General features: G+C 38.9%; 6 protein-coding genes across 12 annotated transcripts; 2 read left to right on the forward strand and 4 right to left on the reverse strand.

Annotated features, from left to right (window-relative positions):
* Nucleotides 1-5,215: 5,215 nt before the first annotated feature.
* LOC103838830 (33 kDa ribonucleoprotein, chloroplastic) lies at nucleotides 5,216-37,127 on the reverse strand. 6 transcript variants are annotated; one of them, XM_033280037.1, is made up of 6 exons: nucleotides 35,738-35,752; nucleotides 29,574-35,655; nucleotides 29,265-29,338; nucleotides 28,785-28,966; nucleotides 21,922-28,453; nucleotides 5,216-10,285 (listed from the first exon to the last, which is right to left on the reverse strand). In XM_033280037.1, exon 6 carries the CDS (start codon nucleotides 8,288-8,290, stop codon nucleotides 5,807-5,809), a length of 2,484 nt encoding a protein of 827 aa, XP_033135928.1. In that variant the 5' UTR covers nucleotides 8,291-10,285; nucleotides 21,922-28,453; nucleotides 28,785-28,966; nucleotides 29,265-29,338; nucleotides 29,574-35,655; nucleotides 35,738-35,752; the 3' UTR covers nucleotides 5,216-5,806. The 6 variants fall into 6 exon arrangements, with proteins under 6 accessions (XP_033135928.1, XP_033135927.1, XP_033135925.1 ...); XM_033280036.1 differs by having other exon boundaries at nucleotides 21,922-28,966; XM_033280034.1 differs by having other exon boundaries at nucleotides 21,922-29,166.
* LOC103838858 (meiosis-specific protein ASY2) lies at nucleotides 11,374-14,713 on the forward strand. The gene is made up of 5 exons (XM_009115310.2): nucleotides 11,374-12,334; nucleotides 12,400-12,534; nucleotides 12,615-13,342; nucleotides 13,386-13,472; nucleotides 13,544-14,713. The coding sequence occupies exons 1-5, from the start codon at nucleotides 11,374-11,376 to the stop codon at nucleotides 14,711-14,713; spliced, it is 3,081 nt and encodes a 1,026-aa protein (XP_009113558.2).
* LOC117128266 lies at nucleotides 14,813-21,400 on the reverse strand. Its single transcript, XM_033280359.1, has 3 exons — nucleotides 19,013-21,400; nucleotides 17,966-18,929; nucleotides 14,813-17,840 (listed from the first exon to the last, which is right to left on the reverse strand). Exons 1-3 carry the CDS (start codon nucleotides 21,398-21,400, stop codon nucleotides 15,526-15,528), a joined length of 5,667 nt encoding a protein of 1,888 aa, XP_033136250.1. The 3' UTR covers nucleotides 14,813-15,525.
* A 540-nt stretch (nucleotides 37,128-37,667) lies between the features above and the next one.
* Nucleotides 37,668-38,530, forward strand: LOC103838860 (myelin transcription factor 1-like protein). Its single transcript, XM_009115312.2, has 2 exons — nucleotides 37,668-38,297; nucleotides 38,462-38,530. Exons 1-2 carry the CDS (start codon nucleotides 37,668-37,670, stop codon nucleotides 38,528-38,530), a joined length of 699 nt encoding a protein of 232 aa, XP_009113560.2.
* Nucleotides 38,531-40,452: 1,922 nt separating this feature from the next.
* LOC103838862 lies at nucleotides 40,453-57,247 on the reverse strand. Of its 2 annotated transcripts, XR_004451395.1 has the most exons (4): nucleotides 48,598-48,722; nucleotides 47,828-48,390; nucleotides 47,641-47,754; nucleotides 47,134-47,549 (listed from the first exon to the last, which is right to left on the reverse strand). XR_004451395.1 is itself a non-coding variant. In XM_033280046.1 (3 exons), exons 1-3 carry the CDS (start codon nucleotides 49,130-49,132, stop codon nucleotides 43,729-43,731), a joined length of 1,224 nt encoding a protein of 407 aa, XP_033135937.1. In that variant the 5' UTR covers nucleotides 49,133-57,247; the 3' UTR covers nucleotides 40,453-43,728. The 2 variants fall into 2 exon arrangements, 1 of the variants encoding a protein (XP_033135937.1); XM_033280046.1 differs by lacking the exons at nucleotides 47,134-47,549; nucleotides 47,641-47,754; nucleotides 47,828-48,390 and adding exons at nucleotides 40,453-44,502; nucleotides 48,956-57,247 and having other exon boundaries at nucleotides 48,598-48,870.
* Nucleotides 41,951-42,817, reverse strand: LOC103838861. Its single transcript, XM_009115313.2, has one exon. The coding sequence runs from the start codon at nucleotides 42,815-42,817 to the stop codon at nucleotides 41,951-41,953; it is 867 nt and encodes a 288-aa protein (XP_009113561.2).
* Nucleotides 57,248-59,000: the final 1,753 nt, after the last annotated feature.

Consider the following 59,000-nt stretch of genomic DNA (forward strand, 5'->3'; position numbering starts at 1 on the left):
ACAAAAACTTTTATTTTAGAACCCCCAAGACTTTCCGGCAGGCCTAGATAAGTCAAAAACATTTAAAATAAGTATTTAAATGTTTTCTAATTTAAATACTATATGAATTTTGGAATATACTATAAGAATAAGATATTATCAAATTTATCAAAAATATTATTGATAGCATTTTCGCGAATCATTTACTAATTGGTAAATTATAAAAAACAATTTAGGGTTTAGGGGTTGGATTGTTGGGGTTTAGAGTTAGGGAGGCAAACAGTAAAAATGGATTTACGTTAAACATATTATATAGCAAGACATTTAATATGTCCACGGGCCTACATTAAATAACCCATTAAAAAATTCAATAAAGAGATAATATAAAAGGAAAAAATCGAGAAGTATAAAATAACTGAAATGCCGTTAGTGAAGTTGGTGATTTGATTTTTATTAAAAATGAGTGGCATTTGTAGTAAATAAAAAGATAATGTAGGGATTTTTTTTTTTTTTTTTTTTGACATCGAACGGCCATTCTATTAATCAAGCTTGAGGTGGTCTGGGTAACCAGACCGGAATAGAACAACCAATGAAAAGTAACTCCCTATGGAAGGATCTAGCATTCTTAGCTAAAAAATCTGAAAACTGATTTCTTGCTCGTGGAACATGAGTGATGCTAAACTCCGGGAAGCATATCCGTAGCGTCTCTATCCTCTCCAATTCCGTCGCAAAGCTAGGCCACGCATGAGGATCATCTAACATTGCGATCAGCTCCTTACAATCCGTCCCAAAGCGCTGGCATGTCGAGTGCTGTAGCATATTCTCCATTGCCCACCGTAGCGCTTCTACTTCCGAATGCAAGGCTGATTCTCGTCGAGGAAGATTCTTCACCATGAGCTGAGTATTTCCCGTATTGTCCATCCAAACCCATCCAAGTCCACTGAAGTTGGCAGATGTTGTCCAAGATCCATCCAGCAAGCAAATATTACCCAAGCTTATGACTTGAGGGTTCGCTATATTAGTCTCTTGTACCATAGGTTGTGCCACATCGTTCGCATCAAACCAGGCCTGACATTCACTCTCTGCATAGCGGACTAACTCCAAAGGATCTCTATCTATCCCCTTGAATAGTTTATCATTCCTAGCTTTCCAGATATACCAAATTATCCAGGGAAAAGGATCTCTGTCTTGTTCCGGCTCAATAATAGAGTTTTTTCTCCAGAATAGGTAGTCCGTATTGGCGTAGACACTTGGTAATGGAAATACCTCTGGGCTTGTTGGGGTTGCCGATAAGGTCCAAGCTTGTAGCGCTGGCGGGCATTCAAAGATAGCATGTGTGACAGATTCTTCCAATTCTCCGCATCTTGGGCAGTAGTTATCACATCGCATATTACGTCTTACTAAATTCCTTGTTACTGCAACATGCCCAGTCAATAACTGCCAAATAAGATGACATATTTTCGTAGGCGCTTTTAACTTCCAAGCAAAGGCTTGAAGCTTGGTAATACTCGGTTCCAATATCTCCTGTGCTTCCGCCGTCTTCAATAAATTCTGGGCCACCCAATATCCAGATTTAACCGAGTATTGGCCATTCCTTGTGTAGCTCCAGCAAAAAGTATCGCGCCGGTGAGATGAACTTATGGCCAAACTCCTTATAAGCGGTATGTCCTCGGGATTTACACTACAAGAAAACGTATCTTTACCGAGGAAGTTTAACGAGGAAAACTATTCCTCGTAAAAAAACGTTGATTTTGCGAGGAAATTACGTTGAGAAAGAAAAGCATCGTTATTTCGTCGTAAGGTAACGACAAAAAAAATTCGTCGTAAAGACGATGTAAACTGACGTGGCTTTTACGAGGAAATAGTTTTTCCTCGTAAAAGCCACGTAAATTTCGCGAGTGCTTTACGACGAAATATTTTACGTGTACTTAACGAGGAAATTTTGAATCCACCAACTTGGTAGGTGGCTCACGTTTTTTTTTGGCCATACAATTAATTTTCGTCGTAATTTCATAGTAAAATTACAACTACCAGATTCGAAATTTTCTATAAATATGGATGTTGGAACATCATTTTAAACACACCAACAACAAAAAACGTGAAAGAAAAAAAAATGGCTGGCTCTGGGACTATTTACGAGTTGCGGAATTGGATGTATATGCATAGAGATGCTAACGGGAGAGTGACGAAAGAATACCTTGCGGGGCTGGAGACATTTATGCACCAAGCAGATTCAACACCGCTCGCCCAAGAAAGTGGTAAGATGTTCTGTCCTTGTCGGAAATGCAACAATTCGAAATTGGCAAACCGTGAAAATGTTTGGAAGCATTTAATAAATAGAGGTTTCACGCCAAATTACTATATCTGGTTTCAACATGGGGAAGGTTATAATTATGATCAGAATGAAGCTAGTAGTAGTAATAGCAATTTTCAGGAAGAACCGGTTAATCATCATTTGCATAATGAACATAGTTACCATCAGGAGGAGATGGTAGATTATGATAGAGTTCATGATATGGTAGCTGATGCATTCGTAGCTCATGATGAAGATGAAGAACCTAATATAGATGCAAAAAAGTTTTACGGAATGTTAAACGCGGCGAATCAACCACTTTACAGTGGTTGTAGAGAAGGTCTCTCTAAATTGTCGTTGGCTGCTAGAATGATGAATATTAAAACTGATCACAATCTACCTGAAAGTTGCATGAACGAATGGGCGGACTTGTTTAAAGAGTATTTGCCGGAAGACAATGTGTCTGCTGATTCTTATTATGAGATTCAGAAATTAGTTTATAGTCTTGGGTTGCCTTCGGAGATGATAGATGTCTGCATCGACAACTGCATGATCTATTGGGGAGATGATGAGAAGCTAGAAGTATGTCGATTCTGCAAGAAGCCACGATTCAAACCGCAAGGACGGGGACGTAATAGGGTACCGTACCAAAGGATGTGGTACCTACCAATTACAGACAGATTGAAAAGATTGTATCAATCAGAGCAGACTGCTGCAAAGATGAGATGGCATGCCGAGCATACTCAGACGGATGGTGAGATGACTCATCCATCAGATGCAAGAGCCTGGAAACATTTCAACAAAGTACATCCGGATTTTGCTAGCAATAGCCGGAATGTGTATCTCGGATTATGCACAGATGGATTTAGTCCGTTCGGAATGTCAGGGAGACAATATTCATTGTGGCCAGTCTTTCTTACGCCATACAACCTGCCACCGGAGATGTGCATGCAACGGGAGTTGCTATTCTTGACGATATTGATACCTGGTCCGAACCATCCAAAAAGGTCCCTGGATGTTTTCCTACAACCACTGATAAAAGAGTTGAAGGATTTGTGGTCAACAGGGGTGAGGACGTATGACTGTTCAACGAAGACGAATTTTACGATGCGAGCTATGCTTTTGTGGACCATAAGTGACTTTCCTGCATATGGGATGTTGTCTGGATGGACTACACATGGAAGATTAGCTTGTCCATATTGTAATGGAACGACAGATGCGTTTCAACTGAAGAATGGTAGGAAGACAAGTTGGTTTGATTGTCATCGTCGATTTCTTCCCATTGGCCATCCTTACCGAAGAAACAAGAATTTGTTTAGGCACAAAAGGGTTGTGAGAGACACTTCTCCACCATATCTAACTGGAGAACAAATTGAAGCACAAATCGACTACTACGGAGCTAACGAAACAGTTCGTTGGGGTGGTAATTGGCATGTCCCTCGTAATATGCCTGATTCTTACGGTGTTCATCACAACTGGCACAAGAAGAGTATATTTTGGGAGTTGCCATATTGGAAGGATCTTCTTCTGCGACACAACCTCGATGTGATGCATATAGAGAAGAATTTCTTTGAGAACATCATGAATACAATATTGAATGTCCCAGGGAAGACAAAAGACAACATAAAATCGAGGTTAGACTTGCCGGATATTTGCTCAAGAAGCGAGTTACATATTAAAAGCAATGGACAAGTTCCTGTTCCGATATTCAGACTGTCTTCAGAAAAAAAGTCGGTGTTGTTCAACTGGGTGGCATCAGAAGTGAAGTTCCCCGATGGGTATGTTTCAAATCTCTCTAGATGTGTTGAAAAGGGTCAAAAGTTCTCTGGGATGAAGAGTCATGATTGTCATGTCTTTATGCAACGACTACTGCCCTTTGCATTTGCGGAGCTACTTCCAACAAACGTACATGAAGCACTTGCAGGTTCGTAGTGTTTTATATCACAATAATTTTATAACGGTCTAGTTTTCAAAATAATATACGACTAACAATGTGTTTAATTGTTTTTGGAATATAAAAGGCATTGGAGCATTTTTCAGGGATCTGAGCACACGCACTCTTAAAGAAGAAGTTGTAGAACAGCTTCAGGAGAACATTCCCATCTTATTGTGCAACTTGGAGAAGATATTTCCTCCTGGATTTTTTGACGTCATGGAGCATCTAGCTGTCCACCTCCCATATGAAGCATTGCTTCGTGGACCTGTACATTACGGATGGATGTATCAGTATGAGCGAGCCATGAAATATTTGAAGGGAAAAGCAAAGAACCTCGCCAAAGTTGAAGGTTCTATAATTGCTGGAAGTTTGACGGAAGAAGTTTCTCACTTCACATCGTACTACTTTGCGTCAAAAGTACGTACCCGTAGAAGAGCTCCAAGAAGATATGATGATGGTGGAGTTGCGCCAACATATGCAGTTGCTGGTGTTCCAGAGATCTTTAGCCAGATTGGACGACTCGGTGGGAAGTCTAAAGAGGTTTGGTGGTCGAGTGAACAAGACGCTCATAGTGCACACACCTATATTCTACTCAATTGCGAGGATCCATTGATGCGTTATTTTGAAAGGTAACATATATGGACACTTCAAAACACATATAATTAATTATATAATTGCAAGAGATTCATTCCTATGAAATGTGATTAATTTTACAGCCTATTTGTTTCTCAAGTCGAAGAAACATTTCCTGGTATATCCACAAGTGACGTAGACAAAAGGAAAGATCAGCACTTCATTAAGTGGTTGCGGAATCAGGTATTATAACTCAAACTATTTTTTCATACATGATTTGTATTTTAATGTTCTCTTTATTTTTGCAGGTTGATTATGACGACGATGCAGATTATCCTAAGTGGTTACACGAAGTAATTCAATCTCCACTTGTAAAGGTCACCACATCACAGATGTATTTCACACGAGGCTACACTTTTCACACATATGAGTATGGTAGACAGCGGGCGACCAGTAACTATGGAATATGTGTGAAAGGGGAAACAGATTTCTACGGGATCTTGACGGAGATTATTGAAGTCGAACTTATGGCCAAACTCCTTATAAGCGGTATGTCCTCGGGATTTATAATTCTCCAATAATCCCACATCCCACTCCTTCCCTATCTGATCAATGAGAACGCTTACTCTCATGTTAGGATGCATTACTGGTGCCACAGGGACAGTCGGCCTCGCTGGGATCGTTGGGATCCACGGATGCTCCCACACCTTTACTTCATAACCTGAGTGTATCTTCTGTCTGATTCCCAGCAATAACAGCTTCCTTGCAGCAGAAATGCTAGTCCACACATAAGATGGGCAGCTAGCAGAGTTTACTCTCAGCGGTGAGGTTAATCTGTAGTATCTCCCCTTCAAGACCCGAGCGACCAATGAGTCTGGGAATTGAACCAACCTCCATAGTTGTTTTGCCAACAATGCCAGATTGAACTCATGGATCATACGAAACCCAATCCCTCCTTCCTCCCTTGGTAGGCAAACTTTTTCCCATTTCGCCCAGTGAATTCCTCTCTTTGGTGGGTTTGAACTTCACCAGAACCGTGCGATGGCACTAGCTAGGTTTTCACATATCTCTAAAGGGAGCAGGAAAGTAGACATGACATAAGTCGGAAGAGCTAGCATAATAGATTTTATCAGAACTTCCTTCCCTCCTTTTGAAAGCCACCTACCCGTCCATCCATTTACCCTGTGCATTAACTTGTCCTTGAGGAATGCAAACAATTTGCATTTGGATCCACTTATATCTTCTGGGATACCTAAGTAGGTTCCCATCCCTCCTTCGTTTTGTATACCCATTGCATCTTTGATCTCTTGCCTGGTATTTGCATTGATCCGCTTACCAAAGAGTAAGGACGACTTATCGAAGTTGATACATTGGCCAGAAGCTTTACCATATTTCCTGACTACTTTCATTACTTCTTCACATTCACGGGGCTCCGCCTTACAGAAGAAAAGGCTATCATCAGCAAAGAGAAGGTGAGATACCGAAGGGCACGCGCGTGTGACACGCATCCCCGTTATCTTCCCTTGATTCTCTGCATGATTAAGAAGGCTAGCGAGCGCTTCCGTGCATAGAATAAAGATGAAAGGAGACAAAGGATCTCCTTGTCTTAAGCCTCTACCAGGAACGATATTTCCTCTTGGTTGACCATTCATAAGCACCTTATACTTTACCGACGTAATGCATCGCATTATCCAGGTTATCCACGTCTCTGAGAAACCCATTTTGCGCATGACGGCTTCAATGAATGACCACTCCATTCTGTCATATGCTTTGCTCATGTCCGTCTTAATAGCCATCCTTTTACTGCGACCACTTGGTTTAGTCCTCAGCGCATGGAACATTTCTTGGGCAATCATAATATTGTTTGAAATCTGTCTCCCAGCAACAAAGGCTGACTGGGTCTCTGAAATCAAGCCTGGTAGCACTTTCTTTAATCTCTGGCATAAGACCTTCGAAATTATTTTATAGCTTACATTACACAAGCTTATTGGCCGGAATTGAGCCATATCATTCGGCTTGGCCGTCTTCGGGATGAGACATATATTTGTATCATTTAATCCATTCACCACCGTTCCCTCGATAAGGAAGTTATTAACCATAAGAGTTAAATCATCCTTTACAATATCCCAGAATTTCTGATAGAATAGCGCAGTCATCCCATCTGGTCCTGGAGCCTTCTCTGGATGCATAGCAAAAAGAGCCAGTTTGACCTCCCATTCCGTTACCGGAGCTGTAAGGTTCTCATTCATTGCCCCAGTGATTGTCGTAGGAACTTGAGCTAACGCCTCTTCAATGTCCTCAGGGTTAGACGATTCAAAGATCTGTCTAAAGTAACTAGTAGCAATGGCTACTAAACCCTCTTCATCCTCAACTATATTTCCATTCACATCTTGGAGCTGCGTAATTTTATTCCTGGCTCTTCTCTGTTTTGTTAGTGCATGAAAAAACTTTGTATTTCTATCCCCCTCTCTTAGCCAGAACACTCGACTCTTCTGTTTCCAGAACATTTCTTCTGCTTTAAGAGCATTAGAGAGGTCCTTCAATGCTGAGGCAATTTCTTCAGTGGTAGCATTGTCATCCGCATACATGCCCTCCACTTTCTCTTTCAATTCCTCCACCAGTCTCGCAGAGTTGACATTATGCTGCCTCCTCCATTCCCCTAAAGCTTTTCGACAGCTAGAGATATGTTCCATAATAGTCGCTTCTGGAGGTAAATCAGGAGATTTCCATCCCTCCAGGATGACCTGCCTTAGCTCCTCGTTGTCTAACCATCTTTTATCAAACTTAAATTTTTTTGATCTCCTCATTGGTTTTACGAGTATATCTGCGAGAACCGGACGATGATCCGATCCCCACAATCTCATATACTTGACACTCGAGTGAGGAAACTTCTCATGCCAATCTGCATTTCCTACTGCCCTGTCTAAGCGACATCTAACGGTCATTCCACCTGCTCTTTTACCTACCCATGAAAGCATATCTCCCGTGAAAGGGAACTCTAGCATTCCACAATCACTAAGCATCTGCTTAAAAGGCAGGAAAGAACTATCAGCCCGTTGTCTTCCTCCTACTTTTTCATCATGACCCGTAATTTCATTGAAATCCCCTATCATAAACCAAGGTCCAGATCTTGTTGTTGAGAAACGCGTAAGACGTTCCCAAACTTGATCACGTCTTTCTAATACAGGATCCCCATAAACAAATGTCATATAGATTTTTATTCCATCAATGACTGCCTCAATGTCAATCATACGGTTATTCGAAAATAAAACATTAACTTGAAATTCATCCATAAAAAATAAAGCTAAACCTCCGCTGAGACCAAGTGGCTCAACAGTAAACAAATGATCAAACCCTAAGTCGGCCTGAATGTTTTGCAACATCAGCCTCCTGTTCTTTGTTTCAGAAAGGAACACAAGTCCTGGGCGATGCTTCTGACACATCTCCGTAAGGCGTCGAACTGTGAGGTCGTTCCCAATCCCCCGACAGTTCCAACTGATTGTCTTCATTGATGGCGTCGCGATGAGTATTTGGAACTCATCAAACCATCATGTTTTGACGCCTTCTCTTTTTCCTTACTAGAGCCATTATGACGTCGTGGCTTTTCACCACCCTCAGCTACATGAGAGACTGTGGCCGTTGATCGTTTGCTTGGAGATCCCCTACGAAGGATCTCGAACTTCCTGTTATTAATGCCCAAAGGGGCACTACGTTTCGCACCCAGCTTATTAGTCCGTGATGACCTCGAGCTGCTACGCCGTCCCAAGTCCTGAAGAGACCGCAGTTGAGGTTGTCTATCCTCCAACTCCATAAGATCTAAGCCTAGCAGGTCCTCGCCATCATCTCCATCAGCCATCAGTGTACCATCAGACTGTTCCATTATCTCCATATCACTCAGCGCCCCAATGATAAGGTCATCGGCATGACTCGGCTCGCCATTAGGGGAGAACGCGAGAGCTCTAGCCTCACCCCTATCACGTAAAGTAACGTTTTCCTCCATAGGATGATCTGCACGCACCGGAGTCACAATGGTGCTTGCTAACTTTCTGTTGCTTGTTTTTGCACCACTCCTCATCGCAGCCGAATCAACTATGGAACGTGATTTGTGCTCAGGAGATTGTTCATAAGGAACTATCTCACCGGACGTAGCTCCTCGAATCATTGCATCCTCATCAACAGCAGACTGACCCCTTCCCACTTCATGCGTCTTCGGTTTCACTTTCCATGCCTTCTCGTTTGGACGCGCATAGGGACCAGGATTAACCCGTGCCCTACCATACCTGTTCCTCCCTAAATGATCGTCTCTGCTACGGATAATCCTATCCGAGTGACGACCCCGACTGCTGTCGTTCTCCCAGTAGCGAGGCCCCTGTCCTCGCGTACTCTTATCATCATACCTTACCGGCTTAGACGTATAATATCGTGAAGATTGCAGCTCCCGGTTCTGCAGCGACGACTGCTGGGAGGGTCTAGCATTTACCAGAGCATCACGACTCCAGTTTTGGCGAGGCATATCCTGAGCCCGCTGCACTCGGGAAAAAATAGATACATTAGTGACAAATGATTCTCTTTTAATACATAAGGATTAGTTAAACTCAGCCACAAACCATTAAACAAATTGTATCAACGTTAAATTATCAATTTACCTTTTCCTGCATATTTTGTAAAGAATTTTATAACTTGAAGAATGCAAATATGATCATATATAAAACCAATTAATCACATACAAACCAGGTTATCATAAACTAAATAAGAAACCTAATTTTTTTCTTTTTGTCAACAAGTAAGAAATCTAAATAATCTTACTTATCATATATTATATATATTGAAATAATATCACTGAATTTACTTTAATCAACTAAAAAAATTTCATAGATTACTTATCAAATATGATCATATATCAAATCTAAATAATGTTCGACAATTAAATTATTAATATTACATAATATACGACATCAAATATTAAAATAAAATAAAAGTTAATTTATATATGACTAAATAAAATGGTTGTTATTGATAAAAATGAGTAAACAAAAAAAAACATAACTATCAAATATTCAAAAAAAAAAAGAAAAGGAAGAAAATAGCTAACTAAACATTTTATCAAATAAATTAGTACAGCACAATAAACATTTGTTGTTGCGTTTACAGCACATCTCTGACTCTCTCACGTAACTCTCTCCTCTCCAGTCTTCAATATATAAAGCCACTTCATCTTCTCTTTTCTCGAAACATAACTTTTACCTCTCGTCTCTCTCTCCTTCTTGTCGTAATCTCAAAGTACGAATCTATGGCCTCAAAATCCATCGTCGTTTTCCTCCTCCTCGCTCTCATAGCTTCATCAGTAATAGCTCAGGCTCCGGGACCATCTCCAACAAGATCTCCTCTTCCCGCCACTCCTCCAATATCACAGCCTCCAAGAACCGCCGCACCAACTCCATCACGCGTCACTCCCACGGCAGCTCCCACCTCCCCTCCGGTTGGTTCACCCACCTCCACCTTCGCTTCACTGTTTGTACGAGATTCAGCTGATTAGAAAGATGAACTTCAAGATGGGGTGACTAAAGACGTTTTTATTAGAATCAGACAAGAGATTACAAGATTGTCGGAAAATAAGGAGACAAGATTAGAGGTCTAAACAACAAGATCAGAGTGATCGATAGGAAACCCTAAATCTAGCCCTTAGTGTGTAGGTTGTCCAAAGTCCTCTCTTCGTTGCCTCTTCCTTCCTTTTTATAGTCCCCTTGTCCGTGATGCCCTAATCGTACTGTCCTTTGGGCCCTGTCACCAAAGCCCGAGTATGCGGGCCTTGGTACTGTTCCCTCTAAGCCGAGTATAATTGATCAGCTTGGCCGATCAGCTTAAAGTACTCTAGAGTCGAGCCGACGTCTTTAGCCGCTAAGCCGACTAAACTCAGCCGAGCTTGCCGGGCTAGGGCCTGTTATTTGATGGGCCTTGTGGAGGGATGTAATCCATCTCCTACAATAAGTCCCCCCCGGTTCACTTGTGAGCGGCTTGTCGGTCTCAGTGAATTTGTAGGTCAGGTTCGTTCATATAACAGGTCCTAGTGCCAGTGACAGCTCGCTTCGCCAGTATGTGGTTTTAGTCGCGCGGTATATCTAGTCGCTCCAAGCCGCGACTTCCACGATGCATCATGTTTTACTCGGGAGGCAAACTTCTCGAACTAAGAGCTCGGGGATCGACACAAACCGGTTAACTTCGGCAAGCCGGTTCAAATCGCAAACCGGTTCAGATCGAAACCGGGTATTGGTTTTGGTTGAATTTCTCAATTGGAACCGGTTCGAGCGAGAAACTGAACCGTCGCGAGTAAGATTTTGGGCATTTAGGCGGCCTTTGAAGCCCATTTAGGCCTTTGTAGACCTAATGATTACACTTCGGAGAGTGTGCCTTCGTTTTTGCTATAAATCGGCGTCTCTCCTTTGCTTTCGTCATTCTTCTCTGCAGACTCAGGTATTCCACTTTCTCTCCCTTCTCTCTACTTTTATTTTCTCTCTCTAGATAAGCCTTCTGTAGCGTAGGGTTTTCCGCTTAGGATCTAGCTGGTTTAGTCGTCCCCCCGAGTAGAAAGGATATGGCTTCAGGGAATCGGTTATCGCGTGAGGAAAAAGGAAAAGATATAGCTACTTCGCCGAGCCCTGCTAGGGATGCGGACGGGGGTCCGTTGGACGATTTTGACATAATCCATCGTGACGCTCTGCGGGATACGGAGAACATGAGCCTTTCCCAGCGTCTTTTGGTCGCTGACGCCCATAGGCAGTTTCGCGAAGAAATCGAAGAAAACGCTGAGGACGAGGATAGAGAGGCGAGTGGTTCTGAAGCGCCTAGCCTAGTCGTAAGACCCAGGAGACGGGCTCATCGGAGGGCTCGTTTCGACCAGTCAGACCGTCTTCCCGCACCGAGAAGTGTTCCGTTCGACGAAGTAGACTGCCGCCCTGTGATATACCACCCCGGTGGGATTTTCGAAGAACTACCTTTGCTGCCTCCCGAAGCGTTACGCGACCCGCGAGTTCAATCGTGGGGAAACGTTTTCAGTTCCTGTTCTTCCAACGAGGCCGTGAAGAATTTGCTAAGGGAGAATGGTGGCGCTGGAGTCACCTTCCTTATTCCGTCAACCGAGCAGCGGCCGTGGTCGCCACCAGTTGGTTACCAATGCGTGTACGAATCTTACTTCAAGGATCAGACGAAGCTCTGGTTCCCAATCCCCAGATTGATCACGTCTTACGCGTTTCGTCGGGACATCGCCATTTCTCAGCTGCTGAACGGGTCGCTGCGCATAGCCGTCATGTTGATGGTTATGGCAGCGGAGATGGATGTTTCGATGAGCGTGAGGGTGTTCGAGGAGCTGACTTTCACGAAGGCGGAGCCAAACGGGATCTTTTCAATAAAGATGCGAGCGAGTTACAACGTTTTGACGGGTCATCCCAACAAGACGCAAGATTGGCAACGCGCATACTTCTACATTAAGTCCGACGAGCATGCCTTCGAGGAGCCGCTGGGGGACGATTATCGCGTTTTATGGAATCAGCAACTTGGTAGAGATTTGTCTGTTTACTCGTATTCCGGTTGATGGTTCTAATGCTCCCTTTTTCTTTTGCAGTTCGTCATCCCAATACGATTGCCTATCCCGAGAAATTCTTCGAAACTGCCCAACTGATCGCGACGCATAGTCATCTCAGGTGGCCGGATCTTAGTCGGGAGTGGATACGTCGGCAGCAACCTAGGATCGCTAGAGGTAAAGTTGCTGTTCACCTTAGGGAGATGCTCTTGAACCTTTTTCGTAGCTTTCGTGTCTGATTTCTTTTGCTTTTACAGTTGACTGGGAATCGAGACTTCCTTGTGTACTCGGTCCCCGCAAATCACGTCTATCCCTGTTTACTCGGAAACAACAAAAGCTCCTCAACAAAGCTAGAAAGATGGAGGGAGTTCCCGACTTGAGTGCCCTGTTGAAAGGGAAGCTTCAAATGCTCTCAACGAAGTCGTCTTCTGCCGGTGCCTCAGAGGTCAAGCCTGTTCCCGCAGATGGAGATGCGAACTCTGAGCCGCCAGCTCAAAGTTCCCCAAAAAAGAAGGCCAATAAGGCCAAGAAAAGGAGTGTCCCTTTGGAGGAGGCACCATCCTCTGCTGATGCCTCTGAAGTCGCGGCTAAGAAGAAGAAGAAGAAAAAGGAGAGCAAGAAAAGGTCTCGTGAGGAGGCTTCTGTTGAGGTTTTGGAGACCTCAACTGCCGCGGGGGATGATGATGCGGAAAGAAACGATCCAACCGATTCTACTCGGGGATCATCTGAGGAACGTCCCAAGAAGAGATCGAAGAAAACGACCGCGGAAGACGATGGGACTTCTGCTCCCGGGATCCCTTCTAGAAGTGGGGGACCGGCTACCGAAACCGGAGATGGCTCACGGGATGAATCTTCGTTGAGTAGGGGAGCCCCTTCTTCTTCTGCGAGGAAGACGGGTGTTGAAAGCGGAGGTTCGCTTCCGCAGAAGGCGGGAGGAGGAAGAGGATTTTCGGATCGCGTAGAGTTCCTTTACGACGAGGACTCCGTTGGTTCTGAATCCACTTCAATGTGATGAACTGACCCGTCAGATCCGTGGCGGGACCAAAGAGTTGCCGCCGATCGACGACTTGTACTTCAAAAAGGAGTACATTGACGCGGCTATGGCGAGCAAACGGGTAAACTCGCTTTCCCTTATTTCCCTTTTTCTTTCTTAAAAATTTCCTAAGTCTTTTATTGCTTTACGCAGAGCGATGGGAGTATGAACTATCTTGTTGAGAAGTACGATAGTACCCTCAAGCAGACGATGGTTCAGCTAGGCGCGTCGGAAAAACTTGCGCGGACCCGACTAGGCGTGATAGAGAGGTTACGCGCTGAGAACAAGAAGGCTAGCGACAAGGGGGCCAAGGAGAAGGAAGTCCTCCGGGTCAAATTTGCAGAGCTAGAAGACAAGTTAAAGTCTGATCGTTTTGCAAAAAAGGATGCTTTACGCGAGAAGGCTCGTCTGGAGCGGTTGGTTGCTTCTCTTGAGAAGGAGAAAACTGAGTTAGAGGGGGAGAGGGATGCCGTTGTTGGAACGTTGGTCAAGGAGAGGGAACGCTTGAGGAACTCTAGGATTCAGGAGGTTACTCGTGAAAGAATCAGAGTCCAGACCGCTATGGCAGACAAATCTACTCGCTCTTTTGGCCGAGTAAAGGGCTATCTGGACCATCTTAACGCGTTGGAGAGGGCCAAGAGTTTATACGGGCAAGCTTCGGGAACCAAGAAGTGTCTTGAGATGATAAGAGATAGCGGCACGGCGATCCCGCAGGAAATGATAGACATCTTCTCGGAGCAAGAGAAGTTGCACGAGGCTCAGGTCGCTAAACTTCGCCTCGATCTGTTCTCAGAAGCTGATTTCGCCCTCTCTCCACTCAACCTCCCTTCTCGGTTCGTAAGCGAGGAACTGATGGGGACTCTTGATCCGTACGGGTCGAATGTTGGTCTGATTGGCCATGAATCGGCTTCCCAACTGATTACTTCTCGTGAGGCCGCTGACGACCCTATTGACGAGCCAATGATTGATATTTCATCTGCTTTGTCAAAGCGCGTCACTGTCCCTAAAGGAACTGCGGTAGAGGAGCGTCCCGAAGAGAACGACCCCGAAGTAGGCGGCAGTGCGGCTCAAGAGGGAACAGGGGATGTAGCCGTTGAAGACCCGGTCTTAGTTTCCTCGTCTGAGGAACGAGAAGACGACGAGGGGGGCAATCAGGAAGAGGACAGGTCATCTCCGGCGCTTATCGAAGAAGCGGCTTTGAACCCGTCGGCCCCGGACCCTCCTGCGCAGATTGAAGTCCTCAACACTCACATTGCTGAAGGGACTATGGAGTCGCCTGACCTGGATGTATCGAACAAGGATGATCAAGACGCGGTTGCTTGATTTTGTTTTCCTTGTTGTATTTGTTTCTTTGGATGCTATCATTCGTGGTCTTTGGTGGGCCTTTGTTGTTGTATGACTTAGACATATATTTCTTTTTTGTTTTAGTCGGCGTTTTCTGGTGTTTCCTTATCTGTATTTGCAATTTGTCTAAGTAGTGTTTCAGTTATCCTTACTGTTTCGCGATATACTCGGCTAGAAACGTTTAGATTTCTGAACCTTAGCTTTTGCAAATAGATAAAGAAACAAAACCGCCAAAAAGGGTTCGTTCAGATCTTGTTATATTTCCGATTTGAGATCACGCCTAAGCGAGTATTCAAGTTTCGAAAGCAAGGGACTGAATCTAAGAGTGGAAGGTTCTTTCGTCCGTTTTCTTAGTGACGATCGAGTAAACGGGTAGCTAGTCCGTTAAGCGTTAGTCGAGGAAAGGCGAAGATTCACTCTATCTGGCCGGTCAATGCTCTTGGGCATAGGTGACTTGCGACCGTATGGTCCTTGAGCTAAGTGTCTGATCAGGACATAGCTATGGATAAAGGGGCGTGAGCGTCCGCGTGTCCTCTGCTGGAGGATTGGGAGCCGTTAGAGGCGAAAATCATTGTTTACTCGATTGAGATCTAAACAAGGTTTTAACTTTGGTTTTGTATAGCTGGGCCCGTTAAGGCTGCCTACGTACCTCGATTGAGGATCAAGCCATTCGTAGTTCGTGTTTTCCCAAGTAAAAGTGGCCGTTGTTAGCGCATTTACTCGGTTGAGTAGAAGTGACCTCGGAGGTGTATCTACTCGGGTTTTTTTTTTTTTTTTTAAAAAGAATACCCCTACGGGTAGAAGCGTCTTAAGTGCATTGAGTTCCATGATCGTGGGACTTCTTCGCCGCGCGACGTTTGTAGTCGGTACACGCCAGGCTTGATGACTTTGATGATTTTGTAAGGTCCCTCCCATCTTGCGCCGAGTTTACCGGCGTTGAGTTCCTTGGTGTTCTCAAACACTTTGCGCATGACGAGGTCACCGAGTTCCAGAGGTCGTGCGCGGACCTTTTTGTTATAGTAACTCTCTATCTGATGTTGGTAATTTTGGATGCGCAGCAGGGCTTGATCTCTTCGTTCTTCTATCTCATCGAGGGCATCAAGTAGCATCTCCTTATTCAGCTCGACGTATTGAGGTATTTTGGAACGTCGGAGGCTTGAAACGTTAACTTCAGCAGGAGCCATGGCTTCGACGCCGTAAGCGAGAGAGAAAGGTGTCGATTTAGTCGATCCTCGTGGAGTCGTGCGATGACTCCATAGGACTCCATCGAGCTCATCAGCCCAGTGACCCTTCTTCAGGTCCAGACGCTTTTTAATGCCATCGATGATAAGTTTGTTGGAGGATTCTGCCTGGCCATTACCTTGCGGGTAACGAGGAGTAGAGGGGCTTAGTCGAATGTTCCACTTGCCACAGAACTCCTTGAAGTTGCCTGACATGAACTGCGAACCGTTGTCGGTGACAATCTCATAGGGCAGACCGTGGCGGCAAATAATGTTTTTCCAGACGAAACCGCGGACTTCTTTGTCTGTGACTTGAGCGTATGCTTCGGCTTCGATCCATTTGGTGAAGTAGTCGGTGAGGACGAGGATGAAGCGTCTTTGGCGGGAACAAGGAAGTGGTCCTATGATGTCCATCGCCCATCGCATGAATGGGTATGGAGCAGTGGTTGTTCGCAACATCTCGGTTGGACAATGGATGCTGGGTGCGTGTCGTTGGCACTTGTCGCAGCGTCTTGCGTAAGACTCGCAATCAGCGTTCATTGTTGGCCAGAAGAACCCTAAGCTTCTTACTTTGATTGCTAACGCACGTCCGCCCGAATGATTTCCGCCAGCGCCTTCATGTGTCTCTGCCATAACCCTTGCTGTCTCGTCGCCATGGATGCATTTTAGGAGCACTTTACTCGCCGTCCATCTGTGTAGTTCATCGTCAAGAACGACGTAATGGGCGCTGCGGGTTTTTAGCCGGCGAGCTGCCCATTTTTCTGCTGGGAGTTCCCCCTTCGAGAGGTAGTCGATGAACTCGGTTCTCCAATCTGGGCCAAATCCGTCGTTGTCTGGAGCAATGGGCTCGGCGACCTGGGCAACGAGGGTTTGGTCGGTCAGTATATCGATGCTTGGTTTCTCGATACGATGTATCGGGATGGTTCGTTTAACTTGATCATGAAGCTTGCTGCCAAGGGCCGCGAGGGCATCGGCGCAGACGTTTTCGCCTCTGGGAACTTTGATGAGTTCGAAGAACTCAAACTCTGCTGCCAGGCTTTGCACTATTTTGAGATAGGCGTCCATTCGATCGTTGCGGGCATCGTAGTCGCCACTGAACTGACTGGCGACTAACTGGGAGTCGCAATAGGCGTTTAGTCGTTTAGCTTTTACGGCTTTTGCTAAGCGGAGTCCGGCGATCAGAGATTCGTATTCTGCTTCGTTGTTTGAAGCGGGAAAGCCAAAGCTAAAAGACTGTCTGATTAGCTCTCCGGTCGGGGACTGTAATTGGACTCCGGCACCTGCTCCTTTGTTGGTCGATGATCCATCGACGTGCAGCGTCCAGTTCAAACTTGGGAGTGTGAGATCTTGCTCCAATTCTGGGGCCAGTTCGACCAGGAAGTCCGCGAGAACCTGGGATTTCTCTGCTGTGCGGTTCTTGTAGATGATATCGAGTTCGCCGAGTTCGATGGCCCACTTTGTGAGTCTGCCAGATCTGTTGGTGTTTTGGAGTATCGTTCGGAGAGGCTGATCAGTCAACACCTCCACCGAATGCGACTGGAAATAGGGTCGAAGCTTTCTCGCTGCTTCGACGACTGCTAAAGCCATCTTCTCCAGAGTTGGGTATCGCGTCTCTGGCCCGGTCATGCGCCGGCTCGTATAGAAAATGGGCTTTTGCTCGCCGCGGTCTTCTTTTATCAGGACGCTGCTGACTGCAGCTTGTGATACTGCAACATAGAGAGATAGAACATCACCGACGTCCGGCTTAGCGAGTACAGGAGGTGTTGTCAGGTATTGCTTGAGTTGAGTAAATGCCTCCTCGCACTTCTCGTCCCAAATGAACTTCTTGTTTCCTCGCAGGAGATCGTAGAAGGGCAAGCACTTGTCGGTGGATCTGGAAATGAATCGGTTTAGAGCGGCTATCCTCCCCGTGAGTCGTTGTACTTCTCTACTATTTCTCGGACTCGGGAGGTTCAGGACCGCGGATATCTGTTCGGGTTCGCCTCAATTCCTCGCTGCGTGACAATGTAGCCGAGGAACTCGCCAGAGGAGACTCCGAACGTGCACTTTGCCGGGTTCAGCTTCATGCCGTACTTGTTGAGAGTTTCGAAACATTCTTGCAGGTGGCGGAGGTGATCCGTGGCGTGGAGCGACTTAACCAGCATGTCGTCGATGTATACTTCCATGGTGATACCCAACTTATCTGCGAACATCTTGTTTACGAGCCGTTGGTAGGTTGCTCCGGCGTTCTTCAAGCCGAACGGCATAACCTTATAGCAGTAGGTTCCCCTATCTGTGATGAAGGCTGTCTTCTCGCGATCATCCGGGTGCATCATTATCTGGTTGAATCCAGAGAAAGCGTCCATGAAGGTTAGCTTCTCGTTTCCAGCCGTAGACTCGACTAAACGGTCGATGTTGGGAAGAGGGTAGCTGTCCTTTGGGCAGGCTTTATTCAAGTCGGTGAAGTCGACGCAGACGCGCCACTTGCCATTTTTCTTTTTGACGACTACTGGATTCGCCAACCATTCGGGGTAGCGGACTTCGGCAATCGAACCTGCACCGAGTAACCGGTCGAGTTCTTCATTTACGGCCTTAGACCTATCGGGACCGAGTTTACGTCTCTTCTGGCGGATAGGTTTGAACGTTGGGTCGACGTTTAGTTCATGAGTCGTTATAGTCGGATCAATACCTTTCATGTCTGCCATAGACCAAGCGAACGTGGACACGTTCTTTCTGAGAAAATCCAGAACTGACTGCTGCATTTCCTCAGAAAGGTATGCGCCAACCCTCACGGTTCGACTCTGGTCGACGTCGTCAATAGGTAACTCGAGAACTTCGCTTTCCTGAGAGTAGACTTTTGAGGTTGGAGGAGATACTGAGTTAACGGATAGTGACGACCGTTGAAGTTTGAATGTGGCGACTAGGAGATCCCTGGCGGCCCTCTGATCCCCGCGGAACGTTTTAATCTTCCCGTCCGTGCCAGGGAACTTGACGCACTGGTGGTAAGTGGAAGGAATGGCTTGCATTGAGTGTAACCAAGGGTACCGAGTATAGCGTGATACGGAGCTTTTGTGCTTACGATGGCAAACTTGACAGTTCGAGTAACGCCGCATGCACGCACCGGGAGGCGGATCGTTCCCAAGATAGTTTCGGAAGACCCATTGAAGCCGGTTAACGTTATGGAGGACGCTTTTATGTCGTCGAGGTCGACTCCCATCTTCTGCAGAGTTCCTCGGAAGATGAGGTCGACAGAACTTCCGGTGTCGATAAGGATCTTGGTGACATCATACTCTCCAATTCCAAGGACGACGAGGAGTGGATCATTATGGGGCGCGTGAACACCTTCAGCGTCATCTGGTGAGAAGGTTATCGGAGGATGACTTGTCGGTTTAGTCGGCCATTTCTGGGACGTCGCAACTTGTCGACGATAATCTTTCACGGAACGGACTGAGTCTCCGCTAGGGGGGGAGCCTCCCATGATAACGTTCAAAGACTGTCCCGTTTGTACTCGCTTAGAGTCTAGTAAGGCGCGGAGATATTTGGATATGCTGGTATCGGGTGGTGAAGGTTGAGACTGACCTTTAACTTGCTCCAACTGTCGTCGTAAGTCAGTTGGTTTTGAACGGTTGAGCTTCACGCGAAGATCGCATGCGCCGGCATTGAGTTTATCTCGGAGGTCGCTAATTGGCCCTTCGTTGTTGTTAGTGTCGCTTGCCGAGATGCGCCGAGACTTCCGTGCATCCAGCATCGTCCGGAGATCTCTGTGCTTGGAAGCGCCTTCATTTTCTGATTCGAACTTCCATTTAAGGACGTCTCTCAGATCTCCGGGTACAGGTGCATCGTCGTTCTCTTCATCGGACAACAAGGATTGCTGAGAGAGTATGACCTCGATGCGTCTGCGATTAGCCGGGTGCTCTTCGTCGGCTGAGGAGTCTCCCTCGCCGTTATCCTTTGGGGTTTCTTCCTCGTCGTCTCGTCGCGGAGCGTCGTTTTGTCGACCTTTGCCGGTGGCTTTGCGCTGGGTTCTTCTTTCCTTATTCTTGCTCCAGCTCTTATCGTTCTTTGGTTTAGCTTTCAAGGGCTCGAACTTAAACTCGCCGCTCGCAAGGGATGAGAGATAATGTGCGTAGAGAGATTTGCATTCCGTTGTATCGTGTCCCTTGACGTCGTGATATTTGCAATGCTTGGTGAGATCGACAGTCCTGGAAGGCCCCGCTGTTGATCCGGCTCCCGCCGTAGGTTGGGTGGTGCAAACAGTGTCGACTTGTTTGTCGGGCGATTCGAGTTCTCTTGCCCACTTGTTCCACCCCTCTCCGCGAACCACGAGAGTAGAGATCGGTACGTTATTCTCGTTGACGACATACATGTATCCGTCTTTGCGACCGTTTTTGTCGTTTGGAGCGTGCTGGCGCGGCTCTTGTCGCGTATTTGCGTTCTTAGCCGCTGGAGCCTTGGGCGTGCTCATCTTGCTGAGAATTGCATTGGTGTCTTCTTCCATCCGGATGAAGTTATCAGAGCGTGCGATAGCGTCTTGGAGCGACTTAGTCAGGTTCTGGTACAGGTCTTCTCGGAACTTAGAGTGGACCCATAAGGTATTGCGCAAGGCGTCGATAGCGATCCCGTCTGGGATTTCAATCTTTGACACCACGGCTTTGAATTTTTCCATGTACTCGCGCAGGCTCTGGTCCTTCTTCTGATTGAGGTTCCATAGGCTGGATGCGGTGGCGCTGCGCTTTGTGAACATGATGTATGTCTTGAGAAAAGCTGCTGATAAGTCGCGGAAACATCCGATTGAGTTCTCCTCCAACTGGGAGAACCAAGTCAAGGCTTGCTCGTGAAGAGTCTCAACGAACAGCTGGCAGTAACCTGCGTCCCTTTCGTCGTCAGGGAGTCGAGCTCGCGCCATCGCGATGTTAAAAGCTGTCATATGTTCCACCGGGTCTCCACCGGACTTATACTTAGGTAGGCGCAGCTTTTCTATCTTTCCGAGTTGCACGCTAGTTAGCGCGCGAGTAAAAGGAGTACGCGAGGTTGCGGCGAGTACACTCTCGATTTGCGGAGCTGCGCTGGTTACTTGGTGGATCTTCTCGCCCATCTGTTGAAGGCTGAGTTTGAGCTCGGCGAGCTCGCGTATTGTCGTAAGATCTGAACCTGCTGGGAGAGCATCTGCGAGAAGGGCTTCGTTAGGCTCCGAGTCGTCAGAGATATGGTCGACTCCGGTTGCCGTAGGGTTTGTGTTGAAGAGGCGGCGGCGTATCTGCTGGGGACGGCTCGTCTGTCCATCAGGAGCTGTGAGCGCCGCGACCAACGCAGCGAGTTGGTCATTGGTTGTCTTTTGGACTTCGTCTTGGCGAGCGAGTCGAGCCATGACGGAGCTCATGAAATCTGAGGTGATGGGTGGCGCGGCCGCAGGCGTAGGTGTTGGTTCCTCGCCTGGAGCGCCGAAGGCGGCGTCGTCTTGAGCCATGTAGATCTAGAACGTTGCTTTAGTCAGCCCCACGGTGGGCGCCAATTGTTTGTACGAGATTCAACTGATTAGAAAGATGAACTTCAAGATGGGGTGACTAAAGGCGTTTTTATTAGAATCAGACAAGAGATTACAAGATTGTCGGGAAATAAGGAGACAAGATTAGAGGTCTAAACAACAAGATCAGAGTGATCGATAGGAAACCCTAAATCTAGCCGCTTAGTGTGTAGGTTGTCCAAAAGTCCTCTCTTCGTTGCCTCTTCCTTCCTTCTTATAGTCCCCTTGTCTGTGATGCCCTAATCGTACTGTCCTTTGGGCCCTGTCACCAAAGACCGAGTATGCGGACCTTGGTACTGTTCCCTCTAAGCCGAGTATAATTGATCAGCTTGGCCGATCAGCTTAAAGTACTATAGAGTCGAGCCGACGTCTTTAGCCGCTAAGCCGACTAAACTCAGCCGAGCTTGCCGGGCTAGGGCCTGTTATTTGATGGGCCTTGTGGAGGGATGTAATCCATCTCCTACATTCACCACCGGCTCCTCCGACATCTGTTACCCCCGATGGAGCGCCTGCCGCAAATGCTCCTTCTGGCCCGACCGAATCTACTCCTGCTAACGACAATAACGCGGCTGGACTCTCCGCCGGATCTTTTACGGGATTTGTATTCGTCGCTACTTTGATACTGTAGTTTGGTGTTTTAAATCGGTTTAAGGATTTTTTTGTTCATCTTCGGTCGTTTTGTATTTTTGTTTATTATTGAGAATTCGATATTTTAGTTTGTTATTCCATCAACTTATGTTTTAATAGTTTGTTTAGAAATAAATTTGTGTTATCGTTTGATTATTGCACCTTGATTTGAATTATTATAGTGATGTGCCGTGGTTATACCGAATTCGAAATTGTTGGATTTAAGTTTAATTGAATATGATTTGTGATTTACACTGTTGAAAAAGGTATTTAGTAGTGGTGAGGTCAGCAACGTGTGCGTGTCCAGAGACACCTGTCGTCGTATCTAAGAACGGTGGATTTGTTGTTTATCGGTAGTGGAATGAACAGCTTGTTGATCTCTGTCTATTTTTAACTTAACTCTTTTAGTTTCATTATAAAATGAAATTGGATAACTTATTTAGAGAATATGAAACTACAAAGAAACGAAGATAAGTTGCATTTTAAATTGGAACTGGAAAAAAAAAAGAGTAGAGTAGCTATCATGTGGAGACAACTGTTGGAATTATAAAAAAAATGTAGGATTCTATTTGCTCAGCCATGTGGGCTATGGCTTCTACGTAGTATATAAACCAATTTGGCAAAGAGGAGCGGTAATAACATGTTTTTATAAGTGAAATAAAAGGATAAAAAGCAGAATGAAGTGCGTTTCCTATAGAAGGTAGACAAAAATACGATTGTTGGTTAAAAAGGAAGAAGGTAGACAAAAATACCATCATTTTCAGTTATAGCAATCGAGAGAATACTGTATTCCTTTTATGCTTGTCTTTGGTCCAAAACGAACGAAAGTGTTAAAAGATTAAGAAGAAAAGGCAAAACAAAGTAAATATTCGCATATGATTTAAAAAAAAAAAAAAGCTGGAGAACATTGAATCCAATAGCTGCAAATAATATTCGCATATGATATTAAAAAAAGTGAAGACTAGTACTCAAAAGTTATACTATAAAATTATAAATAAATTACCAAACTAAATAGTAGAGTTAGATCTGGTACGTAAAGTAATGAATTCACCTCCGGTGCATAAGGTTCCAATTCTGGTTTAGAAATTTTTAGTAAGGCAATGAATACTTGTTTGACATGGAAGTAAAATTGGAACCTATAAAACTACGTCACTGGGTCAAAAATAATTAGATAGTATTAATATTTGTCTACAGAAAAATGTGAGACCTCCGGCAAAAGATATTGAAGATACTAGTCAAAGCAAGTTTGTAGCTTTTCTTGGTAAAAATAATAAACACAACACAAGATATAGATTTTGAGCAGTTACAAAAAAAAAGATATAGATTTTGAGAAAGAATTAAAATGTAGTAACGAATTTTATTATTTTGAATTGAGAAAAATGGAATCATAAACTGCGAGTACCAATTTGTTACCAAAAAAAAAAAAAAAAAAGTATATATGATAATATGTTCAATTTATATCCAGCGTATATGACGGTGCAAAATCATACCTCTTTTAAAAAAATAAAATTCAAAACTTCATGCACAATCTATTTGTTTTGTGCAAAAAACTATTATCGCCATTTAGATACGTTAGTTACTTACGGTCCGACGTTTGTTTGTTGCTGTACCGTTAAATTTATTATTAAAGGTTTTCTACATATGAATATCTAATATTTAATTTAGGATTTTGTTTTGTTATCTATTATTTATAAATCATAGTAAGACTATTAATTACTTAATGGAGAATTGCCACTAATACCACTTTCCTAATACCACATTTCAACTTTACACTTTTCAATTTTACCATTAAAATTTTAATAGACAAAGTACCATTATACCCCTGAATAATTAAACCTAAATTACTCTCTTTCTCCCTTAATTCCAAATCTGAGAGTTTCCAGATTGATTTCGAATTCGACGGTGATCAAATCCGACGATCCTGACGAGTTCTCCGGACGGTGCTGGCGAGTTCTCTAATGGATTTGACGGTGCTAACGAATTCTCCGACGAAGCTGAAAAACTCTACAAGCTTAGGCGAACAAGACGATCTCTCACTTTCTCCTCCATTGAAAAATAATGACAGTGGCGACGAGCGTTGATTCGCTTCTGGAGAAGCTCAAACAGGAGGAGCTTTACCTTCCACCAAGTAATTGAGAGTCCTTACATTCTCAGAGCTGCCAATTTCCTCTTCCAACTCGTGCTTCTCCTCTGTCTTCTTCCTTTGTCTCTGTAAGTTCACCATTTACACTTTTCATGTTTGTATGCGTGGAAACATGAGCTTTGCATTTCGCTTGAGTGGCTAGAATCGGAAACTTAATAGGGAATGATTTGGGGAAAAAGAAGTATCAATTTTATTGATTTGAGTTTAGTACTCGATGTACTGTATTGAGTTACGACGAAATCATTATCTTAGGGAAGATTACAATGTGATGTTCTCAGATTTCTATTCTTAGTAATTAATTACAGAACAATGGAATATCTTTAGTGCTTAGATGAAATGAAAGAAGTATATTGAGACTACTTCTACTTTTGGCCACATTCTCTGACAATTTTGTTGCTTTTTAATAGGAATTAAGCTTGGTTAGGTTGGCGTTGAATGCTCTGCAAGGTGTTCTTCTCTTATTAGCATACAGAAGCTCTCTTATGGATTATGCTCTGAGCCAGCTGATAGGACAACCCACCAAAGTTTGAGCTTGTGGCATCAGTTATCAAGCACTGACGCCTTGGGACAGATTCTTTGAAACATAGGCTGTTTTGGTTCTTTGGTCTTTCTTCTCCATAACTTCGTAGATCCATTTCATGAACTTTAAGTTAGAAGTTGAGGGACAAGGGGGAGCTGTAAAGTAGGTAAAAATGAAGAGCCAATAACAAGAGCCAGTATACTCTTGTTAATCAGGCTTTTGCTATTGCTGTGAAAAAGGTCCTAGAAGGCTATATATCTGGTCTGGCTACATTATGTGCATCTGCAGAACTGAGGCGTTCATCTAACATTGTGGTTTTGTAAACCCTTTATAAATTTTTATAAACCATTATAAATTCAGAAACCCCAAGTGTCTCTCAATGCTCAATCATCTCAATGCTCAATTATACCTTTTTATAAGGCCTTATAAAAGAAACTGTAAAAGAATGATGTTCTTTAATAAGTAAAGAAATGGTGGAAAGTTGGTTAATTTGGTTATTTATAAACTCTTATAAATAGATTTATAAACCTTGTAAATTAATTTATGAACACTTATAAATAAATGTAAAAACTCTTATAAATAGCTTATAAGTTCTTGTAAATAGTTTTATAAACCCTTTTTAATAGTTTTATAAATATTTATATATGTTTTAAAAACTTTATAGATGGTTGATACAAGGTTTTATAAGCTCTTTTAAATTTTATAAGTATTTTTATAAACGTAACCCGCTTGAGGTATTTATTACAATTTTTATATTTATAAGGCCTTATAAAAGAAACCGTAAAATAATATATATATATATATATTTAGCCTTATGTTTTTATGTTTTCAGAGGGAAAAACAATTTTCAAAAAGATTGGAGTTGCAGAAAGAGAGAGAAGACACATGTTTTTATATGTAATATATATGTTCTTGACACATATAAGAGAAACAAGACACATGTCTTTCTATAATATATATGTGTAACACGTGTTATTATAAGTGATTGTAAGCTGTAAATCATTTGTACTTTACATTTACTCTAGTTTCTTTTTTAAGAAAATTAGTAACGAGCATCTTCATGTATTTATATCACCGATTTTACTTTTAAAACTTTTTAAACTTATAATAGCTTTATGAATATTTTACTTCTAAATGTAAAGATTTATAAAATCTTATAAAATATTTATAAACTCTTGAAAAAGATTTATTTTCTCTTACAAATTGTGCGATGAAGATTATTAAACTCTTATAATATTTTTATAAACCCTTATATACAGATTTATAAGCCTCTATAAAATGTTATAAGACTTCATAAAATAATTACCTTTTGATATTCTACAAATTCTTATAAATGATTTATAATTACCTTATGTTTTTATGTTTTCAGAGGGAAATACAATTTTCAAGAAGATTGGAGTTGCAGAAAGAGAGAGAAGACACGTGTTTTTATATGTTCTTGACACATATAAGAGAAACAAGACACATGTCTTTCTGTAATATATATGTGTAACACGTGTTCTTATAAGTGATTGTAAGCTGTAAATCATTTGCACTTTACATTTACTCTAGTTTCTTTTTTAAGAAATTAGTAACGAGCATCTCCGTGTATTTACATCACCGATTTTACTTTTTAAACTTTTTAAACTTATAATAGCTTTATGAATATTTTACTTCTAAATGTAAAGATTTATAAAATCTTATAAAAGATTTATAAACTCTTGAAAAAGATTTATTTTCTCTTACAAATTGTGCGATGAAGATTATTAAACTCTTATAATATTTTTATAAAACCTTATATACAGATTTATAAACCTCTATAAAATGTTATAAGACTTCATAAAATAATTACCTTTTGATATTCTACAAATTCTTATAAATGATTTATAGACCCTTATAAAAAGTTTCTATATATTCATATAAAAAGTTTCTATATATTCATATAAATGATTTAAGACTTTATAAATGAAATTACCTTTCTAAATATTTATAAATGATTTTATAAAACCTTATAAATATTTGGTATATTCTTATAAGTGATTTTATAAAGGTTTATAAATCATTTATAGGAATATATAAAACTATTGATAAAGGCTTATAAATGATTTCTGAATTTTCATAAATGATTTATAAACATTTATAAATTATTTATTATCTTTATAAAGTCTTATAAGGATTTTATTATAATGATATAATTTGATATGGTTTCTCTGCCTCTTCTTTATAAAACAATTATATTATTTTTCAGATTTTCTTAGCAAACAGAGGTACATCATTAACATCATCCACAATCAACTAAAGGATATATATATATAGACTCGGTACGATTCAATCATGATTCATGAGCAAATCTACACTCAAGAACAATTCAACATCCATAAATATTTTATAATTCACCACAAAACAGTTAAGTCAGAGAGAAAGAGAAGCATAAGATTCTCACTGCAGGAGGCATGCCGAGCAGGACGATGGACGTAAAGCAAGCAAATCTTCTTGCTGGAGAAGTTTCTTGCCCCCCCCCCCCATAACACCGTCGTTTTGCTCCTCTCCACGTCTTCCGCCACAACCACGAAGATCGTCTGATCCACATCTAAAGCCGCCTCCAGAGACTTCTCCAACACTCCCCATTTTTCTTGGAGACACTCGCTCTTATTCTTAGCTAAGAACTATACAGCAAACTCAATATCTCCACGAACCTCTACTGCATCATCTTGCTGTTTTCCACCACATGAGGAATATATATAAACTATTGATAAAGGTTTATAAATGATTTCTAAATCTTCATAAATCATTCATAAACATTTATTAATTATTTATAATCCTTATAAACTGATTTTATAAACTCTTATAAATGAATTATACTTTAATAATATATTTAAAAAACCTTATAGACTGATTTTATAAAGTCTTATTAATTGTTTTATAAACCATTATAAATAATCTTTTATTTATTATAAATAATTTACAAACATTTATATTAGAATTATAGACACTTATAATAGCTTTATGAATATTTTACTTCTAAATGTTTGTAAAGATTTATAAACTCTTGAAAAAGATTTATTAACTCTTATAAATTGTGCTATGAAGATTATTAAACTCTTATAATATTTTTACAAACCCTTATATACAGATTCATAAACTTTTATAAATATATATTTTTAAAACCTTAAAAATGATTTATAAGTTCTTATAAATAGTTTTATAAACCCTTATAAGAGGTTTCTAACATGCAAGATAATATAGATTAGTTAGAGCCCAAGCTGCAGCAAGACTACCTTCCTTTCCCTTGTATCAGAACTTTGCAATTGATCAACCTTCTCGGTGAGAAGATAAGGGACAGTTTCATCCATCCTAGGACCAACAGAGCCTCTCCCATGTTTGTTCTTGTCATTTACAAAGAGACTCAGAAGATGAAGAAAGCTAAAGGTAACAGAAGCTATAGCAAATAGACATATATACTGTGATTGGAGAAAAGACTCAATTCTCATCATCTCCTAAACCTTCATCATCATCATCCAAGTACAATCTTTTTTCCAATGATGATTGATGAGTGATCTTTCTCTCCTCATTAATGGAGCTACATTTCTTATCCAAACTCCTTTTCGAGAAACTACTACTCCGCTTCATTTGGCTACTGCTGCTGCTGCTTTCCTCTCTTGATTTTCTTTTGAGCCTTTCGTTTTCTTGCTCCTGAGCCTTCCACATCTCATTGGTTTCTACCGCTCTGTTTGTTGTATTATGGTCAAGAAACATGCAAGAGATTAGAGTAAATAATTAACATATTGAGCTACATTGAGTACTAGACAGACACGTAAGTCACAACATTGAACTGTTAAGAAACGCAAAACCCAAAACAAAACTTTCAGATTCTGCCAACTTTCTTATTGTGAATCGACCATTCACCAACAATTAAAATAATCCTCTTCCAAAAACATACAACTATTGTTTCAACGAACAAAAGAATATCACACACTATAGCAATGCAAAGGCTTATCCTTTTCAATCTTAACTTTTGTAAAACGAAAATAAGTAAAGGGTGGAAAGAAAAGCATTACATTGTTGAACACCAAGGACAGTTGCTGTGAGAAACCTCGAGTTAGGTCGATGCCTTACATTAGGCTTCTCAAGATAAGCTCGGACACCATCTTTTTCAGCTTGTCTCCTCAACTCTGCTGCTTCTCTCAACAGAACCGAAGCTATTCGATTTTCAGTTTCCAGATCCATCAGCAGAAGCAGGCTGTTAAAGTAACCAAACACTCAAAATCTGATATAGAAAGCCTGAAAATTTTCTGCCATGACACTTGTGGAAAAGCTATGGTCTTTGTATGTGAGAGAGAGAGCAAGTAAAAAAGTAAATGGAACAAAATCAACAACTGAGAAACAGAGGTTTCGCAATCAAGGAATCAGAGGAGATTAGTTCGCTAAAGGGAACAGATTCTGCAATTTAAGACAAAAGAAGAAACAAAAAAAAATCTCAATGCTTGTTCAATAAGATTTAAGAGAAAACAAGAGTCAATGATGCAAATGGTGATTACCATTGTACATCGAAGCAAATGTGTGCTGGCAGGGTTGTGGCTCTCATATAAGCTTGAACACAGCTTCTCGGGAACTGAACATATCAATTACATTACAAAATAACTTAGATTTACAAAGGGTTATAAAGGGTCTTAAGTTGTCAAAAACTCAATGTTTTCACAATCAAAACTGTTTATCTTAGATCGACCTGTACAGATTAGAAGTCTAAAGCAACCTTGTTTGATTTTTCGACTAGAGTAACCACAAAATTGAAATTTCGCAAAATTAATCGACACAAACAAAAAAAAAAGGAGAAATTAGATGCATACCAGTTGGGAATCTTGTACAGAAGTACGAGTCGACAGTGTGAACCGCAGAGAACCGGTGGAATGAGAGAGTGATGATGGATCTCTGGTGAATCGGAGGCAGAGAGGAAGAAAAAAAAATCACGAGAGAGAGATGGTGGATCTCCGGTGAATCGGAGGCAGAGAGGAAGAAAAAAGATTGCGAGAGAGAGAGGAAGAAAAAAGGATCGCGAGGGAGAAATAAGGTTAGGGCTAGTATGGTCTTTTGGTCATTAATAAAATATGCATTTATAAAAATGTCTTCATACTAGTGGTATACTTGAAATGTGGTACCAAAGAAACTGTAGAAGTAAAATTCCCCCTTACTTAATATGCCATATTTGATTATCTACATCTTATATCTTTTCTATTAAAAAAAAAGTCATAACTTCTCATTCATGTATGATTTTTAAAAAAATGGACTTATCTACTAGAGTTGGTTACATTACATTTTCAATCATTAGTAATCTTGATATTAAATAAAAGACATTATTAAAAAAATATTTTCAAGACATATAAATCTATAACTCACGAGAGTTTCTGGTTTTGTTTTTTTTTTTTTTGCGCTTAGATATAACTCTCTATAACTCAGTAGAGTTTGTGGTTTTCATGTAAAATTTGACATTCACAGACGTCTTCCCAGATTATTTGTTTAATCATTGTGTTTTTGTAGCGTTGTGTTTGCAGACAATATTTACTAAAGATTATTTGATTGTAAGCTCTGAACATATGTTAATAATTTACTCAACACATTGATTAGTATGGGAAATTTTTACTCTCTAAGACACATTATGTCTTTCTAATTACACATAAGACACTTGTTGCTGGAGACACACTTTCTCTATGTGTATTGTCTTAGATGCCCTCGTCTACACTTTCCAAAATTATTTTATTTTTGAATTTCCAAAAGTCCGTAAATTAATTTACAATCTCAGATCTACTTTTTCATTTACTTCCCCAATTCTCTAACTTTAATTTCACCAAACTCTCTCTTTCTTTTTCATTAATTGTTGAAGACCACGATTAAGCTTTTATCCTTGTCGCATGTCTGATTTTGTTATTTCTCTTCACCTCTTCTGTCTTTCTACATTTTTTTTTTCATTTTCATCTACTTTTCATCGAGACCCTTTTCATCTCTGTTTCGTATCATGAAAACATAAAAGGCGCAAAAATATTGTTTGATTTTAATTTTTCACTTTGTTGTTATTTTTCTTTTTTCTCTGTAAATCGCGAACCATGGCCAAATCAAAGTCGAAGAAGAAAAAGAAGTTTGTTAGTCAACCAACTTCAAATGAGCTCGTCTTCGGAGATTTTTATTTCGTCTACCTTAACTCTTTTCTCCTTTCAAGAGTTGTAGATCTATAGATCTGTAATAATAGTGACAAAGAGTGAGTTTTTAATCATTTTCCTTGTCATTTTTTTGCTTATACTTGATAACGTCTCTCTAAATTTCTTGAAAGTTTGTAACTTTGAAGAACATTTGGAAAGAGTAGCACAATATAGTTCAAAAAACTTAACAGAATGTTTGGAGGGACAAAGAGAACATAATCCAAGACACATTTGAATGGGAAATACTTTGTGACTATAAAAGATGTAAGAGTCTGCTACTGATTTGGAAAAAGAAGCTTTGAATATTTGTATGATTTGTCTACAAACAATCTTGTCCACAAAATTTTGTACATAAAATTTGTAAGACTTTAAGATTTTTGTCCACAAAATTTTGTCTATAAAATATTGTACACTAAATGTCTCTGTCATATCAGTGGATGTTTTAAATTTGTCCATCAAAAATGTATCTACAAAATACCAAAAAACTATCGATAAAACATATGTCCACAACTATTTCAAATGTGTCCATGAGAAATGTATCCACAAATTTTGTGTCCACAAATATCAAAATACTCCGTATGAAATTGAAATTTGATTTTAAAAAATATTAAAATACATATATACATATGGATATCAAAATATAAAGAAAAAAATTAATGATTTATTTTATGTGATTATATATTTATTTATATAGTATAATATAAAATGTTGACACATATAACATATTGGGGAATTTAAAAAGTTACTTTTGATACATATTCGCTCTCTTTTATTTTTTGTACGTGTTTTCATTTCTTTTTAGATATCAATCGTGCTTTCTATTTCTTTTTAGATAAAATATACACTCTTTTTTTATAAGTGAAAAGTTCTGGTCCCCACTAACTAAATAGAATCAAAAAAACAAAAAGAAATGAGTTTTTTACTTCCCTTAACCAAACGTGAAGGGATACTGCTGTAAAACCACATGGGATGGAAGAGGACAATGTATCTCTCCAGTGGAAAGTGCCTTATCATGATAAAAAAGAGAAAAATGTGTCTGAGAAGGTAACTCACTCTTAGTGTGGAGAAGTTGAAGTTGGTCTATTGTTAACGTCCATTTATGCTTTTGAAGTCAATGAAAGCAGAAGACAATATTAAAATAATTGTCGCTTGATACAATTACGTTCATTTAGTTGTCTTACCATTTACTAAAGATTATTGGATTGTAAGCTCTGAAACTATGTTAATAATTTACTGAAGAAATTGATGCATTTGGAGAAGATGAAGTTGGTCCATTGTTAACGTCTATAAAAAAATTAGAATATCTACATTTAGTTGCAACTAAAGATAAATTCATATTCTGTTATAACTAATCAAAGCAATATCTACTTTTAAATAATATATAGTTTTCGTGAGTGTACTAACATATATGATATTCTAAGCATTTATTTTAAAACTTGGAGATCAAGCTCACATATTTATTGTTGTCGTGACCTTCTCAATTTGTTTCCTATATTTTCGAAACATAATCACGTAAAATCTTTTTATTTTCCATAACAACCTAAACAATATCATCGATTTAATATACTTGATACCAGATTTACAATGAATATATCAATATCTACAATATAGGTAACTATAACAACTGATTCTTAATATTCTATATTTTGTATATAATTAATTACAAATCCCACAGAATATACTTCGTAAAATACCCTAAAAATAACTACCCATCTATAAATATTGATCGCAAGATTCATAATATCAACCATCATCAAAAACTCGAACCCCTAAAGCCATGCCTACTAATAAAAATGTTTCTTTGCTTAAAAACATCAAGCCATTCAAGCAAGGGTGGCGCATTGAAGTGAAGTTGGTTCATTCGTGGAGACAGAGAACCAACTATGGAGGAGATACTCTTGAGTTGATCTTCGCTGATGAGACTGTGAGATGATATGTGCTTATTTGTTTTTTAGTAATCGTATGCATCTATGTACTAAGTTGTGTGATCTTATGATAATTGAATTTAAAGAATACTTGACCATTAAACTTTAAAAAAAAAAATAACTTGACCCATATGTATACTATTTAACTCTTTACAATCTTAACTTTTAAAATTATATAATTTATTTTAAAAAATATAATGAAATGTTAAATTAAATTCTTTATAAAATTTATACATGAAGCTTAAGGTTTAGTTTTTGTTAAGTTTCTTATTTTGTGAAATGTTTTATTATATTTGGAGATAATAATGTTTTAATATTTTCCAAATTCCATTTCTATTTTTTTTAATAATGAAATACTAATCCAACAAACAAAAAAACATATAAGAACAAACAAACACATGTGAAATTTGAAACAATTTGATGGAGACAAGTATACTCAAATGTAAATCTACTCGATAATATATGTAGGTAAAAATTTAATTTTAAAACTTTTTAAATTTGTGAAATATTACAATATTTTCGAGGTAACAATAAAAAATATTTACCAATATTTATATAAAATACGAGTTAAATAATGAAATAACAATCCAAAAAACATAATAAAAAAAACCTAATTTATGTGAAAGTTTGAAACAATCTATTCAATAAAAAACATATATGGTAAAATCATTATGTTTTAAAAGTGATAAACACACCTTATATATATTATAATATATATCAATTTAGAATTGTAAATAAAATCAAACCAATCGAGCAACTACCTTGCATACCACTTCATTTATTGCTTAAAACCTATTAATCTAGCTTTATTTCGAAGACTATAAATCTTCTGTGTAATCCTAAAGTCTATGTGGATTTGATCCCTAAGTACTACATATGAACTTCTTATTTGAGAGAGTAATTAACTCCTTATGGTAATTTGAGTGATATCAATTGCGTTTGATCCATTCAAGTGATTCAGGATGTTACTAGATCAGCTCAATGCATTACTGGTATAAGTCTCTTGTGATCAAGTCCTTGTATCGATGTATTGGTGAATGAATGTTGAATTTGAGTTTAAAAAAAAAGACAGAGCTTCTCGCTGAACATCAAAAGCTTACACCATTTATGCAAGTCTTACCCCATAGCAGCCGTCTATTGAATGAAAGTTTGTCCTTTTTATTTTTTTACTTGATTTTGATTAGGATCTGCGTATACAAGAATATTTAGTCTTATATCTTCTAAGGGTTTTAAGGTATTCAGAGGAAGAAGATGAGGGCAACCTCGAAACTAAAATTGTTCATTAATCTAGAAAAATATTGTCACGCTCTGTCCACCAACGGTTAATAGGTCTTCCACGTTCGCTTACTCAGCCCGATCCCGTCCGACCGGCGATGTGTTAATTTTTCGAAAGTTTGAAAGTCTTGTTTGCTAACCTTGCAATCACCACATGATTTTACTCCGTGTTTTGGCATCACTCACACAATATCACGAATCACTTTCCATTGGGTCACTGATCCTTTCATTACTCAAGTTTAAACATGCTTAACTCTAGAATTCTAAAAGGTTGTGTGATGGAGAATGTAAGTGCATTTTGGTGACATAGGTAACCAAACCAATTCTTCTAAAACATTCTATATACCATAAACTGAGATGTTACAATTCATCCCCTCTCTAAGAATGCACCGTCTCCGTTGCGCCCCAGGATCGTTACCCATCTTAGTTTGAGAGTTTGGTTCGGGTTCGGTTCGGATAACCCATTTAAATTTTTTTAAAAATTTTAAAGCCATTATATACTTTAAATTTCTCAAAATTCAAAACATTATAATATGTTACATATAAATTTGAATAATTTATGGCGTATGCCAAAATACCTAAACTTAACATATAAATTAGATTGATTTGAATTTTTTGATAGAGAATCAATAGATATTTCAAGTATTTATGGTGTTTTAAATATTGTTTAGACATTTACTTTTGAATATTTGTATATATTTTCAAGTATTTTGGAGAACGTCAAAATATGTTATATATTTTGAGTATTTTTATATATATTAAATGTGAAAATAATAAATATATTTAGATATTTAAATCTATTTCGAATATATTCGGGTACCCGAAATACTTCAGGTTGGGTCTGGTTCAGTTCCGGTTCTCTAGATACTTAAAATTTTGAACCCGTTCGAATATTTAACCAATTTCATTTGGGGTTCGGTACTACTTTTGGATCAAATTTTGTTCGGTCCTTCAGATTCGGATTTTCTGTCCAGCCCTAGCTAATCTACCTCAAAAGGGGTTTTTTTGAATTAATCATTCAGTTTGAGTCTTCAGATTCAAGTTTTTTGTCCAGCCCTAGTTATTCAATACTATTAAATATTTCATCATATACCTCAAAAGGGGATGCTACAAATTGGTTCTTTTATGTTTGAAGTTATGTAAAAACTACATTTTTAGCACCTGAAGTAGTAATGTGCTTATTCGGTTCATAAACCTCCTATTTTTGTTTGCACTTACTCAACAGACTGACAATGTAAGTGGGTCTTTTTGGGAACCAAATAAATACATTCAACATAGTAACAAATGCAAAACTTTCAATCAAAACCAAAAGACAAATAAGAAGAACATTGTGTTAACTTAGCAAAGCAAGTTCTCAGAGCCACATGGGTTTTTTTTCTTGAAAGTCGCTAGTAGTTTTCAGTTCTAACTAGATCGTTCTTGTACTTCATACTTCTCCACCACTCACTCAAGGTTGGTACTTGTAATGTATCCGCTCCTCTTGTTTATCAAAAGTTGAAAGCTTTCTCTTCAATTCCGATACCCAACCACCACTTATCCTGCAAGACAGACTAATTTATATAATCCTGATCTGATCAATTCAGAGCTTAGAGTTGATGATATCAACAACGCTTTTCTCACCTTCTCAGTTTTCTGGAGCTGGAGTTTCGTCCGCTTCAGTCATTATCTCAGACTCAGATGGTTCCTCTTCATCAGATGGCTGCAACCCTTCTTTTGCTTGCAACTTCACAAACTGTTTGCTACGAGCTAATCGGATTGGCCTTCCCATGAAATCCTGCATTATCCCACATTCAATTCCATTCTAAATAATTACACGATTAGAAACAAGCCATTAACTTTTCAGTTCTACAATGTTGGGATTATGGCCATATTCTTTTAAAGTGTCTGCTAACATCCTTTATATTTGTCTCAGTGATGCATAAAGTGTCTAAAGACTAGAAATATCGGGGGCTTCGGACCATTGATTGTCCCTAAGCTCAAACCAACACTTTCTTGGACTTTGGAATCGCCAAACTGATAAGCTAATTATAATGGTTTAAAAGCAAACAGATGCGTTATGAATTGGAGTAGCTCAAATGTGTAGAGTAGTAGATAGGAATTACCTTTCCTTGGAACTCAAGGAGCGCTGCATCGGCCATTTTCTTGGTTTTGAAAGAGACAAACCCGTAACCACTGGACCTCCTAGGATTTTCATGGAATATAACTTCAGTGGACACAACGTTGCCAGTGTCAGCATCAAAGAACTCCTTAAGATGCTTGGCCCTTGCTTCAAATGCCAAGTTCGCAACAAACAAATTGAACGTAGGCACCGGCGTAGGCTTCTCACGAGGAGCATAAGTTTTCTTCTTTTTGGCCTTTGCATAGGCCACCTTCAAACGACGACCCTCATATTCCTATAAAAAAAACAACACGACCAAATTAGAGAACTATATCAATGATAATGTCCCAAATCTAAGAGAATGCTACTTACATAGGACTCGAGAGCCTGAAGAGCTGACGCAGCTTCTTCAGGAGAAGCCATTTCAATGAAAACCAAACCTCGATTCCTTTCCTTCTTGTGCATAGACATCTACACAATCCAAAAGGAATAACAATTCAATAAATAATGATTTGAAGGTTTGGAAGAGAAGAAGGAACTGAGAAAGAGAGACCTCAACGTCGACGACATTGCCGAATTTCTCGAACAGCGACCTTATGTCTTCGGGTGTAGAGGTCCAAGGAACGTTTTGAGCAATCAATCTGGTTTTGGAAATCTCTTCTGAAGAAGAAGAAGGCTCGAGGATTGGCTCCTGGGTAGTGGCGGAGAAGTAAGAGGTAAGATTCCTGGGTTTTGCTAGATGGAGACGAGGAGTAGACCATGATATTGTGAGAGAGAGATTTGTGAGCGAAACTCCGGGATTTGGGGTTTTTTGTTCAGATTTGTGACCTACATATTGGAGGGAAATGGGAGGGAGACGAAGAAGAGCCATTGGAGCTTCGAGAGAGTTTTGGATAAGAAAGGTACTATGCAACTGGGTTTTACTTTTATTTTGGGTTTGAGCTTTAACGACGTCGTTTGAATGTACTAACTGTTGTTTTTCAAACGATTTCCTTTGGAGAGCCATTATCGAGTCATTACCTCTGGTGGCCCCAAATGTGACAATCCAATCTCTATTAGACACTTTAATAAACAGAAAAAATAATAATTTTTCTTTAATTCGAAAAATACAGAAATGCCATAAAACCCTAAGAATAGTTGAAGTATTTACAAGTTGTACCAAGGTATAACCCATCCGCCCCGACCCGACCCGTTTGAATGGGCAAATCAATTGAACCGAATCGTCTAACCGTGTAACCATACTAACCAATCGAACCAATCCCTCAAAACCAAACCAAAGCTGTCGGTTATAGCAAACTCTCTCAATGTATTTCGAGATCCAATTTGTCGAAATTTTAAAACTCATTTCTCTCCTCTTTTTCTTTCTTTTCTCACGAGAAGAACCCTAGTTTCCAAAATCGAGCTTGATTCGGTGAGAGTCGAGATAGAATCCGGTGAAATCTTCCGATTGCGATGGTGGTCGAAACGCGACGGGGTAAGAGGAAGGAGAATCCAACGGAGGAAGAAGCTCCGAGAGTGAAGTTTGCAAAGACGGGCTCCAGAGAAAATGTGGAGAAGACAACGACGGAGGAGAGTGAAACGAGGGCGGTCGAGGTTGTTGAATCGACGGCAAAGACGACGGATGTCTCGATAGAGAAGACGAAGACGACGGATGTCTCGATGGAGAAGACGAGAAAGGACTCGACTGAGAATACGGCGGAGATGACGGAGCCGTTTAATGTGGTTGCAGATGCTGCTCCGACGACACTGAACAAAGGTCCTGGAGATGAAGAGAATGAGGAAACCGCTTCTGTAGATGAAGAGAATGTGGAAACCGCTTCTGGAGATGAAGAGAATGAGGAAACCGCTTCTGGAGATGAAGTGAATGAGAAAACCGCTTCTGGAGATGAAGTGAATGAGGGTTCTGAAGAAGTACAAGAAAAACCAGATGGAGAGAAGGAGAGTTCTAACGAGGACCATGAATATTATGAAGAAGAACCTTCAGATGGAGAGAACGAAGTGAATGCACGTTCGGAAGAAGAACAAGCAAATGGAGAAGGAATAAAGGAAGCAAACGAGAATGGGAATCCACCTGAACCTCAGGTAACATATGATTAGGGAGAGGTAGTAAATCGAGTGGGTTAATGTTAGTAATACTAGGAGAACTATTGGAAAAACTGCCAGTTTTGGTATTACTTTGGTATGCGTTAGTATAACTTTAGTATAACTTGAGTATAACTTTAGTATAACTTGGATATAACTTGCAGGATTTGGATGGAAATGAGGCACCCGAGGCAATCAAACCAACCATAATGTTCTTTAAGCCATCTGAGTAAAAAAAAAAAAGCCAGGGACGAGGTGCATGATAGCTAGTGCGATTAAGACGCTAAGCAATCTGAAACCGAAGCTGTCTAACGCGGAGTGGAACTGGTTCACGGAGCATCCTCAATTCAGACACATTTTCCACATGAAAAGCGAGAACAACCACAGGGTTCAGGGTATGTGGATGTTGTTGATGCGTACTGCCGGTTGCGAGAGGCGGAGAGAAGTGTGGTTCATTGTGAATGGCGTTGCCATCCGTTATGGGCTGTGGGAACACTGTTTGATATCTGGGCTATTCTGCTACAACTATCCTCTCGGCTACAAAAAGCTTGGTGGGACGAAGTTCATTGATCGACATTTCAAGAAAGGAGAACTTAGAAGGTTGGAGGATGTTAAGAAGAAGCTCGTCAACATGGGACCCCACAAAGACAGACTGAAGATGGCGGTTCTATTCTTCTTAGCTTATGTTGTTTGCGCGCAAACGAAGGTTGGACACAAGGCTAATCATGTGTTGGAGGTGTTCCAGAGAGCAGTGGATGATCTTGACTTGTGTAAGTCATTTCCATGGGGGAGATTCTCTTATGATTACATGCTGAAGGATATCTGTCACACAATGAAGCATTTTGGAGGGGTGGTGAAAGAGAATATATTATGGCCGCTTCCGGGTTTCTGTGTTCCATTAGAGGTATGCAAAATCTCATTAATGACTTGATTGCTATTGTTATTTACTGATGGTATTTTATAAATGTTGTGTTTAACAGCTTCTTGCATTCGAGACAATTCCTAAGCTAGGATTGGCATTCAGAGAACCTATTGAAGAAGCTGATGTCAACTGCCCGAGGATGTGCAAGTCCTCATTCAAACGAAATGGAATGACATGGGTGTCACTTTTGGCGATAAACAAGGAATTGTCTAACACTACCGTAAGTTTACCGAGACTCAAGTTTACCTATGAACTAAAGTAGAACTAGAGTAATACTGTGGTAGAACTAGAGTAATACTATAGTAGAACTAGAGTAATCTTGTGGTAGGATTAAAGTAAAACTATGGTAGAACTAGGGTAGAACTAGATAGGGACCTATGGTAGAACTAAGGTAGGACTAGATAGGGAACTATGGTAGAACTAAGGTAGGACTAGATATGGAACTATGGTTGAACTAAGGTAGGACTAGGAACGGAACAATGGTCTCACTAAGGTAGGCGTGTGTTGCTAAGATTCAAAATTAATGTTTGTGACAGGATAGCGACAGCATCATCCCCACCAGAACTCCACAAGAAAAAAGGCTCTTGGATGACATTTTGGAAGATGAAGACGATGTTGATGAATCTGATATAGCTGTGGAGAGTTGGGATAAGTGTCTGACTGCACGACGAGGATGTAGCTGCGCGCCAAAAACAGGCAGATGAGCGGTCGATTCAACTGGGAGATGTTATGAAGTTGCCGAAGAGAACGATGAAACTGATGAGGACAGTTGACAAGAAGGTTGACCAATTGGATGGGAGATTGACCCCGCTTGAGGAGTTTGTCAAGGAGGCACAAGCTAAAGCAGCAGAAGAAGAAGCACCAGCACAAGAGAAAGCAAAGAAACATAAACGCAAGAAGAAGTGAAGTAGAGATGCCTCACTTGCTTGGTGTGTTAGAACTTTGTTTTATGTTTTTTATGAAGTAGACAAACGATGTCTTTTGATGTGTTTCTTGTTTGTGATGTTGATTTAGAACTTTTAACAATGTTATAACTATATATGCGATCTTTGTTGTGGATGCTTTTACTTTTATTGTGTAGGTCGAGTGAGAGTCTAGGAAAGTACTAATTGATAAAGTCTAGGAAATTAGTTTAAGAAAGTACATATTGATAATGTACCTAGGAAATTAGTTTATTAGAATAATGGTTGATGATGAAAGTCTAAACATAGAGTATCAATTGGTACCAATTGATAAACATAAGAGTGCTTAGCATAACATAAGTTTGGGCATAACATAAGATTGAACACATAAACTTACACAAGTCTTAACAAGAATCGTAGAGTCTTCTCTTAAGAAACAAAGACTTGTATTAACCGAAATAATAAAAATAGATAGGTACGAAAGACAAAGTTTTTAGCACATGAACTCAGAACATGCGAGGTCGAGAATCTCATGGACGGGAGGTCGAGGTAATGAGCCTCGTAAGCTTAGCAATCTCTTATGCCAACTCTTTCACCTCCCCCCTTAGGCGCTCCACTTCTTGCTGAACACCAAAAGCCCATGGCTGACGGAAGTGCAACCCATCGTCCTGCACAATTTCAACCAGAGTGGAAGTCAGTTTCACCATAACACAGTTTCACCCATATGATAACTCAGTTTCACCCAGAGATACCCAGAGTATAACACAGTTTCACCCAGAGATACCCAGAGTATAACACAGTTTCACCCAGAGATATCCAGAGTATAACACAGTTTCACCCATAGTATATCACAGTTTATCTCAGTTTCCCTTAGTTTTACAACGAAGACAAAGATAAGCGGAAATTACCTCATAATTCTTGCAGGTGAAGTACCTACTCCCAGGCAAGGTATCGAAATCTGATTTGTACTTCGGAGTTGGAGAAACATTCGTCATTATTTCACCACCGCATGGGCAACGGGTAGGAATTCCATATTGGGCATCGGCAACGAACCCTAACATGTCGTAGTGTTTCTTCATCTTCTTCATCTCTTCATACGGGTGAGTCATGTTCAGTAAAAGGGAAAGAGTAAAACTGTGGATCTTCAGAGAATATAGAAAGAGAATGGATAAAGAGAGAGTGTATGAATGGTGAGAGAGATTAGAAAGAGAGAGTGGTGGGGAAGTGAAAAAGTGTCTGGGAATCTACTTTTTGACCTAAATAATTGGAAATTTTGGCTTTTTTTATTTAAGCGCGAAAATCTTTTTTATTCTTCCTCCGAAATATTTGCTCTTAGTTATACTGAAGTTTCTGGTTTTACCAATTTTCTTCATAGTTCTACTTTTCGTGATTTCAACATTTTTAAGTTTTACGTATAATTTTAATTTCTAAAGAAAGTTTTACTTGTCATTTTTCTGCATTACCATGTAAGCATAAATGATTAGTGCAATAACATATTTTAAATCATGAAAACTATAGAATACTTCTTTATAAGCTGATCTTATTAACAAAGTGCTCTTGGAAAGACTATATACGATGATATATTTTTCATGAAACAATGAGTTTTTTTTTATTATGAGGTTTGTAAATATTTGTTATCTTCACTAATGTATTTTGAGAAGCAGTATCTGCTATATAATTTTTGGTGACCGTGTTTCTGTATTAAAACTTGTGAAGTTGGGATTTTTCGGATTATGCCGATTTCTATCATAGTTACACCTTGTTATACTAGTTTTCCGCGGTTTTCCAATATATCACTTATTACAGCAATAAAATCCAAACAAGAAGATCTAGTTTGATTCACTGGGATTACTACTACGCATTCCAAACAACAGCCAACTGAAACCGAAACTTTGCCTTGGTCGCCTTATGTTTTGTGTCCTTTTACGTCGTTCCCCAACAGATGGACTCCTCTTATTATTTTTTCTTCCCTTCCTCTTGAGGCGATCCGGAGGTATGATCTGAAGCTCTTTGATGTGATCTGGTACATTCCAATCACACCTGTCCGGCACAAAATAAATGGTCTTGTAATAAACCAATGCCCAAAGTTCTGTCCAGTAATATTTCGAGCACAATTCATGATACTCTATCTTGACATCACGTTGACGACCAGGAGCAGCTTCAACCTCAAGGAAATATAAGTAAGCAGCAAGTCCGTGCAGACAAGGATACTTTTCATAATCATACACCTTGCAGCTAAAGCTCTTCTCTATCAAGTTCACAACATAATTCTTCCCATTTTCAGTGTCGGTTACCTCGTACTCAAACTCATAACTATTAAGCTCACGCACTGGTGTTTTCTCAGCTGTGCTCCATAGGTTATGCAAGTGAATCTCGACATGAGGAACCAGTTTGGTATCAATCGACCCAGCCACAGAGTCCTTCCGATGTTGATTAAACCAGTCTGAAAACTTTTTGATGATTGTATCCAACAATGGTATTAAAGCATACCTCCTGGCGTTCCTAAAGACGCTGTTCATTGACTCCACACTGTTGCTAGTGTCCAAGTTGTATCTCACACCTGGGAAATAAACCTGAGCCCATGAGCTTTTATCAGTATGCTCCTCTAAATACTTGTACGCTGGAGGAAATCTCACCTTAAAAGATGCATAAGCAGACTCGAACTCAGCCACCGTGTAACACCTAGCCAACTCCATAAATCACCATGCGACTACGGCTTTGTTTGTGTTACAAGCATGCCCTCTCACATTCTGAGACAAATGCCATATACAATGGCCATGGTGAGATTGTGGAAACACATTAGCTACAGCCGCGATTAGGCTCTGGTTTCTATCACTCATAAATACTAATTCAGAAGAGTCTAGTATAGCAGTTTGAGCATCTCGAAAAACCATGTCCAACTAGCATTATTCTCACCGTCGAGTACACCAAACGCAAGCAGATAATGGTGACGATTAGGATCTTGAGCTTTAGCAAATACTAGTACACCACCATATCCATTCTTCAGAAATGTGGCATCAACAAGTATCACCTTCCTCATGGCTGCAAAACCTTCAATACAAGCTCCCAGAGCTATGAAGAGGTACTTGAACTTATTTGCCTCATCCAACTTCACCCCTGTTTTTGTTTCCGGATTAACCGTCTCTAACATATACAAGTAGCTATATAGCATCTTGTAGCTCTCTTCCGAACCACCACGCAACTCAGAAATAGCTAGATTTTTCCCTTTCAAGGCTGTGGAGTAGGATATTGTTACACCAAGTTTTAACTTTATAAGATCCATGATATCTTTCGGAACAGGAGTACTTAGTTTTTCAGGATATTCCTCATTGAGAAAAGTTGCAACTAATTCTGCTGAGCCTTTCCTCTTGATGTTGCTGCTTTTACTTTGATTAGACCGAGAGCATGTATGCACACCCGTGTACCTCCTAACTGAAAAAATTTCAGTATCTGAAATCTTTGCAGCTCGTAAACTCCACTTACAGGTTGCTTCACAACATTTTAACACCAATCGTCTCCGGTCCGACTTTTTGATAACATTACGAAAGCATTCACCAAATGCAGCTCTATCGACCACCTCTTGAAGTGCTTTCTTACTTGGAAACTCCTAAAGCTTATACAGACCCAAACCGTCTTCCCAAGCCTCTATAACCTGACTAGCTTTTTTTATAGGTGGCTGCTCAACATACTTATCTGCACCCATACCCGTCTCACCTGTGGTGTTCGTCTCTGCTGCGGTGTCCGTCTCAGCTGCTGTGTCCGTTTCAGCTGCTGTGTCCGTTTCAGCTGCGGTGTCTGTCTCTGCTGCAGTGTTTGTCTCTGCTGCAGTGTCTGTCTCTGCTGCAGTGTCTGTCTCTGCTGCAGTGTCTGTCTCCGTTGCAGTGTCTGTCCCAGCTGCGGTGTCCGTATCCATAAAATCATTCTCTGCATCTATCGGATCCTTCTGTTGATTTGCTTGACAATTTTCTACATACAGAGTTATGGCCTTCGATCTGATTTCATCATAAACATCATCATTTCCCTGCAACACTTCGTAGTTCATACCAAACGAACTTATGCCCACTCTCGACACCTTCTCTAACTGATCTGATTTACTCATCTCCTCCACTAACAAAAGAGATTTACGGTTGTCTTTATCAACGGTTGTTAGGAAACCAAACAGATCATCATCATCACGAATAATTTGCTGTTCTTCAGATCCATACACCATCGGCATGCACTTCAATGCCAGTTTTGCCTTACTTTCATCCAACACAAGCTTTTTATACAACTTTTCTTCTAGCATTGCCAAACCTATATCCTCCACTGTTGTCTTCAAGGTTACACAGGAGATCTCCCCTTTGAATTTGAAATAGACGCTCACATATTTCATCATTGTATCCTGCAAGAACAAAATAAAAAAGTTTTAGTTATACCCGTAGTTCTTAGTTCTACCGACTTGTCAACAGTTTTAGCAAGTTTTACCTACTCTACAACAATTATCAGTTCTACTTGTTATACCTAGTTATACAAAGTATAGCTTAATGCTTAAACAAGAACTCAAATGTATGTATGATTGATTGATCGGAGAGATCTCAGTGCAAAGCTACTCACAATTAAGACAATTCACGCACCCCAATGCACAACAATTTCATATATAATTCAACCAAATCATCCCAGAATCAATGCTGTTTCAACACTTTCAATTACAAACCCTAAATCAAATTTCTATCTTGCAGCTCGCTAAGGAGAGAATAACTAACCTGCATTACGACCTATCCGAAAGAATGCTAGCCGGTGGAAACATTGCGGTCCGACGGCGTCGCCGGAGTAGCTATCGACGTCGACAACAGAGTTGTTGTGAGGGAGCTGCGAACCAGAGACAATAACGAGCTTCTTGGGTGGGAGCTGTAGAGGAGCTTTCCTCCTCGAGTTGCGGGATTTTATTTTCTTTTAAATTTAAATTTTCTTGTTCCAGAACTCTAATTGAATTGATTCGGTTTCAATTGAATTGAATTAATGACAAACCCGTCAACCGAAACTCACACCAAACCCAGACCGAAACCCATACCGAAATCCCCCCAAATTCGAATTTTCTTTTACTTTTTTTTTTATTTTTTTCCATCTTCCAAGGGCATTCCCGTCATTTCACGCCCACTTAATGAAAAAGGGGCATAGGCGATTATAGAGCCCATAGGAGATTCTGCTTTGTGCGGTTGGGGGCACCAGAGGTGATGACTCTGATCAATTGCCGAATTTTAAAAAATGTTTTTTTTTAAATAACAATAATAATACACCATGGTCTAAATAAAATAAACTGGCCAGTTTAACAGGTGTACTAGTTTTTCTTGCCCAGTGGTCAAAATAACTTTTTATAAAATATTTTTTTTTTATAAAATGAAAAATGAATTTATTGATATTTAAAATTTTTATTTACCAATTATAAACAAAATAAAAGTTTATAAAATATTTATGATTTAGTTTTTTTTTATTTATTTGACATATGATGTTCTTAACAATAAATTTTAAAGTATTGTTTCACGTTTAATGTCAAATAAACCCAACAATTAAAAAGTTGAATAATTGCCTATTTATGTTTATTTATGGATCTAGGTATATTTTTGAATATGTAAATCTCTATAAAATTTTGAATTTTAATTAGAATTATTTTAGTCTTCTGTTTGTTAAAATACACTTACATTTAATTTTGAAAAAAATATACATATTTATACGAAAGTGGCTAACTTTTTATACTAAGTTAATGCAAAAAAATTTATTATACTTGCAATTAACAATAATTGCAAGTATAACCATATACATACATAACATGTCTTACTGTTCAATTTTTGGATATCAAATGGACCTCTAAAGAAAATAATTTTAATGTGGCTGATTTTCTCTCTTTTACAATCAGTTTCGCTACTGCTCTAGCTAATTGTCTACCATTATGCATGGCCGTGCTTAAGGGTATGTCGGCTTAAGTAGATTTTTTATCAATCAAATTCTCATAGTGTACGAGATTCTTCCGAAGCATATGGCTTTCTGGATGTAGATGATGATATTTATACAAATGGATCTTATATATATATCGTAGAAGTATGACACAAGTGAATATATAAATATCAAAATCTGTGGTTTAGCTTATGTTATGATCTTATACATCCTAGGTCTTCCCGTTCCGTCATTTGACTTATGTTCTTCATGTAGCATTCAATGAATGACTATAAAATTCCATAAATACTTCCATATAATGCCATCAAAAAGGAAATCATTAGCCATACGGGTTAAGTCGCCTTTTACTCTATCCCACAACTTCTGAAGAAAAAAGAGCTTCCATTCCATCTGATCATTGTGCTTTTTTTTTGGATGCATCTCAAATAAAGCAAGTTTGACTTCCTATACAGTAACAAGTGTTGTAAGATCTAGGATAATCAATTTGTGATACTTATAGTTACATCCGCCAAGCATCATCAATCTCCTTTGCATTGAGCGATTCAAAAAAGCACCTGAAATAATTAGTAACAATGGCTATCATAATCCCTTTTCATTCTCCACCATATTATCTGATTCGCCGTAATCCAATTTTTAATACGATTTTGCTTTGTAAAAGCATGAAAAAATCGATATATCCCCTTCTCACAGCCAAAAGATTATACTATTTTATTTCTAAAATATTTTCTTAGGTTTAAGAGTTTCAGATAATTCCTTTAAAGTTGTTGTTATTTTCTCAGTTGCAACGTGGAACTTCCATTTTTTCTTTAAACACTTCAGCTTGTTTTTCTGAACATATCATTTTGTCTCTTTTCACTTACTCATATTCATGGCCGGCTTAAAGCATAGGGCAAGGGGGCGTGGGGCTGGAGCCCAAGAATTTTTTAACAAAAACAATGTTAAAGAGAGGTCCAATTTTATTAAAAATAATTAAGGATAAGGGCCCAAAAATTTAAGTTGCCCATAAGTATATGTAAAAAAAATGCCCAAAGGCCAATATATACCTTGACACGGCCCTGCTTATATTCATACCCAAATCGCATTAACAATAATAACACATGGTTCCATGTAAATCTGGAAAAAGGGAAACTAAATCCCTAACCCCTAGCTAGTAGTATAAGCTTTGGAGGCTTCACATTTTTCTTATAGAAGTTTTCTATTAGTTAGTAACATGATTTTCTAGTCAACTTTTGATAGCAATACATGTTGGTAAGTAGCTTCAGAGAGGCGACAATGTAATCCAAACCTGTTATTTTTTTCCTTTCCTACTACTTCAAGACACATATTGATAATACAGAGACACGTTTGATTAATTGCCATTACTTCTTGTTGATCCTAGAATCTGGTGAGTAATTCCACACAAGTGATAGAGGATTCCTACTGATTTCTGGACTGCTGCTAAACTCAAGCTTCTTCTCAATCGGACTGCTCATCATCTTCAGACTATCTCTTGTATGACTGTAACATAAGAGCATCTCTAAGTTAGATAAAATAGTACCCGTGTTTAAGATAGATAATCCACTACTGCTTTTCATTTTGTGGCTTTTACCTTTGCAGATGCGCTTTTGTGACTTGTCTCAGCAGAACCAGGAGGGCTTTGTTGCCTTAACAACTTACGATTTTCTTTATCCATATTTCGGTTTTGCAATCTCACAAGTTCTGTCTGTTAAAAGTTTATAGGTTAAGTGGTATAGTTTCAGAACAGGAGAGTGTGTTATGGTGGTGTATTATATTACCTCTTGCTTGGCTTTAGCGAGATTCTGGATAATGCATTCCTTTTCTGTTCCAAATTTCTTTGCCTTTGACACCAAAGACAGAACCTTTTGCATCGAAGGCTTTAATCGATCGCACCTGCTCAACAAGGCTTGGCAAGATAAGTCTTGAGTGTTTGCCTCCAAAAAGAGCCTATTAGACACAAAGTGTCCCACGGTAGTTGGAAGAGATCTTAAGCAATATATAAAATATATGAGCCAATCCATTTATCACCAATTGGTTTTAGGTTGGAAGCCCATGTAGCTTAACATGGTATAAGAGCCTGATCCACGCAGTCCAACCCAATCCACATCGATCCAGTCCAAAGTTGGCCCATCGATCCTTGCCTGAACATTATGAGATTGACGCTCGAAGAGCCATCATCTCGAGGGGGCGTATCTAGCTTAACAGAGACGCCCCACATGCCCCACTGTATTTTCATCTTTGCTTACGAGTAATCCCAAAACTGAATCAAGCAAATCTTCTTCTAATAATGGTGTGCAGTTGTCAACCTTTTGAGGAGAACAATAACACACATTTGTCAAATCTTTCCCAGAGTTGACGAGGAACACAAAGATGTTATATTTCCATATGAAATGATAATAAGTACATGCTGATAATAAGTACTACAATTTCAAGAAATCACAAGGCAAACTTAATAGACAAACGATTTCATCCATAACAGCCTAACCAAGCGATAGATCTGTAAGTGCATAAAGAAATCTAATTTTTTTATATGAAGAAAAGTGCTTACTTGGTCAATCCCAATTTCTCGCTTACGAATCTGCAATTCCTCAGACATTCTTCCAATTTCGTCTACCAAATCACGAACCCTAGCTTCTGCGTCTCTGGCTCTCTCATCAGATTCATTCCCCAATTCCATCAACGCATCACGATCTTGATGATAAAGCAAGCACTCTCTTTCCCATTTCTTACACTGGCTCAATAGATTTCCACATTCCGGGGCCAGTTTCTGGTTCTCGTCGATGAACTTCTTCAACGCATGGGCATTCAAACTCGCTTCCGACTAAAACAATAAGAATCAGATTTCGATCAGTTCGGAACGATATCTCTCAAATTCCCCAGAATAAGTAAATAAACGAATTACTAACCCTAGCTTGGTCGATTACATCTTTCTCTTTTAATATAGAGAGAAGAGCCAGATATTGATCTTTGAGACGCAGCTGTGATTCTTCAGCAGTACGAAGCTTCTTCTGGAGAGACTCCATTGAGATCTGAAGACCCAAGGAGTGATCAATACTGTCTTTGATGTAGTGAGAGAGATTCATTTCTCGCTTTCGTTTCTGTTTCTTATGAATTAAGTTCTCTCGCTTTGCAGTGTCAGTTTCAGAAAAAAAAAAAACGAATTAAGAAGAGCGTTCAGTGTTTATTAATAAAACTAGTATTACCATCACGTGCTAAGCACGGGTCAATTTTTGTTTGCATTAAAAAAAATGATGCTTAAACTATTCACTTTTATTTTTATTGTTTTAATGACTGTTCTGATAAGATTAATATAATAAAAAATATAATTAAACATGTACGTAAATATACAATTTTTTTCTAAAAATTCCTAAGATAGTCGAAAATGCTCTGTTTATAACAAATAGATTAGTGAAATTGTCAAACCATAACAAACAATTTTTTTACACCAAAAAACCAAACAAATTTGTAAAAACTATATTTGCATTATCATAGTTGTAGATAGTTGATACCTGTTTTCCTTCGGTTGAGTGTTACTTTTTTTTGGTTGTTGCTGCTGTTGTTTTCCACATCTTTAAATTTGAAAATGCTTAACCACCTTCGAGGCTACAAAAACATAATATAGAATTTTAAAGAGTAAGAGAGAATTATTTAGAAAAGAAGTAAGGATACAATTGTTTTCAGAGAATGCTCCTTCGTTTTGTCTGTAATTTGAGTTTATCCTTTGCTTGATTGTATCTTGGCCTGATATACTTCTTTCTTGTTAAAGCTTATTTTTATTTTATTTTATTCCCCCTACATTTCTGATTTTATTGGATTAAAGCAAGGCAAGTAGTTTCCTAAATTAGGCAATAGAAAAAACAGATTTATAAATACTAATTTATAAATAAAAGAGTTAGAGATACTTATTGTTACCTGACAACGCTTTAAAACAGGAGTAGACTCAACACTCAGATGCCATTTTCAAGCTGAAACAAATAATAAAAGAATATGACATGTATGGATTTTCTTGCATCTGTCGAATATCTGAAAGAGAAAAAAGAAAAATAAGAAGCAATGGAGAAGAAGAGAGATGAAGAAGGTATAGAGGCAGTTTTAAATCGTGGATCATATTTTTGAACGTGGTGATTATAATGGGAATTTTTTTAGGAATGTAGGTATTTGGAGTCACTGAAAACTCGGGACTTGAATGTGATTTTTAGAAAGATAATTTTGTATCAATATTTGTTTTTAAATGTTTTTGCCATGTGTCATATTCTGATTAGTTAGGTGACTTGTGCTTTAGTATATAAAGGATACACAAATCCTTCTTAGGAGGGTTCGAAGAGAGGGAGAGGGGAGGAGGGGCGGGGGTTGGTAATTCAAAAATGAAGTCAGAGGCTAGCTGTTACAACTTTTCGATAAAGTAAATGCATGGCATATATTTTATTGCTTAGAGATTTGGCTCCTAACACGATTTTTTTTTAAATAACTTTTCTTTAACTCTTTTTACACATATTACTAAGTTTGTTTTTTACAGGTTATTTTATTATTTAGGTTTGAGAAAGTTTGGGTAGTCAAAACCGTGATAAAATAACCAATAAAACAAAGTGGCCAATGGAAAAACGAGCTGTTCTATCTAAAAAAAATCAGCAGTTTCATTTTGCCCCGTTGGATATAGGATAGCTTGAAATCTTGGAATCTTCTCTGCAGTCCTTTTATCTCATTCAGCTCTCTCGAAAAATTCGGTCATGCATTAGGTTCCATTATTATCTAGGTCAAATTTTTACAGTTTGTCTCAAAAAGATGAAATATCGAATGATGTAGCATGATGTCCATTAGCCAGACTAGCGCTTTCAGCTCCGAATGCAAGACATATTATCTTTTTCTTTGATTTCTTATACCATGAGTTGTATTTGTCCATATCTATCTTTCTAGACCCATCCACAACCATTGAAGATTAATATAGAGGTCCAAGAACTATCCACCATCCATATATTCTCAAATTGTAAGACATTTAGATGCTATTAGTGGTGTTGTATCAACTCAGGCTCTGGCTGATTTGCCATTAACCATGCTTGGAATTCTCCTTTTGTATATATGTTAGTTCAAGTGGGTCTCTATCTATCCCTCTGAATAGTTTATCATTTTTTGTTTTCTAGAGATACCAAATTTTCCATGAATAAGGGTCTTTGTTCAGTTTTGGGATCTTCAATAATATTATTCCTCCGAAAAGATAGTACATGTTAGTATATATCATGGACACATGGAATATATCAAGATGAGACGGTGTAATCGAAAGAGCTCATGCTTGAAATGCCGGTGGACATTCGAAAATAGCATGAGTTACTAACTCATCTGGACTGATGTAGCTCAAATTACCCTAGAGAAACTCTCTCAAATAAGAAATCGATTCCATCACTTAGGGATCAAATCCACACAGAGTGTGGATCACACAATATACTTAGTTTTAATGATTAAGCAAGGCAAAATATAGTAAGCAGTAAATGAAACAAAAATATTAAAATCGGTTGTAAGCAATATGAAAGGCACTAGATCCATGGAATTCAAACCTTTTATCAGAACAATTATAGAACAATTAAGATTCAAAAGGGTTTAATTAAGAACAATTATAGAACTCGAATTCAAAAGTAAGCTATTAAGCTCTCGCTGTAATTTCTATCAGATTCCTTAAATATTAAACGTCAACACATGTTGTGGATCCAATATTCTAAAAAATCATTAAGTTCAAATTTGATATGTTCACTAAGTTCCTAGGCCAACTCTCGATGTGTCTATTAACTTAGCTCATCAAGTTTCAATTCAGGTCTTGATTCCACTCTCGTGTTTCCTAGTTAATTATTCTAGAAACAAGAAGTGAGAACAATCTTGTGAAGGATGCAATATAGTTACCCTATCAGCTCTATAAATTATAAGTTCATCAAAACCCAAGAAAACCCAAAATCTAACAAGTAGACTAGTCAGACATGATCATGCAAAACATAGCAATAAACAAAATGAATAGCATAAATATATAAGAGTAAGAAATATTGGAGTTCCAACAATCACTAAAGAGTCTTATGATTTTATATCCAAAACTTCTCTAAGTAAAATAAAGTTTAGCCTAAACAGTGGATAAAATAAAATATATAGGTTAAATCAAGTCATGGGATCTTCTTGCATATAGTGGAAACTTCTGGGACAAAAAATAGAGTCGGCCTCGTGAAACCGCTTCGGTGTCGACCGACACCAAGGAGGTGTTGATCGACACTCTCTCGAAATATCAACTCTGACTTATGTTTCTTTCACAGCTACCCTGGCTTCTGTTTCTTGCACATCTACGGGTTTTCTTCTCTTTAATTTCTAAATGGCTCCATGATTTTCATATTGCTCCAAAACCGTACCTAGACCTGAAAAACCTCAAAACAGTCTCGAAACATAAGATAAAGACTATGAATGACTTATACCATGGCCTAATAGTGGTAAAAACCATGGTATATCAACTCCTCCATACTTATCATTTGTTTGCCCTCAAGAAAACATTGAATGAACCAGTGAAAGAGGTCTGAAAAGTAGGGACTCACGAGCTCTTTAGAACTACTACCAACACCTCTACAGTGTTGCAACCAACAAACATCAAATTAGTCCCAACTTTAGAGGCACTTCTATGTACTTAGCCTTGGCTTAGTAACCTGACCATCAAGTTCACATCTTACTAGACACCATGTGACATACTCCTATACTAACTTTATTTCTAAGATAAATGTGCATGTTTTATCTTGGGAATATGGATCACCGAACACATGGACTCTTAAACCAGCAGGTTTCTAAACATACATGTAGTCTTTCTGATATCTTTCCTCTCTCTAGAATGTAATGTTTGAATAATAGTAAGTTTGATTAGAGAATAATCTAACAAAATAATTAATTTGTGATAAATTATTTAATATTTATTAATTCAGTAGCACAAGTTGTAATTATTAGGAAGAATGAATGGTTATTTCTAAAAGATACTTCAGTTTTAATAGAATAGATATTTCACAATATAAATTTATATATTTTAATAAATATTTATAGTTTATATTTTTTATGTGAAATGAAATGAAATAATAATATACATGAATATATAAAAATTAAAGGATGTATGTCACAAATAGATCTGTTTAATTTTATTGTAAAATTAGTTAAGAATAATCGGGTTAGAGAATAGTCCGATTAAAGAATAATAGTAAGTTTGGTTAGAGAATAATCTAACAAAATAAATGATTTATGATTAATTAATTAATATTTATTAATTCAGTGGTTCAAGTTGTAATTATTAGGAAGAATGAATGGTTATCTCTTAAAAGTACTTCAGTTTTAATAATATATATATATTTGAAAGGACTTTTTACGAACTCTCCCCCCCCCCCCCAATTAAGTTTATTACGGGTAGAAACCCATAAACTAAAGATTCAAATAGAAAAAAAACCAGCCTTACTTATCTTAATGAATTTGACCCTCTGTTTCTTGTCCCATTAAATTTTGAAAAACTTTGTTTACTTGAAACACAACGTTTAATGAATGCGAAAAATGACCCGACTTTTAATAGTGTTTCAAGTGTTGTTTCTAACTTGTTTTATGGCAAGAATTATGACCGTCGTTGGGTTTGAAGAGTTGTTTAATTACATACACTTTAAGACAATATTTTCTGCACTTATTGTTGGATGAAGCAAGAAACATGATCCTTTAAGACACATAGCAACAAGCAATATTCTTCGTGTACCAAAACATCATTAAGACATGGTTCTAATGACCATAAGTTGAGTTAAAAAAAAACACCAAAACATGGTATATCATGGTTCAAACACCAAAACATGATTAAGCCTAGTTAATTTGAAACAACAAAACATGGTTTTAAGAGTTCAGTGGTTATTTCTACAAGTTCAGTTGTTGTTTCTCCTAACTCGGCTGACTTGCCGAGATGAGTGGTTGTCTTCTGCTTCTTAGATGGTATTCCTACTCTCACATTTGGTGGCTTAGGCACAAGAGGAAACTTAAATTTGCGTTTCTTGTGTCCAGTTTGCCGACAATTACTACATGTCTACAAACAAAGAACAAGTTGAATAAAGCCCAAACAATAAAAGAGATATGAAGAAAACAAAAAAAATGTTACCATTGCAATGTTGGCATGATAGGAAGGACATTCAGAAGACGGTTTGGGTGGATTAGGCGGATTGACTGGCCCTTGCTTGCATGTTCTTTTGTTATGACTGGACTCTCCATAGTTAGAACATTTCACATATAACAAGCATCACATACCCATGTTCAAACCGACAAAAAAGACAGATATCTAGATATAACAAGCATCACATACCATAATAATTTCTGTGGAAGCGTTTCTATTGGCTCATCTTGTGTTTGACTTGGTTCACAACTTGTTCTTTCACTTGGTTCACGGATTCTTTCATTGTTTTTAGGTCTGCATGGCATTATGAAATAAATTGACTTGGTTCACAGCTTGTTCACAGTTTGTTATTTCAGTTGTGAAATAAATTCTTGGCCCACTCGAAACTCAACTCTGTCCTCATCATCATCTGAAGCTTCACTGTCAACATAATCATCCCTGTAAAAGTCAGTCCATTCATCATCACTCCTCGGTTCCTCTTCCTCTTCCTGTCCTCCAATGAGAACATCATCAAGATAAAGATCATCAGCTCTTAGACCAAAAATATTTATGCTTTCAAGTTCAGTAGAGGCGTTCACCATCTCCACGACATCTCTATCATAACATACATCTTTCCTACTCTGATCTACTATTCCAGATGAGAAATAAGAAAATTTATTCATGTTCTCCGGAAAACCGCCGCTCATGATCATTATTTACTTTCAACTTTCAAGCATACTGAAGTTGGTTCTTCAAAATCAATCCTACAGGATCTTGTTTCACCACCATTGTATGTTCCATGTGCTACTCAGTATCCCCCAACATGTAAACAAATGTAAATTCTTCGGTTTACAAAAAAATTATGAATCAAACCAAAAAACATAATCAGCCCAATGAAATCACAAAAAAACAGATAAAACTAAGATATAGACAAAACAAACTTACCAGTTCATCGTCCAAGCGAATCCCGGATCAACTTTTTCACTTTCACTTTTCGAATTCGAACACACAGGAAATAGCTTCTCGATCTCTCTCACCTGACTTCTGCCTCACGAACTCACCCTCTCTCGAACTCAGTCGCTCTCGAATACTCACAAGAATCCAACTATACTCAAAATCCCTCTCTTTCGGAAAGTAGGGTTTGCCCTTCGTATCTCTCTCGACAATTTGGAGTTTTTCTTACGACACTTGAAGATTAAAAGCAAAACTGGTAAATTACATGACATTTTATGTAAACTTCTTGTTGTTTTATAAAGAAAATTGTGTTGTTTTACTATCTTTCCAATACACTACGTTTGGGTTTAACAGGAAAAATAACGGAGGAGAAAACTCATTAAGATAAAGTAAGTTTGGAGGGTTTTCTCTTGAAATCTTTTATTTAGAGATTTCTATCCGAAATAAACATAATTGTGGGGGGGGGGGGGGGGGCGGGGAGGGTTTGTTAAAAATCCTATTTGAACATATAAATTTATATGTTTTAATAAATATTTATAGTTTATATTTTGTATAGGAACTGAAATAATAATATACATGAATATATAAAAATTAAAGTTTGTATGTCATATTTTAAATAGATCTGTTAAATTTTATTGTAAAAATTAGTTAGAGAATAATTTGATTAAATAATAACCCGATTAGAGAATAATATTAAATTTGATTAGAGAATAATATATCAAAATAAATTATTTGTGATTAATTAATTAATCAATTAATAGATATTAATTCAGTGGCACAAATTTTAATTATTAGGAAGAATGAAAGGTTATTTATCTCTCAAATGTAGTTCAGTCTTAATAGAGTAAATATTTTTTATAAAAATAAAGCCCAAAATTTTGTTCTTTGATTTAGGCAACAAAAACCTTTGGACCAGGTGGGGTTTGATCTCGTGTAAAGTTTTTCAGCCTAGGCTAATATGTTGAGTTCGATAACTCATTTGGAAGTTATGTGTCTTCTGCAAAATTGTTTATGCATGTTTTTCTACACATCCAATTCTGTTTTATTACTTTGTCGCAAATTTCTTGTGTCACGCAGATAATGTATATTTTTCTTTCCAGGAACCTTTTTCTTAAACGGTTTTGGAGGTAGTTTAAAATGTCACTGGTGACTTCAAATAAGAGGATACAGTACAATAATATATAAACACTACAGGAAAACACAATTTTAACGACAAAAATTAACAAGGAAAAATGGTACTCGTAAAATTACGTCATTTTTACGAGTATTTAACGAGAAAAAAACAAATCAACATAATTTCGTCATAAAATAACGACAACAAATATTCGTCATAAAAACGTCGCAAATTGACGTGGTTTTCACGAGGAAATACTGTTTCGTCGTAAAGTAGACATAAATATAATGAGGACTTTATGACGAAATATTTAACGTGAATTTACCGTCGATATCTCGAGTGCACCAACCTTTTAGTTGTAACACGTTTATTTGTTTCGGCTGACTAATTATATTTTCTCATAAATTTCTAGTAAAATTTCACCTACCAGTTTTGAAAATTTCCTATAAATATGTCGTTTGTGTTTTGATATCACGCAAATTACCCTAAAGAGTGATTTATACTCTCAAATAAGAGGTTGAGTTTTAGTACTTAGGGATCAAATTCACAGGGAGCTAGGGCACACAATAGATCTAATAGTTATATGATTAAGCTAGGCTAATAGTTTTAATGTAAATTGCAATGGTTAGCAAGGCAGTTTCTCGGCTGATTGAGTGAGGTTTGATGTAAGGATGGTTTGCTAGACTTAGAGTTTTTATTCAGGCAATCATGATTATAGTAGTATACAAACTAAGGTTGGATATTCTAGAACTCAAACTAAGAATTAATCTATCAACTCTCGCATGTTTAGATTATCAATTACTAGATCTAAGATCTCAACTCTCGCATATTTGATATACCTTGGATTTGACCCATTTTTATCCATGGTATATAGGTGTTTTACTATATATATATATCTATGTTTTCTACTCTTCTAGGTATGTTTTCAGGTTCAGGTGCATTTCAGAGTAAATCTATGACTTTGGAGCATTTTGGAGCTTAAAGGACATTTCACCCGAGCTGACCACGTAGAGGTCGACGAGAGGAAAAACAATCGATCGATGCGCCTCAGTGCTGACGATCGATACTAGGAGATGCCTCGAGAGATGAAGATTAATATCGATCGATGTACACAAGTACCATCGATCGATGTCGAGACACCAGACACGCGACATTTTGGACTCAGCAGACTTAAAACCCAAGGCCAAGCCAAATTACCAAAATGCCCTGACGAGTTTTTAACCTAGTAGAATATATACTGCCTAAGTGTTTTGACGGCATAGAGCTTTTCTAGACCTAGCTTTGTTACAAGTTTCATTTGGGAGAGAAGATCACTTGTGATTGGAACTCCTTGTTTTCATTTCTTTTCATATATACTATGAGTTTCTATTCCTTTATTGTTATGAATTGTTTTGCTATGTCTGAGTAGTTCAATTATTAGATCCAGGGTTCATATAGGTTTGTGGGATTAGCCCCAAACTATAGATCTGCCTTGTTGTGATATTCATGATAGATTTGTATTCATTGCTTGTTTTAGCCTTGCTAACTAGAAGTTGATCATAGGATTGCATACTCAAGCACCCTTGTTATCCCATCCTGACATCTATCTATCATATTAGGACTGCTAGAGAGGGCTAACCGCCAATTTAGTATCTTAATAGGGCATATCATACTCGCGCATAGGCCTGGCTAGAACTCGTCGATTGATGTCCTCAACTGACTATCGATCGACGTTGGCAAAGGTGTATCGGTCGACGTCTTAATAGACCATCGATCGACACTCTCTCGTCGTCGACATACTAACCGTTGAGACACGAGATCTAGTCTGTTAACCAGTGAAACATGCGACAGCTGATCACTGAGTTAAGCGATTGAGCTCTAATATATCATGCATGCAACAGTTAGGCATCTATAGGTATTATAATCTCCAACACCTGCATAGTGGCCCTGCATCTAATATCATTTCCAACCAAGTTACATTTATTATTTACTCGCTTGTTACTATCGCTATTTCATTTAATAAACACTAGATTTAATTGTTCCCTAGCTCCTTGTGGATTCGATCCCTAGTTCCTTGTGTATTTGATCCCTAAGTACTACATCTGAACCTCTTTTGATGAGAGTAACACTCCTTAGGGTAATTTGAGTGATATCAAATTTGGCGCCGTTGCCGGGGAGCTTTGATCGCCATTAAATTTAGTTTTATTGATTCTTATTCTTTTCTCTACCCCCTTTCTAATAATTTTTTTCTTGTCTTTTCAGGTGCAAGCCCAGCGGTACCAGAAGCAACAAGGAGAAAGACTTGTTGTTCTCAGACGATCCTGCTCATTTGGAACGCACCATCCGTAGAGGTCAACGTTCCACATCGCTCGACGCAACAACTTCGTCGTCGATCGATACGCACAACCAACCGTCGACCGACACTAGACAATCATCGTCGATCGATCCCAATCGTTTGATAACGATCGATACTACACCGCGTACGTCGATCGATACTGTGTCGTAAAAAATGGTAAACATTATTATTCTAACACAGGACGAGAACGGAAACCTGTATGACCAGGCCGGTCATCTGCGTAATGCAACAGGTCAGAAAATAGATGCTCAGGGGACTGTAATCCCTGATGCTGATGCTACAGGAGCTGCTCAACCTGTAGATGAGGACGCTCGATCGAAACCACTGGCCGACTACAATCGCCCAGATGAGTACTATTCCAACAGATCAGCTATTCGACTTCCGGAGATCCAGAAGCAGAATTTCGAGCTGAAGCCTCAATACTAC

The sequence above is a fragment of the Brassica rapa genome, chromosome A09, assembly GCF_000309985.2.
Source record: "Brassica rapa cultivar Chiifu-401-42 chromosome A09, CAAS_Brap_v3.01, whole genome shotgun sequence".
Classification (NCBI taxonomy): domain Eukaryota; kingdom Viridiplantae; phylum Streptophyta; class Magnoliopsida; order Brassicales; family Brassicaceae; genus Brassica; species Brassica rapa.

Bases quoted from the DNA above. Each gene is read 5' to 3' on its own strand.
- LOC117128266 (XM_033280359.1), bottom strand. From the start codon at position 21,400: ATGGCTCAAGACGACGCCGCCTTCGGCGCTCCAGGCGAGGAACCAACA. The intron at 18,930-19,012 runs GTAAGCACAAAA...ACTTACCACCAG, and splicing joins GAACTGTCAAGTTTGCCATC to TGCGTCAAGTTCCCTGGCAC. The intron at 17,841-17,965 runs GCTACATTGTCA...CCGCTCTAAACC, and splicing joins CTCCTCTGGCGAGTTCCTCG to GATTCATTTCCAGATCCACC.
- LOC103838830 (XM_033280037.1), bottom strand. From the start codon at position 8,290: ATGAAGACAATCAGTTGGAACTGTCGGGGGATTGGGAACGACCTCACA.
- LOC103838861 (XM_009115313.2), bottom strand. From the start codon at position 42,817: ATGGAGTTGGCTAGGTGTTACACGGTGGCTGAGTTCGAGTCTGCTTAT.
- LOC103838862 (XM_033280046.1), bottom strand. From the start codon at position 49,132: ATGAATCTCTCTCACTACATCAAAGACAGTATTGATCACTCCTTGGGT. The intron at 48,871-48,955 runs GTTAGTAATTCG...TTATTGTTTTAG, and splicing joins ATGTAATCGACCAAGCTAGG to TCGGAAGCGAGTTTGAATGC. The intron at 44,503-48,597 runs GTAAGCACTTTT...TTGTTCTTGCAG, and splicing joins GAGAAATTGGGATTGACCAA to GATACAATGATGAAATATGT.
- LOC103838858 (XM_009115310.2), top strand. From the start codon at position 11,374: ATGGCTTCAGGGAATCGGTTATCGCGTGAGGAAAAAGGAAAAGATATA. The intron at 12,335-12,399 runs GTAGAGATTTGT...TTTCTTTTGCAG, and splicing joins TTTATGGAATCAGCAACTTG to TTCGTCATCCCAATACGATT. The intron at 13,473-13,543 runs GTAAACTCGCTT...TGCTTTACGCAG, and splicing joins CGGCTATGGCGAGCAAACGG to AGCGATGGGAGTATGAACTA.
- LOC103838860 (XM_009115312.2), top strand. From the start codon at position 37,668: ATGGTGGTCGAAACGCGACGGGGTAAGAGGAAGGAGAATCCAACGGAG. The intron at 38,298-38,461 runs GTAACATATGAT...TATAACTTGCAG, and splicing joins GGAATCCACCTGAACCTCAG to GATTTGGATGGAAATGAGGC.